The sequence below is a fragment of the Herpailurus yagouaroundi genome, unplaced genomic scaffold (assembly GCF_014898765.1).
Source record: "Herpailurus yagouaroundi ecotype Mexico unplaced genomic scaffold, PumYag 140, whole genome shotgun sequence".
In the NCBI taxonomy this organism is placed as follows: domain Eukaryota; kingdom Metazoa; phylum Chordata; class Mammalia; order Carnivora; family Felidae; genus Herpailurus; species Herpailurus yagouaroundi.
In genome coordinates this window covers 78,617,062-78,688,993 of record NW_024412395.1, presented here as the reverse complement: position 1 = coordinate 78,688,993, position 71,932 = coordinate 78,617,062, and the positions used below count along the sequence as shown (strand labels likewise).

The 71,932-nt window shown below is 38.3% G+C and overlaps 1 protein-coding gene across 1 annotated transcript; it reads left to right on the top strand.

Annotated features, from left to right (window-relative positions):
• The first annotated feature begins 14,803 nt into the window (after positions 1 to 14,803).
• Positions 14,804 to 20,766, top strand: FTCDNL1 (formiminotransferase cyclodeaminase N-terminal like). The gene is given in 5 exon segments (XM_040475781.1): positions 14,804 to 15,026; positions 17,974 to 18,045; positions 18,048 to 18,074; positions 19,769 to 19,837; positions 19,840 to 20,766. Coding segments are annotated over 5 exon segments (396 nt in total). The 5' UTR covers positions 14,804 to 14,878; the 3' UTR covers positions 19,920 to 20,766.
• Positions 20,767 to 71,932: the final 51,166 nt, after the last annotated feature.

The window sequence follows — 71,932 nt, the reverse complement described above, 5'->3', positions numbered from 1 at the left end:
AGAAGCATCACATCTTCACAGAAATGGCTTTTGTGTTAGGTCAGGATAAAATGATAGGCTTAGAAGGATAAATCCATTTCCAGAAGTAATAGACCCCCTACAAAAAAAAATCCCACCTGATTAACAAAACTAGAATAAACTAAACCAAGAAAAAAACAATAAGAAAATAAAGATGGGGCACCTGGGTAGCTCAGTCAGTTGAGTGTCCAATTCTTAATTTTGGCTCACGTCAGGATCTCAGGGTTTGTGGGCTCAAGCCCCACATTGGGATTTGCACTGACAGCGTGGAGCCTGCTTCAGATTCTCTGTCTCCCTCTCTCTTTTCCCCTCCTTCATTCGTGCTCTCTCTCTCAAAAATAAATAATATTAAAAAAAAGAAAGATAAAGATGGATTTCCTAATCATTAAAATTATGGTGAAAGATAAAGATGTATTTCCTAATCATTAAAATTATGGTGGCTATTATACATATCCAAGAAGACAATACACCATGTGGTGAGATGCAATCTTGTTTTCATTGTGGAAAACTTACACCTCAGGGAGTAAATGCTGAGCAGGACCTCTTCAAGAATAGATTTTTTACAGGATATGTGATAGTGGTTTGTAAAATATGAAAAGTTCAGAGAATTGAAAACTAGATTTTTGAATAGTAGAATTAGGAGCTCTGCTCTGAAATTTGAAGGAAATATTTACAAGTAAAATGAAATATTTCTGCAGAGATGTATATAAAGAAAATAAATGGCATTAAGAAAACTTAAAAAACTTGGCAGATAGTAATTCTACTTCTAATCACTAGAAGTAGTTAGAGATGGTCTTGTTAGATTCCTAAACTGCGCAGGGCAACACTATTCAAATCATCCCTTGGTACCCACTCTCAGAAGAAAGAGAATGTGAAGATTGGGCTATGCTTCTACCCAATAGACCACTTCATAGAATCTTTTTTTTTTTTTAATTTTTTTTTTTAACGTTTATTTATTTTTGAGACAGAGAGAGACAGAGCATGAATGGGGGAGGGTCAGAGAGAGAGGGAGACATAGAATCTGAAACAGGCTCCAGGCTCCGAGCTGTCAGCACAGAGCCCGACGCGGGGCTCGAACTCACGGAGTGCAAGATCATGACCTGAGCCGAAGTCGGCTGCTCAACCGACTGAGCCACCCAGGCGCCCCAACCACTTCATAGAATCTTAACCTATTAAACTGGAAAGGACGACAGAAGCCCTGGTCCAACTCCTTCATCTTACAGATTTGGAAACTGAGGAGCAGAGACCCTGTGTCATTCATCCAATGTTACACACTTGATGATGACGGGCTGGGATAAAAACATGGCTTCCTGATCTCTGGTCTGAATTTCTTTCCACTATGCAATATTACTAATCAGGGACATCTCTATATCAATTCAAAATCACAAATGTAGTTCAATCATCTTCTTACAACGGTAATGTGGGACCTAAATGCCTTTGCAATTATTATCATGGTTGTTAGATTTCATGGCCATTATCCACCTGCTGGGGCTCTACTTAAAGGCACACAGGCAAGCAAAGTAGTCTACTGTCCTGTAACATAAAATAGTTACTTTGAGGTCAAAACAATTATGTGAAAGTTCCTGCAGGAAAAGTTCTCTTAATAATACCTTTGCCTTCTCCCATTTTCTAAAGTAATGGTAACTTACCCAGTTGCCCCAGGCTGAAACTGGTTAGCAATTCTTGGTGTTTCCATTTGAAGAGATGAACAAAGGAGGTATCAGGGAACAAAAGCTTTTAGTGTAAGGCTATGCTCACTTTATCTCATGGAGAAGAGAAGGCAATTATGTATTGGGATGGGAAAAACAAATAAGAATTATAACCAATTGAACATTTTGTCTGTAAAATTAGAATCTAATTACATCTGTTAATAGAAATGCCTTTTCCATATCAGCAATTCCATATAGGTTTCCCACACTGCCCTTAGCATTTGGTGCTCCTGGTAGTTTGTGCTGAATATTTTCTTTCAAGTCACAAAGTAAAACTCACATATTTGAAAAAGAGAAGAAACCTCAAATCTATTATGTTTTACATTATCTCCTTTTCATTTTACTGTCCTTTTAGATTTAGAATCGATTTATATAAACACATATTTAGGTTGAATGCCAAAAGGCTTAGTATTGCAACAATTGTTAGAGGTTGAAACCAGATATCAGCATAGAATGAACTTGGATCTAAGAAGAAATGTGAAATGTAATCACAACTATACTTTCACATTAAAAAAATGTCAGTAATTGAATCTTTTTTAAATGTTTATTTATTTATTTTGAAAGAGAGAAAGAGAGAGCATGTATGAGCAAGGGGTGGGAGGCAGAGAGAGCGGGAACGAGAGAGAATGCAGGCTCCATGCTGTCAGCACAGAGCCTGATGTGGAGCTCAAACTCCCGAACCATGAGATCATGACCTGAGCTGAAATAAAGAGTCAGACCCTTAAATGACTTGGCCACCCAGGCACCCCAGAATTTTTATTTAATGCTTATTTACTGGGGGGGAGGGGAGGGGCAGAGAGAGGGAGAGAGAATCCCAAGCAGGCTCAGGGCTGGCGCAGAACCCATTTCAGGGCTCAATCCACCAAATCATGAGATCATAACATGAGCCGAAATCAAGAGCAGGATGCATAACCAACTGAGTCACTCAGCACCCCATCACTAAATAGAATTTTTAAAGTTTGATATGGTACAGGAACAAATATTCAGATTTCTGTCAATCTATTTCCCTATTTCTCATTTTAACAATTTAAAATTTCTTGTTTTTGGGGTTCCTGGGTGGCTCAGTTGGTTAAGTGTCTGACTTCAGCTCAGGTCATGATCTCCAGTCTGTGAGTATCAGCCCCACTTTGGGCTCTGTGCTGACAGCTCGGAGCCTGCTTCAGATTCTGTGTCCACTCTCTCTCCACCCCTACCCTGCTCATGCTCTGTCTCTCTCTCTCTCGAAGAGAGATATAATAAACATAAACATATAAAACATAAAAAACATAAAAATGATAAACATAAAAAATAAAAATAAAATAAAATTTCTTGTTTTCTATATAACTATCATCTTTCATAACCTTCCCTAATTTTGCAATACTTTGCTCTTCCAATATGTCCAGCATATAAGGAAATTTTAATTCCAAGTTATATCTATACATTCAAAATGAATATTCAAATGTTAACAAATACATTAGAATGGCCTTCCTTGTTGGCATTATGCCCCTGCTTTGCTATCTGAACATGATGTAGACATGATGATGATGATGTAGGATTGTGGCTATTTGACTTTTCAAAGGCGCTAGGGAGGCTGTAGTTGAAGCCAAATTGAAATCTTGGCCAAATACCAAAGTCAAAAACAAGCTTAACTAAGTCCCTGATTCAGAGTTTGGTAGAACATTTTAATAAGCGAAGAATGTCCTAATTTTTTTTTTTTACAGTTTTTCTATTTTTTTTGTCTCCCTTTCTGGAGAAATAACTAGACATTTTAAACTGAAGTCAATGAATTCCTCTAAAATCCACAAGATGGTGCTATGAAGTGGTGTTTAGAAAATTTTTGAAAACCATATGCCTTCTAGGAGCAACTTTTAGGCAGGGCCAAAGAAGTACCATTTAATAATATTGACTACAAGTAAATGCCATTTTAAAGAAAGTAATGTCAACCAGATTAGTTGATATAAGGAAGGCATACCTTTACTTCTAATGTTGCTTTTTAATACTTTGTCCCCCAAATTATACTTCTATAATTCTGTTATTGGTCTCAGGTTTTAAAATGTCTTATGAGGGGCGCCTGGGTGGCACAGTTGGTTGGGCGTCCGACTTCAGCTCAGGTCATGATCTCGCGGTCTGTGAGTTCGAGCCCCGCGTCGTGCCCGGGCTGATGGCTCAGAGCCTGGAGCCTGCTTCCGATTCTGTGTCTCCTTCTCTCTCTGCCCCTCCCCCGTTCATGCTCTGTCTCTCTCTGTCCCAAAAATAAATAAACGTTAAAAAAAAAATTAAAAAAAACTGTCTTATGAGAAGACTAAGAATTGAATTTGGATCTCAGCAGGGCTGTCATAATGGAAAAAGTACTGGACTGAAATAGAGACAAGAGTTCTTTTTTTTTTTCATTTTTTTTAATGTTTATGTTTGAGGGAGAGAGAGAGAGCAAACAAGCACGAGTGGGGGAGGGGCAGAGAGAGAAGGAAACAGAATCCAAAGCAGGCTCCAGGCTCTGAGCTATCAGCACAGAGCCCAACTCGGGGCTCAAACTCATGGACCATGAGATCATGACCTGAGCCGAAGTTGGATGCTTAACCAACTGAGCCGCCCCGGTGTCTCGAGACCAGAGTTCTAATCTCTGCCCGCCACCTGAATGGCTGCATCCAGTCAGCCTTCCATCTATTTCAGCTATACCCCATCAAGGGCAATTTTACTTCTGGGGAATACTTAGCAATGTCTTGGAGACATTTTTGATTATCACGACGTCGGAGTGGGACTGCTACTTGCATCTGTAGGTAGAGGTCAGGGATGCCACTGAGTATCCTACAATGCACAGGAAAGACTTATCCACAGTAAAGAATTATCTGCCCAAGATTAATAGTGCCCAGGTTGAGGAACTTGTCCTATTCGTTCACTCTTTCATTGGTTTGTCTGTTCATTCATTAATTCGTTCATATATTCATTGACTTCTGCATGTATGGATTCATCCCTTCAACAAATTTTTACAAAGTGTCTACTATGATTCAAGACCAGACTAAGGTCTAGGGATTAAAAAGACAAAAATTATACTATTACTGTTCAACCTTATAAGGGAGCAAGACACTTATGAAATAATATAGCAATATGTGATCAGTGTTTCAGTGTTAAATGTAGGATATTCTGGGAATAGTAGAGTATGATGAACACTGGAGAAGAGGGCAGAATTCAGGAAGTCTTCACAAGGGTGGAAGTTGTTTACTGGGTGGGTGAAGGGTGGTCGTAGAATGAAATTTTGAGCAAAGCACAAGCTAAGCCAGAGATATACAGTAGTCCAAAGTGTGTTTGGTGAGCCATATGCTGCTGTGGCAGGAGATTAGAGTGAGGAGGGAGGTTGGGAAAAGGAAAGGTGAAACTTTTAAAAAGGTAGAATGGGGTCCCACTGAGAAGGGCCTTGGATTTCATCCTCCAGGTACCAAAACTTAAAACAGAAGAGTGATATTAAACATGTGGTGGTCCCTTTACCTCTTTAGGGCCTGGGTTTCACACCCTTAAAGTGTTTGATGAGATACCTTTCAGATGGCCTTTAGCTTTAAAACTATGTTTTGTAATTATAAAGACAGTCCATTAGATATGTTAAATGCTGTATATTCTTAGATTGATATTACAACTATCAATTAAAATTGCAATATCTATAAAGAAAATATCTTTATACACAAAAGTTGTGTTCTCACATATATTTTCTTTCATTATAATGAACAAAATATAAGATATTCCCATTAATATATTTGGTGTTTGTTTTAAGGGTGGATATACTTGAGAAGATCAAGTTATTCTGTAGAATAGAGTCCCCAATTGGTTAATTCCTATGTCAATTATTACTTTTGGTTGTACCTGGGATAAATTTTTAAAAATATTTTTTCCTTGGGGCGCTTGGGTGGTGCAGTCGGTTAAGCATCCGACTTCAGCCAGGTCACGATCTCGCGGTCCGTGAGTTCGAGCCCCGCGTCAGGCTCTGGGCTGATGGCTCAGAGCCTGGAGCCTGTTTCCGATTCTGTGTCTCCCTCTCTCTCTGCCCCTCCCCCGTTCATGCTCTGTCTCTCTCTGTCGCAAAAATAAATAAACGTTGAAAAAAAAATTTAAAAAAAATTTTTTTCCTTAACCTTTTCTACTTTTATCAATAAGTTTTACTTATTTTAAAAAATTTTAAAGTTTACTTATTTATTTTGAGAGAGACAGAGACAGCACAGGTGGGGGAGGAGCAGAAAGGGAGAGAGAGAATCCCAAGCAGGCTCCAAGCTGCCAGCACAGAGACCAGGGTGGGGCTTGAACTCACAAAACCACGAGATCATGACCTAAGCAGAAACCAAGAGTTGGATGCTTAACCAACTGAGCCCACCCAGGTGGCCCTTTTATCAATAAGTTTTAGATAATCTAATTAGATCTAAGTAATTTACCATGTGTTTTATAATTTGAATAATTACTTTAAAAATATGAGTGTTTTCGGGAAATAAAACTTTGAAGTCTTTTATGTCATACATCAGTAAGTGAAGAGAACCTAAAGATTAATAATTGCTTGAATTTCACTTGAGTAAAATTAGTAGTTATCAACTGAATATTTGATATAATTTGAGTATGATTTATAAAATGTATTTTCATGATATATCTCTCATTTAATATTTTTATATTTGTAATTGAAATTCAGCTTTAAAATATAGGTGGCTGAAACCCCACTGCAGTCAAGTTCAGAATGTTAAGTCCATAGATCAAATGACATATGATGAGATAAAAGAAAAAAAAAATGGGTGGGGAATACAGAAAAGAAAAATGGGCCCTATATCTAAATAGAACTCTCCTATGAGAAACACTGCCATCATTGTACCCCAAACAGAAATGAAAACCCTGATGTTAAAGGTGACAGAGGCCCTGGGAAAGGCGGGGCTGTGTTACAGTCTTCTGAACTGGGTAGGGATGCAGGAACTAAGCCCCTTCCATCCTTGCCTGTTGTCTCACTATATTGGTCTGATTGCATCTCTTTAAATCCTTTTCTCTCCTTCCCCCAAATAGTGATCCTTGCAGTTTCTGTATCATATTTTCTTGAGTATTAATAAAAACCTTTGATGGATCATTTCCGATTTGAATATCCATTCATACTTACTTCCCTCCACAGAAATTATTATTAAAACCCAATAATTCAGGGGCGCCTGGGTGGCTCAGTTGGTTAAGCGTCCAACTTCCGCTCAGGTCATGATCTTGCAGTTCGTGAGTTCAAGCCCTGTGTTGGGCTCTGTGCTGACAGATCAGACCCTGGAGCCTGCTTTGGATTCTGTGTCTCCTTCTCTCTCTGCCCCTTCTCTCTCCCTCTCTCAAAAATAAATAAACATTGGGGCGCCTGGGTGGCGCAGTCGTTTAAGCGTCCGACTTCAGCCAGGTCACGATCTCGCGGTCCTTGAGTTCGAGCCCCGCGTCAGGTTCTGGGCTGATGGCTCGGAGCCTGGAGCCTGTTTCCGATTCTGTGTCTCCCTCTCTCTCTGCCCCTCCCCCGTTCATGCTCTGTCTCTCTCTGTCCCAAAAATAAATAAAAAACGTTGAAAAAAAATTAAAAAAAAATAATAAACATTAAAAAAGAAAATAAATAAAACCCAATAATTTAAAGTGTGAATTTTCCACAGCACTCATGTTTTGAGACAGCATCATAGACTTGTTTCAAGAGAGAGTTAATCTCCAAAGATGAGATCTTTGCATGCTGCTATAAAAAGGATTTCAGGCCCCAGAAAAGTGGTTGAACTAACTGGTGGTTTCCCAAGGCAACTTAGGGTTCAAAGAGTGGCCATGGAAGAAGCAGTGATGGGGGCAAAGAGTGAAGGTGACTGGTAATGCCCACCCCAACCTTGTGCTTCATCACAAGCTCTGCTTCCATGTCTGTTATCTCTGTTCCAGGTCAGACATCATTTGAACAAAGGTTATGAGGAAGTGCCAGATGATTTCTAAGGGCTTTTCTGACCTGAACTTCTATGAGTTTATATTTTCTAATCCCTTCCAAAAAACATAGAACTTCAAGCTAAAAGAGGTGCATAATAACTGAGAGGCACAAGGTTGGATAAAGAAAACATTAAAAACAACAGCATCCAAAAATTAATCTTGCTCACCTCTTCTTAAGAAATTAGCCATTTTCTACTTAAGGAAAAATACATTTAAAAGTTAATCCCTTCAAACCCTGAGATATACAATAAAAAACAAACCAGCAGGAAAAACTTCATTTGAACCTTCAGTTTGAATGTCTTGCATAGGCAGAGCTTAGAGATCTGACCAAGAGCAGAAGTGGTTCTCTCTAGAAGGGCTTTTTTTTGTTTTTGTTTTTGTTTTTGTTTTTGTTTTTGTTTTAAAGCAAGGAATGACTCTGAACACACATGTGAATTAGGAAATGCAGACATCACATGCATTCACAGAAGCTTCTGTTCAGGTCTCTGATTCCTGTGCATAGAGGAGGTTGCTTTATTGGTGTCAGTAAGAGTTGACATTCTCTTGCATATACAACAATAATAGAGAATTGTCTACAATTGCACGGAGCATGACTGGCCACTACTGGGATTATCACAAGATATATTATCTTTCTTTTTTTTTTTCCTTAATTTTTTAAAATGTTTATTTATTTTTGAGAGAGGGAGAGACAGAGCATGAGTAAGGGAGGGGCAGACAGAGAGGGAGACACAGAATCCAAAGCAGGCTCCAGGCTCTGAGTGCTCAGCACTGAACCGGACGCAGGGCTCAAACTCACAAACCACAAGATCATGACCTGAGCCAAAGTCAGATGCTTAACCGACTGAGCCACCCAGGCATTACAGATGTATTATCTTTCTTAATGAAAATTGGCAGTCATCACCTAGTGGTTGGCATTTTAAAGTAAATATTTATTGACAAAACCTCATGACACAACAAAAATTCATGTTACTTAGGGGAAAATGTTTCTAAATATTCCCAGCATTTTTTTTCTGGATATAATAAGAAACATTTTGTGAATTATAGTTTTAGAAATAATTCTAATGTAGCCCCCATAAGTTAAAACAAATTTTCAGCAAAAATTCCAAGGCTATTTTAGGAATTGCTTTTCATCTGCAATATGACTAATGGCTATAAAAAACAGCTTTGGAGAGAGGCTCTAGGAGACACTTCATTGCATTCAGTGCCTAGGTTCCATAATAAAGGAGTGCACAACTGAATGACCACATGGAATAAAAAGGTATACATGGTATAAAACATGGTGTACATGGTATAAAAAGGCAAAGAATGAATTAAGGGGTGGATAGGTCATAGACTTTTAATTTTTGGCTAGTTACATGAGATATTCCTAGTATGAATGAATAGAATGCATAACAAGTGATTCTACTTTAAGCTAATAACTATGCTTACATTTCAGTCTACTGGTCTTTTATGGCAAATTTGGCCAACCGAGTGCATATTATGTAAAGGGAAAGACATTTCCCAAAAATGTAGGTGAAAAAAGGTTAATTCTGGAAATCCTGTGGGCTTTTTTTCCTCCTTCATTAAGACAAAAATGGCTGGCGATCATTTCCCATAATTAAGGCAGCAGTATATGGGCAATGGAGTTATTTCTGTTAGTTGTTATAACTTCTTTGTGGACATTAAGCTCATTATATTCATTTTAAATAAAGTAATAGCATAGCTTCCCCCACCAGAAACTAAAAATGGCAGCAGTGAAACCCATTTGCTCTTTTAGAAAATGACTAATAGAACACATATTTCATAATATCACGATTCAAATTGTTTAATACAAGGAATTAAAACCACTTCTGCATTTAACTTGTCCTAGAATGATAACTAAAGTCACTTGTTAAAATTTTTCATTTACTAAAGGACATTTATATCAGGGAAGAAATAAAATATTTTCATGTTCCATGAAGAAGGCAGAATGATAAAGTACAAAAAATAGGGTGAAAGTAAAATCTTCAAAGAAAAAAAATTGCATTAGGAATTAGATTTCTGTCTAAGCGAAATTATCACATTTTCCTGAACAGGATAAATGCTGGAATACGAAGATAGGAAAGAGACTCATAGCATTATTTAAAATGTTATTTAAGACATTATTTCAAAGTTATTATTTCCCAATAGGAAACTTTCTAATTACCATATTTTGAAATGTATAAGGTAAGTAGGTAGGGAAATGTATTTAGTAGAGTTGATTCTTTTGCTTGTTCTAATAAAGGTCTGCCTTCTCTTGAGATAAGTTGGCCAACTATCCTATATATGGAGGACTAGAAGACTCTTGAACAGACTATAAATAATATATAACCACTGGCTGGGAAATTTCTACCCTTGACATTTCTGGTTTTGTTGCCCATTTTGGGGACACAAAGAGAGGATGCAGGCAGGGCAAAGTGGTGCCGTTTCCTCTTAACCCTACAATCAGGAACAGGCTGTACCAAGAGGAACACAACCACAGGGCAGGGATCAGGGTGAGGTGAGGGAGACCAAGTTGGACAAGTACAGGGTAGGATTCTGTCTTTACTTAAAATGTTGCTATTTTGTTTACCATGGATTTCTTATTTTGCATTAGTTTTGACTTTTTAAGACACTGCATTACCAAGTGTTTTGGCACCCACTTAAATTTTGCACTAGAGGTAAATGCCTCACTCATTCACCCCAATCCCAGACTTGCTCGAGTAAGTGCCTGAGTCAGGTTCCAGCAGCTCTGTGGACCCAAACTAGAGCACAACCTCCCGCTTTTACCTACCTGAGCCCTCACGGGCCATGGACAGCTTCTACAAGAACTACCCTCTCCTTGTTTGTAAAAATGAAGGGTACAGAAAATTATTTTGTCTTACAAGGGCCCAGTTGGAGTATTAGGAAACAGGTATCACAGAACTGAAACTGGAACTTTTAGCTATGCTCTTTTCCAGTGCTTATTTGTTTTTGGACAGAAACCATATGAGCAAAGGAACAAATGCTCTGAACGTGGACTTAGTAGGAAAAACAAGGAATCAGAATAACACATTCACCCAAAAAGTATTCACCCCCAAACTCCTCCAAGCATGCTAAGTTAAATAATGAGAGGTTTGATGCCCATACATAGTACCTGTGACATAAAGCTCTTTCAAACAATGAAAAAGGCAGGATTACATGTGGTTGAACTAAACGAACACCAAGGGTACTTTTCTATCCTTGAAGAGAACAAAATAAGACTTTCAATCTTACTGCCGAACTTTTCATCAGACTTGCTGGCATCTTTCTCTTTGTCTTTTCTGTGTTTACAGTCCTCAAGCAGAGGCAGACCCTGCCCTCCTCCACAAAGAACTTGGGACCCTGACTTCTCTACTGTGTCTGACCTCAGTCTAGTGGAGAAAGGGATTAAGGTTTACTGAGTAACTGCTGGGTGTTGATGCTTTCAGAAATGTTATCTTACTTAATGCCCCAGCAGTCTGTCAGGGGAAAGATATTCTCATCGAGAGGATTAGGAAATGTGGGGAAGAAGGTTTAGGTCTGGCAGCTGTTACAGCTAGACCCATGAAGCCCCTAGGTGTCACACTGTTTTCTCTGAAGGGACAGATAAGCCTAGATGTAATGTTACTTTATCTTCCATTGTAGCAAGTAGTCTCACCACAGAATTGTTTGGAAAGGTGAGATACAGGGCCTTTAGTTCCGTTGTTCTCCTTGGAAGGAAAGGTTGGTTACACCACCGTTAATTGGAAGCTAATGCTATGGGCAATAAAAGCTCTCAAAAGAAGAAAAGAGAATGTTAGGGACATCAATCTAGTTAAAGTATTTTGAAATTATCTGTTGACATTAGATGGGTATTGGTTTTTGGGCATTAACATGGGTATATGTCTATCTTATGCATGTCTGTTGCAGATTCAGTAGAAAAAAAATACCTAAATATATATTTAATTCCATAGGATCCCAAAGCACTTTGAGGATTTAAATTGATAAGCCAACCTCAAAGGGACTCATTCTTGCAACTAAAACACAGACACCTCTGGGGTGAAATGTGGCAACAGTTTGACAGGCATAGCAGTAGCTTAGGCCAGAAAGGATTTATCCAATTAAAATTATGGGATGAATTTTGGCTGGCAGAATGTAATTACCAGCCTTGGAATGGGTCCAGGATCCTGAGGTTAACACCCCTCCTCTTGCCAACAGCCCTCCTACCTGCCAACACTCCGAGATGGAGAAGGCTGGATCTGACACAATCGCACATAATACTGTTGTGACATCTAAGTACAATGATGATGATGTGAGAAGCATCATGAACCTGATTTTTTTTAACACTCATTATGTTACTTATTTTTATGCCACATTAGGCTAGAAACCAAATGTCCACATAAATGTTAATTTCCTCAAATCTGTATTTAAAAAGTATAATTAGAAAATAAAAAATAGATTTAAAAATTAATTTATTCTGTCAAAGTAGTTATTTAGTGATTACTTCACTTCAGGAACAAAACCAGATCAAAGTGGTAACATTTAATCCTTGCTATATATATAAAAAAACAAAAACAAAAACAAAACCAAAACAGGTCCTAATTTTTTGTAAATGTGTTCTCAAGGTTCACTGGCCTAGAAAAAAGAGAAATAATTATTAATGCCCGGTTCATGTAGCTCGTAAGTACGTGGGCAGGTATTAGTACTGCTTTTGTCCTAGGGTGGTTCCGGCGCTTGCCTACTCACAAGCGCTCCCGGGCAGCATTTCTCAGCAGAGACTTTACTGCAAGGGTGCGTTTGCATGTGCGCCAAAGAGCCCCCTGCTGGTGTATGATCAATGGGTAATGACCTCATCATTAGATTCTAATGCCCTTTAAAAAAAGTCATTCATTTACAAGAGACAATTGTGGAGAATCCCAAGGTAAAGCAGAGGGGGTGAGAAGGCAATTCCACGCTGAACGTTAAGGCTTCCGGGCCGCCGGCACGCGGTGGGTGCGGGGCCCCGCGGAGTGTAGGTCAGGCAGCGACCAGCAGAGCCTGCTCCCGGAGGCGTGCAGCGGGCTGGAGCGCGAGCTGGGCGCCCGGGGTGGGGGGCGGGGCCGGCGGCGTAAGCTGCGCGTCGCCGCCGCGGGGCGACCCCGACTCAGCGCCGTGCTACTCCGCCACCCCTACGCGCGCGCAGGTCGGTTCTCTCCCCGACGCGGAGGCGCGGGCGCTGCTCGAGAGCCGGATCCGGGGCAGCCCCGCCGCCGGCCGTCCTTCGCTCCCGGGCCCCGCGGCCCGTGGACGCCGATCGCGGGGCGGCGAGGGAGTGCCCCAAGGCCCGCGCCCAGTCCCTCGGGTTAGCCTTCGGCCCACGTGGCCCTGAGCCACTTCACACCGGAACCGGGGCGGGGCCACGCAGGGAGACCCAGTGGCGGGTTCCAACCCGAGCACGCGCTACCGCCCCCTCGGGGAGCCTTTTTGCGGCCCTAACAGCGCGAGCGGTGGTGCGTACGCAAGAGGCAGGTGATCTGGCGGAACTGTCGCGAACTGCTCCACTCCGTGCTGGCCCTGCTGGTTCCTCTCCGGGGGGGGGGGGGAGGCCGGTTTTTGGTTTATGGCCGGAAGTAATCGAACTGGGATTGGAGGGATGGGCGCACTAGGAGCGCCGTCTCCCAGACCACAGAGTGTTTGCGGGGTTGCTCTGGGTTACTTTGTAGGTGGAAGAGGCAGAGAAACACTTACCCTTTTCACTAACAAGCTTGACTGCTCTCCAAAATTCCGGTGGCCGCTAATTTCAGCTTTTGCTGTGAAGGTAGATTTTTCTAACACCATCTTTGTGTGATTTAACTGTCCACAGGGAATCAAAATGTGGAATGAGAGGATGAAACTAATCCTTTCTTTTGCACTGTTAGGGGTTGCCATAAACACCATTTGTTAAAAAGCCTAATTATGTTGGGAAAGTGCCTGATGAGACAATTAAGCTACATAAACACACTGAAAACAAATGAAAGCCAGAAGACGCCCACACCCCTTGTGTAAAGCAATTTTTTGTTTACACAGAAGAGAGAGGTCTGAGCTGCTTTATTACAACAATGTTATTAATGTCTACAAAAGCCTAATGACCGTATTTTCATGAATTTTCAATCATGAGATGATGGTCACAAGATGAAAACTTGCTTACAAACCTGAACTAACATGGAGCCTTGCGTTCCCTCTAGGTTAGGATGATTAGGCCCATGAACAATCCTAGTGAACAGAAGCCAGAGGATTGATGCATCGAGAGTACTATTATTTGCAGCAGAGCACACGGTTTAGCCAAAACTCATAAGCTTAAAGTTTGTCTCAAGCTTGGGCACCATTCACTGCGGTATTCCCCACACTGAGGACATTACCCGATACAAAATAACTCTTATCAAATAATTTGTTGAATGAATTCGTGAGGGCCACATTTATTTTTAGTTACGATGTTTAAAAGAGACCTAAATATGGCCTGGTCTTGAAAAGGGGAATTCTTTTCTTATTATTTTGAGATATTTAAATTTCTTTAGTCAATAATATTTGAGTCGAAAAATGCCATTCTAGGTACTAAAAAGAATCAAAGCAACCTCCAAAACTTGTGTAATTAATGCATTTTCACCAAAAGGATCAGTCACATTCTTGGCATTGTTGGTTCACGTAGGATATATATCAGATTTCAGTTCCAGGAAGAGAATCCTGTGAAAAGATTTTCAACTGATACAGGAATTTTGGAGACTGAAGTATAAGAGGAATTTAGTCAAATAGTTGTCACTTAAAGCACCCAAAGAGTCCCTTTTATTTGTTCATATATTGCCTGTGTCATGGCCCATAGAGATAACCTTTCTTTTTGCCAGAAAAATAATTTTTATAAGAATCTTCATTTCTCTTTTTTACAGTTCCCTAGTTAAGTCTCATTTAACAAGAGGATCATGCTTATTTGATACATAGGACAGACCTCAAAAAGAGGATAAACTAAGGAAGATGATGTTTCAAAGGGAATAATATACTTTAACAAAAAAGTTTCATTTCCATGACAATTCAGGCTGAGTAACTTGCCCTGTGTGTTCTAGTGGTGTTAACTATGTTCCTACGTTCATATGTGTGTGGCCACCTACGCATGGTTTCCTGGTTGACTCGATCTGAGGATTTTATCCTTCAGGTGTTCTGCAGTAATGAAATGGTGAAATGTTCATATTATGACTGCTTGGTTTCCAAAAAACTAATTTTTATAAGGTTAATGAACATGAAAATATGAACACACCACAGAGACCAAAATGAACGATACTTTTTCTCCTAGAAAAATCACCATGTCTTCCTCCAGACTGGGGCTCTGTTTGGCTGCCTGTTTACTAAATATTTCAGAAGCCAGAAGGAAATACATTGTTGAGAACATAGCAAAAGCAGCTCTTCTTGAAAAAAATGGTAGGAACAACAGACAATTGAAGCGAATATGTAGTGTTTTGATAAATACAGTAATTTTTGTATAATGCAGACAGTGCTACAGAACACTCTTCTTTCTTCTTAGACTTCCCTCCTTGTTCTTGGGCTGTTACAGCTTTTGCAGGACCCCAGGATACTGAGATAGATCGGTTACTCAGATGTGCACATGTGCTCTTTTCCAAAAGCCTGCATACGCTCAGCAGCGCACTAATTCACATTGGAGAGCGAGTGTCTGAGATGAGCATTGTTCAAGATTTCAGGCTCCTGAGGAGGATATATTTACATAAAGGTTTAATGTTTCCCTCATGGGCCATTTATGTGATCATTAATAGAATGAGCATAATTGTACTTTATGCTTTTTATTCGACAGGTTAAATAAAAAATAAACTTGCCAAATACCAGCTACTTTTCAAAGCTCTCCTGCCAGCAAAGCCCATACTTTCATTACAACATTATTATTTCTACTCCATTTTCTCCATATAAAAACTCTTAGGCAATTGCCTTTAAGTGATGTGTGTAAGATCACTCAGCAATTCAGAAGACTGGAACTCAAGCCTCCTTACTCCCTGGGCCAGTGTTTCCTGTGAGAGATACCACTTTTTATTTTACTCTCGTTAATATGTTCATGTGGTGACACACAGTTCTAGATACCACTTGTTTTTACTTTCATGCACACACAGAACACAGTGTATTTTCAGACTTCTAATCATTAAGTAGATTAAATTTAAATTTTTGGCAACAGGTGAGCATTAGAGTCACAATCCTGAAGCATTTGAGACAGTATGTTTTAATTTCTGATAGTCATTTTTGATTCGGTGGCTATTTTTCATGAGAAGGAAGTGTTTTCCCCTAGCCCATTTCTGATGATGAGCACATTTAAGTTACCGCCTTACAACTTTGCAGGAGCTGCAAATGTCTAAGAAAATTCCTGATAAATTGCCGATAAGAAAGCCCCTCTGGAGTCAGTCTGCAGCTGTGCTTTTCCATTGTCTTTGTGGGAAGAGCCAGCTTGGGTCCCTCATTGTCAGACATAGTACCTCTAATGGGATTGGGTTACCTGTCTCTGTGATTAAGTGAACGTGCAGAGATATCTGTGGAAGCCATATACTGATGGACGCCTGAGTCTCAACTTCCCGTTTTTATCAACTTATTAGTGGCAGCAGCTCAAGTGGAATTATAGCTATTATACTCCATTACAAACACCAAACAATTTACTTCTGCGGAGATCCATTGACAGTTCCTACTGCCAGCAGTAATTTTTTTTCTATATGCATGCTTAAGAAATTGCAGGAGAGAGGATTTCATTCTTCTAGCATTTGATTCAATTGTATCCTATGAAACTGAGAATAAAAGCTTTTCAGAAGAAGATTTAGGATGAAAAAATAAAATTATCTCTTTTCTTCCAGGAGCTAGAGGATGTTGAAAAAATACATAAAGTAAGAGGTTGTATAATTGTGTTCTTGGCTTCATCTTTTACAGTTTTAAAAATGAGGGAAGGTGGCACTAGTTAAGAAAATGACCTGTTGTTTTACAAATATTTTAAAGACGTTTATTTTTAAGTGAGTGGAATAAAACTATATCGTCCATATTTTTTCTGATTAAGCAATGTGAAAACATTTAAGTAGCCTAAAAGGTCTTAGGTAAAGGAACCTGAGTTATAAATTTTAGATGTATACCAGGGCAGGGCTGTATAGATGCTCATTTGGCTATGAGTGAGTGACATATGTTTATCTTTTCGTGTTATTAAAATTAATGGTGTAGGGCTGCTGTAAGCTCTGTAGTTCCTGTGTGTAACTTATTTTTCCTCTCCTCTGAAAAGATTAATTGTTAGGCTGCCAGGGGACAGGGCGACAAAGGTATAATAGCATAGCTAACGGTTTAATTACTGCCTGAAAACTTTTGTCCTTCACTTTGAATTTGCTTTTGTAGGCTTAAGGGGGACTTTTAAGGAGGCTGAACCAGGCTTGTAAACTTTAAAAATAACTTTGGGGTAATGTGCGGCTGCCATACAAGTGTATAGCAGCTTTCTCCTCCAGGTTACACATTCAAGTGAGTCATAAGCCACCAAAAGCTGGAAGTCGTTAACATCTGAAGGATGTTGGTGGCCTCTGAAAGGAGATGGTGGAGACAGAACAGTTTCTAATGGACAGGTGCATACATCCCAGAAGCCTGTGTTTCAGACACTAATTGGCCTATCCTCGTTTTACCAAATGTCAGATTTTTATCCAGACAGTTTGATTTGCGGGTTTTCGAAGGAAAAATTGGCAAAGCCTAGAGGACGAGATTGAGAAGGAGCAGAATTTAGAGTGAAGTGATTTGGCGACTGAAAGAAGAGGCTACCATCTTAGACTGAGTTAAGAGAACCTTGGCAAACTCAGTAGCGAGTCCAAGTCCAAGACATGATCTGGTATAGACACCAAAGGCTAGCATCTGAGCTGAGCCGTCTGGTTATATAGTAACCAGATAGAGTTATAACTATAATCTGGTTATATAGCAACATTATAAGAAGTAGCCATTACCACCTGGGAATTTCATGGTTAGCCAATGTCACTTCAAAAGTCAAATACCAGAATTTTTCTATTTTTTTAACACAATTTTTAATGTTTATTTATTTGAGAGAGAGAGAGAGAGAGAGAGAGAGAGAGAGAGAGAGCGCGTGAGTGAGGGATGGGCAGAGAGAGAGAGAGGGAGACACAGAATCCCAAGCAGGCTCCAGGCTCTGAGCTGTCAGCACAGAGCCCAATGCAGAGCTTGAACCCACGAACCGTGAGGCCATGACCTGGGCTGAAGTTGGAAGTTTGACTGAGCCACACAGGCACCCCCCAGAATTTTTCTATTAAACTAAATTTAATTGCACCAGAAGATCTAAATTATTCAGGATTCATCACAGAAAAAAAATTCTAGCATGTATGTGTTGTTTTCTTTACAGGGCACAGGTATCCTGAAGTATCAGTGCTCAATATATTTTCATTTCCTGATCAAGACTACAACAGATCAATCATTAAATAGCAGCTTCTGTTAATTAGTTAGGTAAGATTTCGGTGTCTTTATGTATATGTCTTTTGATGAAGGATAAGATTCAGATAGACCTGAATGTTCTTTGATCACTGATGTCCTGTATAAATCCAAATACTCCCGAGAATCTATCTTAAAACTGCATTTCATTATTCTTCTGAACATGTATATCTCAAATGTTTCCAATTTTCTCTTTAGTAAAATGAGCAATGGGGTCCAAGTTTTAATATTCTTTCACTGAAGATGATCCTGTATCAAATGTGGTTAAGGAAACCTTTTCTGGTTTTAACCTGTGAAATAATAGTGTAGAAATCAGCCTTAATTTCACCAATAACTTGGCATGGAATGAAAGAATGAAATATGCCAAACAGTTGTGTTTTGGGTTAGGAGCCTGAAATCTTTTTTTTTTTTTTAAGTTTATTTATTTTGAGAGAACCAGCACATGTGTAAGTGGGGGGGTGGGGGGGGTTGGGCAGAGAGGGAGAGAGAGAATCCCAAGCAGGCTCAGAGCCATCAGTGCAGAGCCTGATGTGGGGCCCGAACCCACAAACGTGATCTTGAGACCAAGATCCAGAGTTGGACACTTAACTGACTGAGCCATCCAGGTGCCCCAGGGAGCCTGAAATCTTGAGTTGGTTCATGGGTTGAAATGAAATGAGCTCCATGTCTCATAGGGATGTTGTCAGATTTAATAGGAAAACTTGAATTGGAAGAATCATAATTGTTTAAAGAAAAGCCTATGTTATCTTAATACTGCTTAGTAAAGGGTTCCAAATATTTTCAAGTAAACCTGATTTCAACTGTCTTCTTTCAAAAGGTGTATTTGTTTGGAGAGCAAAAAGCTGACTGATAACTTCCAGCAAGCATAGGACTGATTATCTTGAATGTTAATCATAGGATGTAAAATTTGCTTCTTTGTTATTTATCTCTATGGCTAAAATGGTCATATTACACTAATGAAAACTCAGAGTAGCAATAGTATAGGTGTTTATAATATGTACTTCGATATAATGATTCAATGAAAAACTCTACTGAATAAGAGCAAAAATCAAATACTTATGCTTCAAAAAATGTGTGTGTGTATATTTTAACGTAATCATAAAACATTCTGAAAACATAGAATTTTATCAGATTAATTTGGTAAAACTGAAAAAATTGAAAGTAACCAATTAAAAAACTGACAAAGTTATTTAAGACTGATGAACATTGCATAATTCTTCTACTTTGGGGAATAAAGAGCTGGCAGAAATACAAAACTTTATGACAATTGGGAGGCAAGGCAAAGGGAACTGTTGATCTTTTATTTTTCTTTGTTTTGGATAAAAACAATCTTCTATACAGATTGAAAACAACAACAACAACAACAACAAAAAACCCAGAACAACTAGTAAGACAGTAAAATCATAGCTGCTGGTTTAGATGCGATTGAAAGTTTAGTGATTGCTGTTTCCAGTTTCATGTTTGTTTTTTTTTTTAAATTTTTTTTTCAACATTTATTTATTTTTGGGACAGAGAGAGACAGAACATGAACGGGCGAGAGGCAGAGAGAGAGGGAGACACAGAATCGGAAACAGGCTCCAGGCTCTGAGCCATGAGCCCAGAGCCCGACGCGGGGCTCGAACTCACAGACCGCGAGATCGTGACCTGGCTGAAGTCGGACGCTTAACCGACTGCGCCACCCAGGCGCCCCTCCAGTTTCATGTTTTAAGGCAATTCTGTTTTGGCTGCCAGCGTGGAGGCTTTTAAGTCTGTGAATATGGAGGCTCAAGAGGGGATCCACCTTGCCTGGGAGCAGTGGACCTCATTCCCATTTACACTCTATCTCGTGTACAAGTGGACAAGTGTGGAGCTGTGGCCTAAGTAAGAGAAAGTTTAGGGTAGTGTGTCATTCCTGGTTGGAAACCATTTTTTTTTTTTTAAACAAATCAGAACAGTTTGTGACAATATAATCATTCCTCAATTCCCTGGAAGAGTCGACCTTGAAGAATTATATCAATAATAGGCTTTCATGGGTTGCAGTGCATACCGTGACTTTGTGACTTCTCTCTCCACTTTCCACCCCATGACACTATGGAACACTAAATGCCGTGGGATGGGGGCAAATCAACCATTTGTCCCTTACAGATTTGCCATAGATCATGAGGAAAAACAACAGTAGTTTCTAATGAGTTCCTTAGATTCTTCAAGGCAGAACAATGGTGTGTTTGGCCCATCTGTGTCCTATTTTCTTGAGCAGGGGTAATGATGAGGTTGAAAAACCACTTAAATGTTAACTCCTACCCCTTTTTCCTCTGATTTTTTTCTTTCTTTCCCTACGTACAACTCTCTTTAAGATTTGCTTTGGAACTGAACTGTCACATGCTTGATTTCAGCCCCAGGGGTAAGTTTAATTTGGAAAATTTGAGCTATGTCACTTGAGGTGTTTTTGAATTAGGCAAATTGGGAGAAAAGAAAGACCTTTTGCCTGGACTGTCTAGCTGCACCGTGGTTAATTACGAGATGCAGAGGCTCATAACCTTTGGGGGAAAGTCCGCCTTAGGATAATTGCATTCTTCTCTGTATGACCTCAGAAATCCCTGTATGATGTTGCCTCATGTATTTCATACTGAATTGTCTAACATTTGGGATGTAGATTTGGACTCTGAGCTACATCAAGTACTGGCACTAGTAAAAGAGACTTGTTTCCAGAGGAGCACCTCACCACTTGTGCTGCCTTTTTTTTTTTTTTTTTTACAACGTTTATTTATTTTTGGGACAGAGAGAGACAGAGCATGAACGGGGGAGGGGCAGAGAGAGAGGGAGACACAGAATCGGAAACAGGCTCCAGGCTCTGAGCCATCAGCCCAGAGCCCGACGCGGGGCTTGAACTCACGGACCGCGAGATCGTGACCTGGCTGAAGTCGGACGCTTAACCGACTGCGCCACCCAGGCGCCCCACTTGTGCTGCCTTTTAATGTGACCTCACAATCTAGGGATTATTTCCCAGGAAAGTCTTGGCCCAAAATTTGCTGTACTTTTTATCCAAGAAAGAGTTAAAATTCAGCATGGGGGAAATACGTTTCACACGAAAACGAAGAGTTCAGAATTGTCCAGACCTGAATAATGATTTTAATTGTCTTCAAAACAGTTATGTTCAATTACATTAAATCTCAAATTTGCTAGTACATGAAGTTCTCCATTACATCAGGACTGGTCCTCCCCAGATGTTCGTCCCGCGTAGGAGACAGTTGACAGTCGGATGGTCTGGACACAGTATTTCTCCCTTCCCTTGCCCTTTTGCTTCATTGGCAGCTACTGTACCTCATGATTTAAACATGGACATTTCTAATTAAATGAGAGCTCAGCTGCATTCTTGAAGTAATTTATAACATTTGATTTGAAATGTAATAGCTTCAATCTTCATCTGATTAAAAACAGTCATATACTGTACATGGTTACTATTTTGGTGGCTGCAACATGCAGTTTTTATTTTTACATTCCCCTTTCGACACAGCTGTTCATCTAATATCATCCATTTTTTTAAAGCTTTTTTTATTTGTTGTTGTTGTTGTTGTAATAACATGTTCAGGCATTCTTATGAGGGTAGAAGTATTCAATTCTAGGATCTTGCTGTTCTCACAACAGTGAAGGGACATTTTTCACTAGGGTAACCCCTTCTCACGGAAACCAACTTTTTTTTTTTTAATGTTTATTTATTTTTGAAGGAGAGGCAGAGCATGAGTGGGTGAGGGGCAGAGAGAGAGGGAGACACAGAATCCGAAGCAGGCTCCAGGCTCTGACCTGTCAGCACAGAGCCCCGACGTGGGGCTTGAACTCACAAACTGCAAGATCATGACCTGAGCTGAAGTCAGATGCTTTAACCAGCTGAGCCACCCAGGTGCCCCGGAAACCAACTTTAAAATAATAATTTAACTCACTTTCTTTGGGAGGAAGGGCAATGGAGAACATTCCAGTGACATGAAAAATAGTTAATATTTACATGTGTGATTCATGTACGCTTTATATGCAAATATTCTGAATGATGTATTTCAGAACTTTTTTATAGCACCTGTAAGCTTTCTTGTAACTTAAGGAATGAGTTCTTTTTTTTTTTTTTTTTTAATGTTTATTTATTTTTGAGAGAGAGAGAGAGACAGAACTTGAGCCCGGGAGGGGCAGAGAGAGAGAGAGGGAGACACAGAATCAGAAGCAGGCTCCAGGCTCTGAACTGTCAGCACAGAGCCTGCTATGGAGCTTGAACTCACGAACCATGAGATCATGACCTGAGCCAAAGTTAGATGCTTAACTGGCTGAGCCACCCAGGTGCCCCAAAGGAATGAGTTCTTAAATTGAGGCCCAAAATTGGCGTTCAGGGCCTTATAAATGTCGAAATCATTTGCAAGTTTTATGCATGTGCATTTGTGTATATGGACATAGGGACAGACACACATACTTTTGCATATAATTTTAGTTTAAGAACTTTTAGAATAGAGAGCACAGCAATGCAGAGGCTCAGAGGTGAGAACATCCTGGGTTTGAGGACCTGCAAAGGACTTCAGCATGGTGTGCTAGAACTTAGAGATGAGGTGGGATGGTAGAGGCATTCCTGGGCATGTTAAAAAATGAAGCTTCAGAGATAATTAGAGGTCAGAGCATGAAGTCCTATATGCAAGGTTAAGGAGTTCAGACCTTATCCTAAAAGCAGTGGGAACCACAGAAGAGTTTTAAGCAAGAAAGTGGTATGATTGGCTTTGAATTTTAGAAAGATTACCCTGCCTGCATGATAGAGGATGGCCAGGAGGCAGGCAGATCGGTTTGGAAAGGTGGTGATAACAGAATCAAGAGAGTGGAGAGAATAGAATGGGGGATGTTGAGTGGTGGGAACAGAGTGGTGGCATGAAAGTGTCATCACTTACAAATGATGGAAGAAAGAGGATTTTGGGGAAAAAGCATGAATACATTTTTTACATGCTGCCATTTGGCAGTTAGATATAAAATTGAGAGCTAGGAGACACAGAGATCTAGTCTGTATTTATTTTAAGCTTTTACTTTTTCAAAAATATTTTGGACTTTGGTTTTCATTTTCAATTAAAATCACATTTGATCTATTAGGCTATATTTCATTTTTATCTCCGTTGTCTCTCTAAATTTTTTTCTTTCCTCCCTTCCCCTCCTCCTCATTATGTCCTTCCCTGTTTCTCTCCTTTCCTCCTTCCTTTCCTCTTTTTCCTCTTTGTTATTGTTAAGATGATACACACACAGCTGAAAATTGAATATTTTACAGGGTTTGTTCCCAAAACTCTAAGTACCTACATAATCCCCTTTCCATATCACTTTAATTTCCTTCTCTCCAGAGCCAACTACTTTCCACTCTTTTATCATTTAGGATTCAACTCCAGATATCTAAATACCAACTCATACTGGTACTTTTTGGTTTTTCAGTTTTAGGCCTTGTCTATTGAATTCTCCCTACAGAGGGTGAGAATTTAGCTTCCTTTCACCCCCACCCCTACCCCTGACCCCCAACACACACACACTCTTCCCAGTTCTCCCTCTTTTAGATACAGTTATATCAAAATTTGGATAAATATTTAGTGGTTACATTATTATAACTATGTAAATGTTATTCATAATGAAGTACTTAGAATGTTATCATTTTACCCTTTCTACACAACTTGTTGTTTTTTCTGGAACTGATCATTATCTTTTTGATTGTTTACTTAGTTTTTTATATATTGATCACTGGTTTAACCCCAAACTCTCTGTTAATAATGGGATCTCTCCATGCATTTAGATAGAGCATTCCATGTATTGAATGTTCCATCAGTTTTATTATCTTAAAGAACCATCATCTATACCTCTCTGACCTGTTCCAATCAGGACCGGTTGCCGTAAACCCTAAATTTGTTGAGGATAACTGTCATTACGGCATCTCCCTTTATTATCATCCTGGGTGCTCCCTTCACCTCTCTCTGTGTTGGAAACACTGGTTCCTAAATCTCTTATTTTCTCTTTTTTGTCCCTCTTAGTTTATGTCCTCGTTTTAGTTGCACACATCTTTTACTGGCTTTCTTTAAAAAAGGTGGGAGCAGTATATTTTTGAGACTTTGCATGTCTGAAAATTCCATTCATTCTACCTTCACACTGGTAGTTTGACTAGGTGTAGAATTCTAGGTTAGAAATAATAATTCCTTTATTTTGAAGATATTGCATTATTGAATTCTTATTTTTATGTTGCTATTGAGACTTCTAAAGCCATTATGATTCCTGATCTTTGTATGTGATCTGTCATTTCTCTCTGGAAGCTTGTAAGATCTTCACTTTATTCCTAGTGTTCTGAAATTTCTGTGATGCACCTTTGTATGACTCTCTTTTCATTTATTATGCTAGATATGTGCTAGGCCCTTTGAATCCTTGAAACTTTTTATTTACTTATTTATTTATTAAATTTTTTTTTTTGAATGTTTCTTTTTAAGAGAGAGAGAAACAGAGTGTGAGCAGGGGAGGGGCAGAGAAAGAGAGGGAGACACAGAATCTGAAACAGGCTCCAGACTCTGAGCTTTTAACACAGAGCCTGACAAGGGGCTCGAACTCATGAGCTGTGAGATCAAGACCTGAGCTTAAAAAAAAAAAAAAAAAAATTAATGTTCATTTATTTGTGAGAGAAAGAGAGAGAGAGAGCATGCATGAGTGGGGGCAGGGCAGAGAGAAAGGGAGACACAGAATCTGAAGCAGGCTCCAGGCTCTGAGCTGTCAGCACAGAGCCTGACACGGGGCTTGAACTCATGAGCTGTGAGATCATGACTTGAGCCAAAATCAGACACTTAACCCACTGAACCACCCAGCCACCCCGAATCCATGAAACTCTTATACCTCAGTGCCAGACAGTTCTCCTGAATTATTCCATTGATGATTTCTTCCATTCTTCGAGTTTTTTTCTGGAAGACACATTATTTGGATATTGGAACTCTTGTGTTGGTTCTCTACATTTATTTTCTTTCTTTTGCCCATCACTTTATATTTTTATAATACTTTCTGGAAAATTTCCCCTACCTTATATGCAAAGCCTTCAGTAAGTTTTTCATTTCTTCTGTATTAGTTTCCAGATGCTTTTATTTACTCTTTGAATGTTTATTTTATTATTTTAAGTAACATCTGGTCATATCTCATGAATACAGTATCAGTGGATACTTTTTGATATTTTCTTCTTCCTGCATTGTGTCTGCTTTCCACCCCCTGCCCCTAACCTGGATATTCTCAGTATGTAGGTGGGGTTTGTCAGCTGTAGACTCATCTGGCTGGGTTGTTTCTTTGGGGAACCCCTCAATTAGTATTTTGGTTTTTTGGTCTTTTCCTCTTGAGCTGTTGAAGTTTCCCAGAGAAGTATCTTCCAATCGTCAGCCCACAGGGTAGACACAGCTGTGTATGTTTTAAGAAATGAGTTGTAGAAGAGGGCTGGTAGAGTCAGCATTTAGTTTGTGACTATTCTCTAAGCTCCCTTCTTTTCCTTAATCATCCTTGCCCTCAGCCGTGCCCAGTGTTCCCCAGCCCAGATGCCTTAGGTTTTACCTCTTGTGTCTTCTGCCAGGGTGGAGGCAGGGCACTTGCCTGTCTGTGTGGAGGGGGTGTTGCTCTAACTGCTGCTTAAACAGACTTCCCACCAGTCTTCCTGTTTTGAGCTTTGCTGTTAGCTTCCTTTCCAACGTAAGGCTGCCATTTCTGATCATGACCAGGTGCCTGTGGTACAAGTCAGGTTGCTTTTCTGCTGTCCCTCTTGTTGCCTTGGGGCTCTTAAGTCCATTGTCACTCTTGTAGTTGTTTTCCAAGTTCCAGTGCTATTGCCTCCGCTTCCATTTCTCTTCCATTTGTCCGAGTGAGTCATTGCTTTTAAAAAGTATCCCTTTCCCATCTTTTTCCTGGGGTTCTTTGGAGGAAGTGAAAGTAAACATAAGATAAGGGCCTACACTCTCCTCTTTACTTGGAAGCCCCTACTTCTGTAATTCTTTTCAATGATTTTTAACTAGTTTGTATCATTCAAGAACACTTAATTCACCTAATTTGGAATCAATGGTAAGTTTATGGGAACATATATTTTTTTGTCTCCACTCGATAGTGAAGATATTTAGTCTCAATCTCTGGGCTTTTATACATATTTCATAAGCATTTTCTCTGAAGGGTTGCTGTGGGTCATAGTGCTTCCTGTATGTTTTTCATTTCTTCCTTATTCAGTGTTTTTACATGTGGGAGCCAGGGTTTCTGAAACATGACCTTGTTTCCCATTCACACATAACCTTCATGAGAAGGACTGAGTGAAAATGTGGGGAAGGGGTCAGGACAGAAGGTGCTCAGGCAAGTTCTCCCAGTGATTTGTCGGTGGCAATGGGCTTACCTAACATGTAGGCTCATGATATTCAACTTTAAAAGTCTGGACCATCATGGGGCACCTGGGTGGCTCAGTCAGTTAAACGTCTGACTTCAGCTCAGGTCATGATCTCACAGCTCGTGAGCTCGAGTCCCGCATCAGGCTCTGTGCTGACAGCTCAGAGCCTGGAGCCTGCTTCAGACTCTGTGTCTCCCTCTCTCTCTACCCCTCCCTCACTCATGCTCTGTCTCTGTCTCACAAAAATAAATAAACATTAAAAAATAGCCTGGACCATAGCTATGAATTTTATAAATGATATGGAAGCTTGCTTTTTGTTTTATGTCATTAATCAGATGAAATAATGTTTGTACAATGCCAGATAAACCGACATTGTTTAGAAGACTGGAAAGATAATGTGCTAGCTAAGTAAGTTATATGAATAAAGAAATAGATCTTACAGGATTGATTTTTATTGTTTTGATTTATCTATAAATATATATAAAACATTAATGAATTTGATTAGAATTATCAGCCTTGTTAGATGTTTTTTCGAGTATTTTTATGACTTGGGGGACATGTGCCATGGCAGATTCACACGATGTCAACACTTGTGTGATAGTCTTGAGACCCTTTGATTACCTTATTACAGATTGTCAAAACATGGGCTGATCTGGCAAATCAGGCACAACTTTCCACTTCAAGAATTTTCTACCCTGATTCTCTAGTTGCTATGGAGATTGTCTTATAAAACAGCCCTGGATTTGGTTGAGATTAGTCAATTTAGATGCTGGGTTCTGATATAATTCTCTCCACCATCAGCAATGCCCTCATTGCCATAGCATAAAAACAGTGGCTGATTTTACGAGCATATGTTAACATAGTTTTAGGACATAGAATTTAGTTTGAGAATTTTAGGAAACTGGCACCATATTCTAAGAAAACTTAAAAAACAAGGGGTTGTGCATTGGGAAAGTACTTAAAATATTAAGATTGATTTCCAGTGACTTTAGCACATTTTAACTGCAAAAGGGAGTTACCAGGTTGTTCATAAATGCATATTGCTGCAGGTTTAATAAATGCAACAGGATTATATCTACTAATGCAAAAACAGAGGTACTGATGAGGAAGGATAAGGCCAAATAGGAGAACTGGGATAAAGTGACCTGTTCTTCCATGACTGGCAATTATGAATGAACTCAACCATACTTGAAAACGCTGTACTCTTTTCTTTCACTTTGACTCTGCAGTAACCTGAAGTCCAAGCAAGTTAGCACCCCATGGGGCAAGCCATGACCAGTGGGGGGACCTGAGCTTTTGTCCCTCACTTGGAGAATCCTGAGGCCCATTCCAGCAAGGCCAAGCCCCAGTTGCTCACAATGTTGACTTGCTTGATAACACACACCATTGTATTGGCTCTCCCTCCTTCCCCATTTCATTATTGATGTGTATCAAATAGGATTTATTGAAATATTGACAAAAATGACTATATTTTAAGAATCTTCTAATTGGGATGAATGGGTGGAGTACATGAAATCTTTGCTACCTGACTGTATGCTTCTTATAATTCTTTCCTAGTCTATAAGTCACTTATAAGATTTATAGTTAAAAATTGGAAGGCCTCCTTGTTCCCACCAGTTCACCTGGGTAAAGGGTCTCAGCATACTCATGATGAAACCATGGATCATTGTGGCAGACATTAACACTCACCCCTTACTAGTAAAGACATCCCTAGGGGGTCATCAAAGTTTAGGGGCTCTAGGTTTTCTGATTTGGGGTATTTATAGTACCTAGTGATTGATTTTATGTGATTGTTCATGGTGTCTTAGAGAATGTGGACCTAATAAGGGATTTATAGCAGGTGACTGACACCAATGCTAACTTTTTGACCCCAGGTCCCCTGTCCTTGGCAGTTCTTTTCCTGGGTTTCTTTTCCTTTTAGTCCCTGCTTCCTAGCATTTGCAGTGACTTCCAATATCAAGGTAACTAGAATTAGAAAATTCTAAAGAAATGACATAGTGATGCTAAGACATTGATGGGCCTGTGAAATGAAATACATCAACCCAAGTCTGTCCACACCCTCATGTGGACAGCCCTTCTACCTGCTATCCATTGATCAAGTGAGGGTGTGCTTCTTCAGGAGACCCAGAGCATGTGGTAATGGTAATGACAACAACATATTGTTATAACATTGTTATCAATTAGGTCAATTATCATTTGTTCCACTATTAAAATTGCATATATTAAAAAACGCATTCTCCAGCTTTAATTAGTAAGATAATATCTTAAGATATTAATTGTTGTGCACTTCTTTTCCCCAGAGCCTAATGCGTGTGTGTTTCCTGCTGAGTTATTTGCTACCTTGAGGGGTGTAGAATTTTTATAGTGGGAATGAGGAAGTAGCAGTCAGTGTTCATGTTTGAATTTTTGACAACCAAAAGGAGAAGGCTGGGAAAACCAGTACAAAAAGTTTATACCATTGCAGTAGAAAAGAGAAGGGAGGAGGCCACCTCACTCCCTGCCTAGAAGAAGGTGAGGACTGGGGTCAGGGTTGGAGAGGAGGGTTTTTGTTATAAATAGTGCAGTTTTTCGTTTCCCAAATTTTGAACCAGTTTAATGGTAAAGAAAGGCAGATGAGAGAGGGAAATACTACCTTTAATACTGATGAAACTAACATTGACAGATGAGCTAACTCAAGCAGAGAATTAGACAGACTCATCCAGCCAGTCACAGGCAGCACTGGGCAGCACAGGCCTGCCCGTGGAAAGCTTTTGGCAAGGAAGAGTGGGCCAGAATGTGTGTTTCCTGCTGACAGCTCCCCAGAAGGAAGAAGGAGGAAGGGTATGCCTATGCAAACCCAGCTTCTCTCCCAAACTCCCCATCAGGGAATGAAATTTAGGAGGGAGCACGGCCAATGTTAATTTCCTAGGGCTAAAATAACAAAGTGCCACACACTAGGTGGTTTAAACAACAAAAATTTATCTCACAGTTCTGGGGGCTAGAAGTCTGAGATCTGGGCGTTAGTAGGGTTGGTTCCTTCTGAGGGTCGGGACAGAAGGACCTATTCTATTTTGGCTTGTAGATGGCCCTCTTCAAGTTTATGTGTCATTTTCTTTGTGTATTGTCTATGTCCAGATGTCTCTTTCATGAGGACACCAGTCGTATTGGATTTGGGCTCCACTGTATTCCAGTATATGACTTCCTCTGAACTAATTTTATCTACAATGTCCCTATTCCCAAATAAAGTCACATTCTGGGGTCCTGGGGGTATGACTTCAACAAATGAATTTGGAGTTTGAGGTAGGGCACAATTTAACTTCTTTTTTTTTTTTTTAATTTTTTTTTTTAACGTTTATTTATTTTTGAGACAGAGACAGAGCATGATTGGGGGAGGGTCAGAGAGAGGGAGACACAGAATCTGAAACAGGCTCCAGGCTCTGAGCTGTCAGCACAGAGCCCGACGCGGGGCTCGAACTTACGATTGCGAGATCATGACCTGAGCCGAAGTCGGCCGCTTAACCAACTGAGCCACCCAGGTGCCCCCACAATTTAACTTCTAACAGCCGAGCAAGACCAGCAGAACTCTCTCCTTGTAGAAGAAATGTTAGTAGTGAGCAAGAAACATTTTTCCCCAAAAGAAGATATAGAGAGGTGGGTATGGTTTCTGTGGAAATGGGCATCCAATGAGAGATGGTGAAGAGCTGGGAGACTGGAAAGGGCACTGGGAGAACCTGACCTGTTTAAGGGGCAAATGGTGGAAAGTAAGGGCGAGGCTTGTAATTACTGAGAGCTTGTTGAGTGTGGTTGGTGGCCAGTGGTCAGGAAGATGTGTGGGAGCCAGACGTATACAAGGAAACCAAACTAACTCATGCAGACTATTTGTTTACGATTTGGGGAACATTGGTTGGGTGGAAAAGCCAAATTAACTCTTCGCTGCTGTGGGGAGTGGGCTTTCTGTTTATTGAAGGCTATTTACACAGTGATGATATATCAGCCAGCAGAAAGATTCCTTCTGGCAGAGCCATTCCCAAGGCTTTGCTATGTCCCATCTGAAATTTTCTTTGGGGGCATCCCCTGCTTCTCAATAGCTGCCTGAAAGAAAGGGAGAGGCCCTTACTTAAGAGGGAGAGTCATAGGAAGTGACATGCCCAATTCAATGCCACCTACATATGCATGTTTATGTGCCTGTGCATTTTTCATCAGCATGAACTAAAGGGTTGCATCACATTGGGTGGCTAGAGAGGCAAGCTAACTGGTAAGTGGTCAAAATAAGGATTTTGAGGCTGAATAAACCTGAATGCAAATTTCAGATCTGCCACTTATTTGCCAGCTGACATCAGGAAAATTTTTTTAGTCTCTTTTATAGTCTTTTTTTTTTTTTTTTTTTTTTTTTTTGTATCTATACAATGGGGAATACTATCCTCCTGTGAGGACAATTATGAGAAATAATGCCTGTGTAAAGGTCCTGGTACTCTGCCTCCCACCACTAAGTAGCCGTCACTGTTTGTGGCAACTCTCCGTGGCCTTGCAGAGAAGGGTGCTGAGCGGTTGGGGCCCAGGCTATTCCCCCTCCGCCATAAAGGGAGCAGATCCCTCTTCTCCCTTTTGTGTTATCAAGATTCCAACTAAGGTGCCTTTTGAGTAAAAGGATTGCAAGACAAGATGTTTGAAAACCTCTTGAGCAGGAGATCTCTAAAGTACTTTCAGCTCTAAAATTCTAAGATCTATAGTGGACAGCTTCTCCCTGTTGGTTCTTCTTTGCAAAATAATATGCAGGGCCTATTTCAGAGAAATATTATGAAGATACATGAAGAAGTATTTGTGAACATCCAGACGGTACTGGAGTGCCTGTTATCTTTCCATTTACCATAGTTAATGGTATTGTGACTATCAGAGGAGTGTAATGGAGTACTTTCTCCTAAGAAAGATGGGGCAATGGTATCTGTACCTGAAACAATTAGGGAACACCATAGGACAGATTAAAACATCGTATTACTGAATACAGCATAAATTACATATGCTGGGTCGCTCAGGAAAGTATAATTCTTTAAATGAACGATATCATGCCTACACAAGTGGTAATTATATCAGCATATGCCCTACACAGGAATAACAAGCTTTTGTATATATATCTCTATGAAAGTATGTCATATACAAGGATATGAAAATAGATAAAAAATGTATCCCCAAACTATTAGTATACTATGTATTTTCCTGGATACCTATTTCTTCATGAAAATATATGATAAAGAGTTTGGGGGCATGCGATTCCTATTTTTATAATAAAGATAGAGGATAGGTGAATTTTTTCATTCTGTAATTGAAAACAGACCTAGAAATATTAAGAACCTCATGTTTTTACATCAAGAAAGTAGCATTATGAAGGATCCTCATAACTCTTTATTAGACCTTGCCTAGGACTTTTTATTAATTCTCTTTTTCAAAATTTCAAACTTTCCACATGAGATTAAAATTCACCTCTGACCATCACCCCCATCTCTGGTCTCCTGAACACTCCCTGCCAAGTTATGGTATGAGTATATTATTCTCACTCTGAATTCAGAATTTCTGCATGCTTTTGTTTATGTATGTATATGTATATGTATGTATATAGTCATAAACCCAATATAGTATTGCTTGTGTGTGTAAATATAAATGCTATCAAAATAGAACTTTTTCATTCAGCAAGATATCTTGGAAATCTATCCATGCATGGTATTACATGTAGTTCTAGTTTATTCCTTTTAAATGCTGTATAGTATCAAAGTGTAAATACCTCACATTTTTTCCTATTCCCCTATTTGTGGACACTCATTATTTCTCATCTTTCCCGACTACATATAATGCAGTAGTGAACTTTCTTGAATAGTCTTTCTTGTGCACAAATGCACGAATTTCTCTAGTGCAAAAAGAAAGGAATGGAATTATTAGGTACAAATATTTTAACATATTTTGCCAGATTAAGTTTTACATTAAAATTTATCAAGTGTTTACCCTCATTTCTCCATGAGCTCATTTCCATAGTAGGTAACAAATTTTTTTTTCTTTGCACTTTATTTTTTACTGCCAGGCCAGTGAAAAACTGACAACTCAGAGACACAAGTGGAATTACTTTTTCTTAGCAAGTTCTGTTCATTTTGAATCGTAGATTCTTTTTTCAGTGTATCATTATTTGTACGCTTATTTGCCCTTTAGGAATGAAACATGACGGAGTGAACAGTAGCATCCAGTGATGTCCCCTAGAGTTTTGTTGCCCCCCCCCCCCCCAAATTGTTTTCTGCTACTTCAAGAAAGAACAGGCAACAGAATGTGTCAGTAGAAATGCAATTTAGGAATTGCACTTGATCTCGTTTTTCAGCCTGATGTTTCTCTTCTTTCATCATAAAGATCAGCTGCATTTTATTTTTTTTTCAGTCCCTTAGAATAACATCCAGTTCTAGTCAGCATGTTTAATGTACTTCTCAATGATGTTCTAGCATAATAAATTTTCGTATCTCGTGCATATGTACATATGGTAAAAATTTCTTCAAGTTCTAGCCATGTGGGGGAGGAATATTGTGGTTGCTTTGTTAATGCAGTGTTTGTGTTGGAGCGGTTAGGGCCCCGCGCTTTAACTCTCAGCGCAGGGCGTAATGAGATGGCTTTGATGGTGGCGGAAGAGTCTAGTGGGACGGTCCCAGCTTCACACTTCAAAGCCGAGCATATGGGGCGAATACTGGGTATCTTCGTGCTCTTTGGGGATGGATGGTTGAGAGACAATTCTTAACAGCTCTGTTTGATGAAGATATTGGAAAAGAAATGGTCTATCTTTAAAATAATCTTGAATTGCAAAGAGAGAAATTTCCACCCCCTTCTGTGGACTGAAGGAAGAATAATTTTTTCCTAGTCTGCACTTAATTAGAGGCAGTGCAGCATGACACTACGATGCTGTATTTTCAAATGACTTCTCTTTGAAAGGACTGTGAGATGAATCGGCCAGTTTTATTTTAGGTATTTGTATGAATTTAGGCAAAAACTTTTAGGGCTATCTGTTTTACCATCTGAGAGATTTTTATGGCTTCTGGTAGAGAATCTTTTTTTTCCCCTTCTCATTAAAAAATACATAAATAAAAAATCAACTAAACAAAAAACTTGGCTATATGAAGAGAGCTAGACTAAAACCATAGAACGCTTGTAAGATTTCAAGTCTAGCACCCAGTTTAATTTTTAGATTCTGTGCTTCTTTCCCTTTACTTGTTACTGCGTGCGAGGTGATAGGGTTGAAAAATACTCTTTCTGATTGCTGTGTACTTATGAAAAAAGTTGATTCTTGTTTAGGTATCATTAGAGTTCCAGTTTAAAAGTAATTATGATAAGCCACACATCATATCATCGGTCAGAGGAAAAAAAAATATCCATTCCTAGAAGAAAAGGAATGACAGGCCTGAGTTTTTTTCCTGGTTGTGTCTTTTGGCTGCTATTAAAAACATAACAAAACTGAGTTCGTCAGTTATGTTCCTCGTGCTGAAATGCAATTCTGTTTAACAGTTAAATTTTAACTCCATTTATACCAGTAGTCCTAAGTCCTGAACGAAACAAAAGCAGAAGGGAAAAGGATGATATTAAATACCACTGGAGACATGAAGTATGTGTTAGTGTAAGGCAGGCATAGACATTTAATTAAGCAGATCCTTAACTACTGTCTTTACATACAACTTTATTGTAGCTTCTCATTAAATACTGCATTTCAGCCACCCTTATGTCTGTCTGTTATAGGCTCAGAGAAAAGTGTTTTGTTAAGAATATGAAGCTTAAACTTCTCATTGAGTGGAGGCATCTCATTGCATCGATCCCTCCTTTTACAAAGAGGTTTAACCAAACTCATAGATGTCTCTAAAGTTAAGACTAAAAGTGATGAATGCACATGTATAGAAATGTAAATAAGGTCACCCAATCAGGAGGGTTCAAATATATTGAGAAAATATTGTTACTATCAGCCTTTTCAAGAGAAAACTAGTGAAAATTGATAGAACCGTTAATGATGGTGGGAAAAAATTGTCAAAAATGGAAGAAAAATGAAAAACTATTACTCTTTAAATAGAGCACAATTTAGGAAGCTGCAGGCTTTTGCTTTGCTTGTTTCAAGACCAGCATGATGGCATCATACTCTTTCTGCGCAAGGTGATCCAGATGTTTGCCTTGTGTGATGGTACTGACTGGTTGAGGCAGCCCATAGGTACAGGTAGCTTTTGACAGCTGCTGATGGGACTGTTGTTCTGAGGGCAGCTTGTAAAACATGAAGATAATGGTGGAAAATGGATCCATGGTTTCTCACTAAGAATATGTTGTACTCCCGCTGCTGTTAAACCCAATTCTCACTTCGTTAACATAGCAACCCCTTTACTCTCTTTTGTATGTTTGGAATGGACACCACTCACCCTGGTATGCAGTTATTCCAATGCCTGCAAAGCGCTTAGGAACCAAATTCAATTCACTCAACCTAAAAAGTGTTAACTACAAGGCACTGCCTCAGGGAGTATGAAACCTGGTTGGAGGAACAAAAGTCCACAATTAACTATATAATACAAGTAGGTTAGATTTGATGTTATATTGTATAAAAGCGGTAAAATACTGTGTGAATACACGAGAGGGAGAAATGAATTTCAGTGGAGGGAGAGCACATCTATGAAACAAAGATGATTAGTTCAGAAGTCCTGGTTTTTTGGGATTCATTGAAAGTGCTGAAAGTCCCTGCTCTGGAAACATTGGACTCCACTGTAGAGGAAGTGGCAGCTTTACAGGAAATGCACACGGAACTATTGTTTTAAATAATAATGTCACTTACCCGAAAACTGATGAGTCGTAGTTTCCCACGGGCTTGAGCTTGAAGTATTCAGAATCTTTATCTTCTGTAAAATGTGTTTGATTTGCATGGTGTGATCATTTGAAGTTAACATGGGATGATTTTAACATAGATTAATTGTGAATATAAAATGATAAAATTAAAACTAGCTCTTTTGAATATGTAATTTATATCACAAATAAAATAACTTGCTAGTAAGCTTCTGACTAAATTGATGCTTTTCTTTAAAATGCAGGCAATCTAAATTTACTTTTCAGTAAAATTACAAATCCCACCCACCATGGGCCCCTAAGTTGCAATTATTAGAAGCACAAATGGTATTTCCTTGAATATGAAGAGTGTCGTATACTATCCTTATTACTCTCTATCATTCTGGCTTTTGTTGTCTTTTCACTGTATTCAAATAATGAAATATTTCCATTTCTGGCTTCACTAAAGAACAAAAATTAAGTTAGATTCCTTCCACCATGATTTTGTGTAGAAGAGAGCATGGAAGAGGGGTGTTAGAATATTTAGGGATTTCTAGTAGGTAGGGACACACCCATCCAGGAAGGTATCCAGAATTTTTGGAATTCAGAACAGTAGGATGGGCTTGCAAAGAGGAAAGGAAGCAAGCATTTAGAGTCCTGTGTACCAGGGATTGTGCTAGGTGCTTCTCTTAGCTTATTTAATCTAAATTTCTTCCTTCATTCTATGGAGCTGTTTCTCTATTTTTTTTTTTTCTTCCTTTATTTTACTCTCCATTCCTTACCCTTCCTCTTTCTTTTCCTTTGATTTTACTGAAGTATTTTAAAGCAAGTTCCAAAGATCATGTTATTTTATTCCTACATATTTAATATAGATCTTTAAGCAATATGGACATTCTCTTACATAACCACAGTGTCCTTACACCTGGCAAAATGATAATTCTTTGCTACCATCTAATATCCGGTGTATAATCCGGGCAAATGTCTTTCTGTGATGGGCTTATTTGAATCTGAATGTACACCTCATTCACACACAGCATTGATTTATTGTCTGTTTCTCAGTTTTGATCTAGACCAGTCGCCCTGCATCACCCTCCCCACTCCCTTTTTTCCTGCCATTACTGGTTGTAGAAACTGGGGCAGTTGTCCTGAATCTGTTTACTCTCTTGTGGTATCATTGAATTTTGTCTCCATCTCTCACATTTTTTATAATCTTTAAGTTAGATTTAGAGGCTTGATTGGGGGCGCCTGGGTGGCACAGTCGGTTAAGCGTCCGGCTTCAGCCAGGTCACGATCTCGTGGTCCGTGAGTTCGAGTCCCGCGTCAGGCTCTGGGCTGATGGCTCAGAGCCTGGAGCCTGTTTCCGATTCTGTGTCTCCCTCTCTCTCTGCCCCTCGCCCGTTCATGCTCTGTCTCTCTCTGTCCCAAAAATAAATAAACGTTGAAAAAAAAAATTTTTTTAGAGGCTTGATTGGTTTGAAGTTCATTTTTTTTTTTTTTTTTTTTTTTTTTTTTTTTGGCAAAAATTCTTAAAAGGTGGGCCTAGAGCTTTCTGCTACACTTGTAACAAGATGTGATAATGTCTGGTTATCTCAGATCTGGTGGTGCAAAGATGAATTACCTTTGTTTCTACTGGAATTTTCCGGAGGGCTTCATCTATTGATGATCTTTGTCTGAAATAATTATTTTCTTAGGTGCTGTGAAATGACAACTTTCTAATTATATCAGTACTTGCACATGTATTAGTTGGATTTTTTTTTCTGTTAAAAAAAAAATCTGTCATCAGTTCAGGCTATCTACCTACCCTGAAACACAATTTGTACAAGAAAGGCAGGATAAATGCTTTTTCCTATTCCTTTTAATTGCCACATTTCTAGATAAGGAGTTGGTGCTTCAGAGGAAGCTTAACAATTTTTTTTTTTAATTTTACAGAGAAATTGAGGCTCAGAGATATCAAGTAAATTGTTCAAGATCCCAAATAGCTATTAAGGAGCGGAAACCGTATTCAAACTGGTATCTTCTGGCTTCAAAAGGCATGTTATTTGCACTAAACCAAAATGCACCCCTGTCCTTGAACCCCTATTGCTGACTAACAGCTGGGGGCTGCTCCTGTAAATCTCTCCCACTGCTTTGGTCTTTAGGAACCAGGCTCCAAGAATACTTCTTTGCAGACATTCTGGGCTTTATAAATGCATGCAGTGCTCCGGAATGATAGTTCCAGATGGAGGTGCTGGCCTGGATAGGCAGAGAGCTGGGCAAAGCCAGAAAGCACGTCACACTGTTTAGGAGGGGAGACTGTAGGCATCACAGTTTGTGCTCTGTACTCCTGCAGCAGCCAAAGTATGAGTCACTCTAAGTCACTGTGGAGCAGATATGGGTGATCAGAACAATTTGGAGAGTTATCAGATATTACGATGTCTTAATACCCTAACTCTCCTAAATGTTCTCGCCATGCCCACCCCCTGCCATTCCAGATTTGAGGGAGAATTTAACCAACTGCCTAAACATTATTTTATAATTCCTAAACCTCAGTTGGCTGTGTGTCCCGAGCACCTGGCCACACCCACCAGCTGTGGTCCTTTGGTATCTCGATGTAGTGTTAAAGAAGCAGAGATCACTTAGTAACATTTGGAGACTTTCTTTGTGGTGTGTGTAACATCATGGGCTTCCAATGCTTGAGTCCCAACCTGACTCAAAGAAAGAACATGTTCCTAGATTTAATACTACCCAGAGGTACAAAGTATATTTTTAAAAAATTTTTTTAAATGTTTATTCATTTTTGAGAGAGAGAGACAGAGTGCAAGCAGGTGAGGGGCAGAGAGAGCAAGACAGAGAATCCAAAGCAGGCTCCAGGCTCTGAGCTGTCAGCACAGAGCCTGATGCGGGGCTCACACCCGAGAACCGCGAGATCGTGACCTGAGCCAAAGTCAGATGCTTAACTGACTGAGTCACCCAGGCACCCCAGAGGTACAAAATGTTTTTAAGTATCTTCCACATTTTACCCTTCCCACCAACATGGCGGTCTACATTAGAAACGAAAAAACAGCCAACTCTAAAATTGCAGTTGGACCGATTTTCTATGCTTGTTGTGGCTAGAGGCCCCATCTTATCCTCTGGTGTTCCATAACGTACCTCTAAATAAAGAAGGCCCATACTCCTGCCGTCCTAAGGCAATACCACAATTCTCTAAATACCTAAATTTTATATATCCAACCCACATGTATGCCATCTCTATCCTTGGTTACAGGGGACTGCAATTAGCCCCATGAAAAGATGCCATCTGCAGCAAATAGAAGTCCTCTGAAGCAGTTCTCCAGAATAAATAGGAAAACAATTCTGTAATCTGCCTTGGAAGATAAGGTTAGAGACAGGAAATCCAGAAATAAGGAATGGAGGAAGAGGATGAAAACAAGTTGTCATTCAGAGTAGCCTCCAATTAATTTTAAATATTAGACTTCCTTACAGAATATCTGGCTTAGTGCTTATCCAGTAGAGCTTTCTATGATGATGGAAATATTCTATATCTGCACTGTCCAATAGGGAGACTCCTAGCCATGTGTGATTACTAAACCCTTGAAATGTGTCTACTGCCACATTTAATTTTTAATTATATTTTATTTATTTATTTAAATTTTATTTTTTATTTTTACCCTTTGACTCCCCTTCACTCATTTCTCCCAATACCCCCACACCCCACCTCTGACAACCACCAATGTGTTCTTTGTATCTATGAGCTTGTTTTTTGTTTGTTTGTTTGTTTGTTTGTTTAGATTCTACATATAAGAGAGATCATATGGTATTTGTTGTTTCTTTGTCAGATGTATTTCACTTAGCATAATTCCCTTGAGGCCCATTCACTTTGTTACAAATGGCAAGATTTCCTTCTTTTTTATGGCTGAATAATTGTGTGTGTTTGTGTGTGTGTGTGTGTGTGTGTGTGTGTGTGTGTGTGACACAATTTCTTTATCATTCATCCATGGGTGGACACTCAGGTTGTTTCCATCTCTTGGCTTCTATAAATTATGCTGCAATGAACACAGTGGTGCAGATATCTTTTCAAGTGAGTGTTTTCATTTTCTTCAAATAAATACCCAGAAGTGGAATTGCTGGATCATATGGTAGTTCTATTTTTAATTTTTTGAGGAACCTCCATGCTGTTTTCCATAGTGGCTGCACTAAATTATATTCCCATACAGTATGATGTCATCCCAACGCACAAGTGTTCCCTTTTCTCCACATCCTCACTAACACTTGTTTGATAATAGCCATTCTGAAAAGTATGAGGTGATCTCTCACTGTGGTTTTGATTTACATTTCCCTGATGATTGAGGATGTTGAGGCATCTTTTCATGTGCCTGTTAGCCATCTGTAAGCCTTCTTTGGAAAAATGTCTATTCATGTCTTCTGCCTATTTTTAAATTAGATTGTTTTTTGCTATGCTTGTAAGAATTGTTTATTTATTTTGGATATTAGCCCCTTATCAGATACATGATTTGCAAATATTTTCTCCCATTCAGTAGACTACCATTTCATTTGGTTGATGGTTTCCTTTGCTGTGAAGAGCTTTTTAGTATGATGTCATCCCACTTACTTATTTCTGCTCTTCTTAGCTTTTGCTTTTGGTGTCAGGTTAAAAAAATCATTGCCAAGACTTATGTCAAGGAATTTACCTATATTTTCTTCTAGGACTTCTATGGTCTCAGGTCTTACATTCAAGTCTTTAATTAATTTCAAGTTGATTTTTGTGTATGGTGCAAAATTATACTCTAGTTTCATTCTTTTCCATGTGACTGTCCAGTTTTCCCTGCACCATTTGTTAAAGAGACTGTCCTTTCTCCATTATATGTTCTTGGCTCCTTTGTCCTGAATTAATTGACCATATATGTGTGGGTTTATTTCTGGCCTCTGTATTCCGTTCCAGTGATCTATGAGTCTATTTTTATGCCAATACCATACTTTTTTTTTTTAAGTTTATTTATTTATTTTAAGAGAGAGAGCACACGCACACACGCAGGAGGGGCAGAGAGAGAGAGAGAGAGAGAGAGAGAGAGAGAGAATCCCAAGCAGGCTCTGGGCTGTCAGTGGAGAGCCTGATGCAGGACTCAAACTCATGAACTGTGAGATCATGACCTGAGCCGAAATCGGGAGTTGGAAGTTTAACCAACTGAGCCACCCAACCATCCCAATACTATACTTTTTTAATTACCATGGCTTTGTAATACAGTTTGAACTCAGGGAGCATGATGAAAAGAACAGAGAAACTTGGTTCTTTTCTCGAGATTTCTTTAGCTATCAGGGTTGTTGTGGCTTCATACAAATTTTAGCATTGTGTATTCTATTTCTGTGAAAAATGTAGTTGGAATTTTGATAGGGATTGCATTGAATCTGTAGACTGCTTTGGGTAGTGTGGACATTTTAACAATATTGATTCTTCCAGTCAATATTGGGCATAGACTATCTTTCTGTTATTATGTGTTGTCTTCAATTTCCTTCATTAATATCTAATTTTCAATATACATTTCACATTTCACCTCCTTGGTTAAACTTATTCCTGGGTATTTTATTCTTTTTGATGCAATTATAAACGGGATTATTTTCTTTATTTCTCTTTTTGATAGTTCATTATTAGTGTATAGAAATGCAACAGCTTTTTGTGTATTGATTTTGTATGTTGCAACTTTACTGATTTCGTTTATTCTAACAGGTTTTTGATGGCGTCTTTAAGATTTTCTATATATATGTCACTCACAAATAGTGACAATTTTATTTTTTCCTTTATAATTAGTTTAACTAGAATTTAAATTTAATAGTACATGTAGCTAGAGGTTACAGTGCAGATCTGATCCATTTACTCTTAACTTTTGATTTTTCTTAACAATATAAGCAATTTGGCACTGTTATAAAATTGTCCAAAAATTGAAGGCACCAATTTCATTAATTCTTGTGATGAATTTACCATGTGAAACTAGATTTATTATAGGTTGGAGATTTTAGCCTTCTACAAAGACAAACTTTTATCATGAGGCTAACTTCAAGGGAAAATTAATTTGACCCAAGCTTTGATTTTTAAAAATTGTGTAAATTAAGTTTAGTGGTGATGGTTATACAGTGATAGAGGATACGTAATGTACTCTTACAGTTGGTTAAAGTGGTAGATTTTATGTTCCATGTATTTTATCACAATAAAAAAATCATATGCTCTACTTTTTTTATTGGGTTTGATTTCAATTTAATTTTGATAAAATTTCCCACTGCTCATAGGCCTTTCTGAGAATTTGGTTCTGCATATTCCTGGCTGTGGCATGTTTCTCCTTGGCGAGGCCGACTTCCTCCAGAGAAGGAAGCAACTGGACTGGCTTTGGAGGAGAGATTTCAGCGCTCTTGGATCTGACCCGGGAGCTGCACCTGCCCGAAGATGTGATTTAACAGGTTCTCAGTATGTTTTTGTTCTGCTTTTGTTTTTAAATTTGTTAGAATATTGAGGTCCCCTTCCTTTGGTCTCTCCCACATAAGCAGAAGGGTTTATGATTGGGGGCTCCTTCATGAATCAGATGAGGGTCTTCTCTTGGCTTTTACTCTCACCCATGCCTTCATAAGCTGACTAGAGAGGCTGGAAACCTGGTCACATGTTCGGTGAGAACTCCCAAGGATGATATTCAAGATCTTTAATGAGCCCTGCAGCATGGCCGGTGATGAGAATGGTTGCTGCTCCTGACACCGGGGAAGGCACCTGGAGGTCTGCTGCTGTGCCTCTGAGTGTGGGGTTGTATCTTTGGGGTGTGATGGGGACACTTGGGGTATAAGGACTTGAACAGAGGCTGCTTTGAGCTGATACGAAAGTCTCTCAGTACTTGAACATCCCGTGTGGCCAAGTTGAGGCTTATAGCTGAAATCAGTCCTAGAGCCACCCTGAGGAAAAGCTTTTTGAGGCAGTGGACTCCTGGAACAGAGAGAACAAACATTGGGAATGGTATTCTCTCTTTCCTTGGAGCTCATCAACTCCTGCCTGTCTCTGCTGCTCCATTCCTCTCCTGTGCTTAGGGCTTCCCTTAGGAACAGGCAGTGCCCTGTCCAAATCCAGCTCCCTGTTCCCTGCTCTTTTCCATGCTAGTGCCATTTGTTTGAGTCTTAATTCTTTCCTTCTCAAAATGCCTTCTGCAGGGGTCACAGACTAAATCATGTCAGGCAGCATTTTGGTAGTCAGTTAATACCTATCTAGCAGTTATTAAAATGCCAGATGCCCAAGGAGCAAGAGGTAGGCGGGGACATTTCCTTGTGGCACAGCTCAGCCGTGGTTGCCCACAGGCCTTGTGCACAATTCCACTCTTAAACAAATGATGTGTACAGTCAAGTAGAAAGTACAATGAGAAAAGCATAAGCTGTGAGGCTGTGCTCAAATCCTGGCCTGGCTGTGTATTGGCCATTAATCTCATGAAGCCTTAGTTCCCATATCTATAAAATGTACATAATAATTAGATCTCCCTCACAAGACTGTGAAGCTGAAATCACAGCTAGTAAGTGGCAGATACAGTACTGAAGCGCCATTTTAACAATTCTTTGTAGAGAGATTTATTAAAACGTGATTTATAAATGTTTTTCAGTATTTAGTTATGGAAAAAAGGAAGAAACTGATTGCTCCCTGCCAATTTGAACCTCACATATTTTCCCACAATTTGTCTCACAAATGTAGAAGTGTAAGGCTTGTAACTAACTTTCAGAAATCTGTTTCCTGGTTTCTAATTTGAGCTCACTAAAGATGGAAGGGATCGTGCCACAGACCCAGCCAGTGCAGCTCCAGGTGACTGGGATTGGTCAGGTGGATAGGAGTTAGAAACAGGTTACTAGTCTTGGGGGACAGAAGAACTGGCTTTAGCATTAGGTTAAGCAAACCCTTGAAAAACTTAATTCTTGTTTTTGCAGTGCAGTGAGAATGAATGGGTCAGTATTTGGGACCCAATAGAAAAAGCATATTTAGGTTAAATGTTCATATTAAGTCTCCTAGGAGCAAACTTGGTTTGTAATTGTTTAACCCAAAGTGAATATTGCTTCCCAGTCTCATGAAAGAATTGCTTATGGTTGGGATTATCTGTGTCTCAACTCCATCATCAGCTATTTTACATGTTTTTGATTTGAAATAGACAACCCTTTGGGATTTCTAATGTCTTCTTTATTTTACTCTACACGGAGATCTATGACTTACATGAATAATTTCATCAACATCTGCAAATCCTAAGTTAAGACTTTAAGATGCCCAAATTGGCACGAAAATGTTTAAAGATGGTATTTTAAAGGTAATGTTTAGTTCTGGGAAAGATGTAGTTAGAGGCACTCATACTGTTAATGGTAGTATAAAAAAAAACCTCCTGGAAGTGAGTCAGAGATATGTATCAACAGCTCTAAAAATGTATATAACTGCCTTACAGGGATTCCAGTTCTAGTGATAAATCCTACAGAAATAATAAAAGGTACATGTACTTATGCACAAGTATGTTTATCAAAGCATTATTTATAATAGCGACTACTGGAAACATTGTGAATATTCAGTGTTTGGGAATGATTAAATAAACTATAGCATCCCCAAATGAAAGATTACTATAGAAGCAATTAGGTGTGAAGTTTTGGAAGAATTTTTAGTGATATAGAAAATACAACACAATGTAGAAAGAGTTTGTAATTAGTGGGCTAATGTGACAAATATTTATTAAGTACCTAGTATGTGCCAGGCACTGTGGTCAGTGTGCAAAATAGAATTTATATGCCCTCAAAGAATTTATATTCCAGTGGGAAGGGAGTGAAAAGATAATAAATAATGAGCTTAATAAATAATGAATTCTATAGTGAGCTAGCAAATGATAGGTGATGTGGCCAAAAGAAAAAAAAAAAAAAAACTGAACAGGACAAGGGGCATCATCATGAGTTCTGGGGTGAGAGTGAATTGTGATTTTAAATGAGATAATCCAGGGTAGGCCTCATTGTGAAGGCAGTACTGGAGGAAAGACTTGAAGGGGTGAGACTGTTAGCCACATGGAGTTGTGGAGAAGAGTCTCAGACAAAGGGGACAGCCAGTGTCAGGGCCAAATAATTGAAGTGGTATAAACAGTGTGATTTCAGTATGGTACAATATATGTGCATGTATTTTATTTATCTCATATATTTTATAAGAAAAACAATTTTTAAATTCTTAATGCTTCCAACTTTCAAATTTTCTCTAAATCAATCTTGAAGGGCAATTATTAAGGTTTTGCAGTGGTCAGTTTTATAAAACCTGTGTTGCAGTGTATTCATTCAGTTTGGGTTTGATGGAAGGTTTAAGATAAGAAGGAAAAACTAGCACAACTCTTTTTTCCCCCATGTCTTTATTGCTAATATCTCCTGACAAGATAGAGACCTTAGTTTGTACAAAACACATGAAAATTACAAGAGTTGCCAAGGTGAGGCAGGCAATGTTCATCCAGAGACCCCTCATTTAAGGAGGCTCAAAGCAGATGCTAAGAGCAGAAAAATAAAATGTTTCAAGGAGGAACTGTAAATAAGGAATTTGGATAAATAATTAGTTTCTAATATTTCACAAACCAGATTGTAATTCAAGTTTGAGATATGATTAACTGAAATCTTAGGTTACTATATTTGTATGAATTCTCCCTTAAAAAATTATGTAGGAAGGAATAAATGCTTTAATTTTTTAAAGCAGTATCTATTGAAGGAGAACTTATAACACTTCTGTCATTAAGATAGATGTTATTCATCTAGTTTTTCAGTGAATTTAGTTTCCAACAATGACCAATTCCCTTCTTATTTGTTAATATAATGACTTAATATACTCTTCTAACATTTTTTTTTAAATTGACATCAGTATTTCTCAGCATATTTTTTCATTCCTCCCATGAAAACAGAAAAGTCTCAACATATTGTTGGCTGTGTTTATTCCTTTTCTTAAAAAAATTAAGTAGAAATGGTTGGTGCTATGAGCTGAACACTTATAGCTTACTAAACTACTTGAGAGGAAGCAGAACCTATATGGGAACAGGTTTCTGTTTTGAAGTTCCCTCAGAATATTATAAACAGAAGAGAAAAAAAAAAGTGAGTTCAGAAATGATTAACAAACCACCCTTAGTCAATGCCAAACATGCAAAATCTTTTAAGCCAGGTTCTTTTTAAAAGTTTGTAGTTGGCTAACTCATAGGGAACATTAATAAGGGCAAAGCAGTAGTAGTTGATACTTTTAGGTCTATAGATAAATACTTTATACATATATATTCAAAAACCCTAAACATTTATGAGATAACTTAAACACTCCTGGCTGATATGTTGTATGAATGGCCTGCATATATGCATTATTGTTTAACAATTCTAGGACAGTTCTCTGAGGTGTGGTTTCGTGGGAATCGTGGATGGAGGAATTGGTATGTCCTGGAATTGAAATGGGTTACTGAGCGCTGCCCCTGCTTCCCTTTCTCTCCGTAAATAAGAAGTGCAGCATCGAGCACTTTTCTTGATGTTGAACAACCAAATTTACTCCACACCAAAAAATTTTGTCTAGCCTTTGAGAAACAATTTCTAAGTGGAGAGTGAGTCTTGATTTAAGGAACCTGTTTTCACAATTTTCTGTGTTTGCTTGCAAATCTAGTTGGGATGAGGGAAAATGAATGTCTCAATGTGTAATTAAGTATGTGACCTAAAACTGAAATGTGAAGGACTTCGGTGTCGTTGCCACATGAGCTGGTGACAGGTGCCCTTCTGCTATGGGAGACCTGGGAGCAGGAAAGTCACCAGAGGTTCCTTCACCTGGGCTGACTTCATTCCATGATGATGCTAATGTGTACCTACCTCTGTAATTTCTTTCTGAATTGTTGTTACTCTGAAAGATTCAAAGTTGAGAAATTGAGGCTCACAATTCCTCGCAGAGTGGGAAAGCATCATAGCCATTTCCCCAAAAGACAGCTGAGCAGAAGCAGCGTCCTCAGGAGGTGGAACTTGAATTCAGACTCCTGGGGTGCCACTCCCCACCCTGTGCCACACAGTTCTCACTTAGCTTTATTTTCTGTGTATCCAACCACATACATAAGAGTCCTGCGTTCTTCCTGCCATGGGAGCATCAAACTTAGCAATTATGTTTGCGTTTTACAGCTTTAGTCATCAAATGTCCCGTTCCGGCCGCGGTTTCCCTTTAGTGCACGTTCTTAAAAACGTAAAGGACCAATAGGTAACGATGACTAATTGCTTTTGGTGTAATAGCTGTTTATGTTTTTGAACCTGCGTTCCAAGTCTGTCTGTTCCTGTGTTTGTTACTCTGAAACAAAGACCACATTTAGGCTAGGATTTATCTTATTTTAACCTTCTTTGTGTTTTCATTCCCAGCAACCTGTATGGTTCCTGGCACTCAGCAGGGTTTCAGTAAAAACATTTAATGAGGGAGTTGCACCTCCGTCCACAAGAGTCTCTGTATTTATTCAAACTGCAATGCAACTATTGAAGTTCTCTCTTCAAATACAAAAATGCAAAATATCCAGAAACACCATCTCAATTCCTTCCTCACTCATGTTTTGATATTACCCACCGAAGAGTAGCTTAATATAATAAGTAGAACTTCTAAACACATCCCTAAGCAACTTCTGACCCCTTAAAATGAAAATCTTTCTGTAGAGGAAACTGTGTAGAATTGTTTCACCTTTAATTGATTGAAGATAATGGTGCTCAGAACTATTTTTGAAAATAATCTTGATCTAAAGGGGAAAAAAAATACATGTGTTTCTTTTGAGTGCTGCTTCTTCATTTTTCTAATGGGCTCTTCACTATTGTTTTGTCTGAATGCAGTTTTTTATTTGTGTTATTCCAGACGTGGTCCTACCGCAAGCATCTTTAAACCAGACATTAATAGCATAGTTCACAGTCATTACTGCCAGTGCTCAAACACAAATATTGCATTTGTGTTTGCAAAGCTACACATCAGATGTTAATTAAGTGCATTTGGGTTTTTTTCTGCTTAAACAATCTGGCATAAAGAGTTTACATCTATATCAGTTCACCATAAGGTCTCTACAATATCTGAATCACCAGCCATACAGTATATGATAAATACTGTGTTTCCACACAAGAAAATAACAGAATTGTCAGGAAAACATCAGGCCTGTTATATATCCCTGTGAAATAATAGCAACTGAATCTCAGTTTCTTTTTCTTTTTGATAAAAAAAAGTATTTAACTAGGAGTAAACACCAATATTTAGAATGATAAATTTTTCATTAAAGAACACATGGAAAGCGAAACCATACCAAAGATTTTTTTCCTTGTTTTTAGCTTGCTTCAGGGCGTTTTGACAGTTGCGTTGGAATAAAATTGGAATTTCAGCTTTGCAGTGAGGAGATTCATGCTGCCGCCAGAGCAGCCGAGTGCCAATCTGCGGGAGGCGGGAGCCTAGCGAAACCGCAAACTGAGAAACAAACTTTCACATCAGGTTTCTAATTTTAGAGCAAAAAATGGAATTACTTTAATTGTGACATTTAACTAGAAATACGATTTGCTGGGATTAATTATCTCCCTTATTTAAAAATTCTCACTAAGTTTAAATTAGCATAAAAAATCAAATTCAGCATTCGAATAAGGTCAATGGGACTGCTGGATTTAAATGCAGAATTAGATTCTTTAGAATTGGATCACCATATTGGTGTTGGACTTGGGGAGGATTAAATTGAGGAAATTGGAAAAGCATGCATTTGGGCAGAAAGCAGGTTTTTTTTTTTTTTTTTTTTTTTCCTCTCTCTCTCTCTCTCTTTTTTTCCAAGGGAGAAATGGGTCGTGGCCTCATAACCCCATAGGGAGGAAACTACTACCTGATTAGGTCAGAAAGTTCTCAGATTCATTGAATGTCTCTGTGTGTTCACTGCTTGAATAAGGTAAAGCACTAAAACAAAATAACTTATTGTGTAAGTAAAGTTTAACAGAATTTAAAATACATATAACAAGGGCATATGCAGAAAATGATCATTCTGTGTTCATTGGTTACCTCTTATTTTAGGTAAAAGAATATAAAAGTTACTTCTGATGTTTAATTTTATTTTTTCTCAGAAACAATTAACTTTAAAATAGGCTTTTGAGGGAAATTTTATTTTAATTAAGTAAATCATTGTTGGTACAAGTGTCTTCTTTATGGAACTCTTGCACTATAAGCTTAATATCTAAACTTTTAAAAATCTTTAACAATTTATCTTAGGAAATGAATTCATTTACTAGCAAGAATGATCAGTTTTGCAAAGTCTACTAAAAAGGGGAGAGTTATGAGGCTCATGGTGGTAAAAGGCCCTTTAGAATTTGCTGGGTAGGAGAGTTAGGAAAAGTCCTATGACTATAGGGATGGAATGGCCCATGCCACCGTAGTGTGGGGAAGAAGAGCTTGGGGTCTATATGAAGAAGTTTCTGTTGAAGGTGACTTGTTCCCTATTCGGATAAACTACATGTGAATATCTGAATGTGTGTTGGCATATCGAAGTTCTGGAATAGCAAAGCACAATGGGTCCAATATGTATTTCGAATAGTTGAACTTACTGTATAACCTAGCACATGGATATTCCTCAGCAAAATCTGAGTGTGATCCAACTATTTGTTGCAAAGATGGTAGAGATGAGGCCCCTTCTCCAGTCAGAGTAAGGTATGTATACTGGCTTTGAGGAAATAGGACTATTTGTAACATTACCTGTTGGGGGGGTAGAGGAGAGAGAAACCATGCTTGGATATTTTGTTAATGAATGACATTAGCATTGACAAAAAAATTTCCAATCGTACTCTGTGAAATGTTAAAACCGATATAATTCTCAAAGATATTTAGAGTAAGTGATTGGTATATGAAATTATGAGAGAGAGATGTATTGACTGTTAGGAAATTTAATTTTTATGAAATCAGCATTATGGAGAAATGTAATCTGATTCATTCCTGCAGAATTCCCAGTAGGAGGAGGCCCAGCTTCGGGAGTTGAAATGTTTCATTATGTACATGTGTGGGAAAAAGATGAAATGTGGTTTCCGTGTGCTGATTTTCCGTAAAACGTCTATTAGTATGAAAGTACACAGACTAGGCAGCAAAACCCCCAAACCACGGCTGTCTGGGAGAAAGTGAACTCAGCAGGATATCTCTGATGGATACTGACATCATGAGTAATAAGTTTGAAAGTAGCAAGAAAAAGCAATGACAGTAAAATAATGTTGAAGTAGTAGCTAAGGAATTGTCATATGCTGAAGATGAGGTCAGCCTTTTATCCCCCATCAATCTGTAGTCAACTTTGCTTTTAGAAATGTAAGGTTCCCCCCAAATGAAGAAATTGCAAACCTAAGCTTTTTATACCAATGCTAATTTAACCAAGTTGTCCGTCTTATAACATAAACTATAATTAGAGCAGGGCTATTTATGTAACATGAGCTACACCATCCCTGAAGCAGGGAAAAGCAGGACATTTGCCCCTGGGCTCTAGAGTAACAGGGCACTAGAGTGGCAATGTCAGTCCCAGTCACTTGGGAAGCTGGAAATGGAAGAAAGAGGTGCTATCAACAGGTTATACCAAAAAAGGTATACATAATGCTCCAAAGCCTGTCAAATCCACATTGTCATGAGACACACAAGTATCTTTGCCCTTCCCAATTCCAAGGCTGTTTGTCACTTTTTAGTGACCTTATTCCCTTATCAAGACTGTTGTTGAGATTAATTTGAATCAGATGTTAGCCTAACTCTGCCAGGTGTGTATTTGAGGAGGAAGGGATGGGCACACAGTATGATTTACTCCTGTCTTCCTGACCCTGAGGCTTGGCATTGAATTGCAACCCCTGTTGAAATGGCCTTGGAAGTGACCTCCAAGACCTTTTACTGCTGTTGATATTTAGTTATCAAGTGTGCTTTCCTTTTTCTGTTGAAATGTTGGAAGGTCTGGGTTCTTCTTAACTATTCTAGAAAAAGTGTCCTTCAAATACTTTTAGAGTAGATAAAAGTATTTGCTTGTAGCTCAGATAGCTCTGTTATATACAAATAAACATATAAATAAATAAATAAATAAATAAATAAATAAATAACTTTTAGAAAATTCTGGAGTTGATAATGAGGAATATTTGTACTATTTTTAAATAAAATAAAGGAAATTCCTTGGACTGAAATTGGCTAAAGGATAGAACCTTCAAAAATGAGGCTTTTGCTTTGCTTGATTAGCATGCTCCTCTAATAACTTAGGCATTGGAGCCAGCCCATATGTGATGAGCTGCAGTGTTACTATAGACTCTCAAGACTTGGCCTTGGGAAAAGAGACCACTAGTGCCACTGGGGGCTCAAATGCCAGGGATTGAATGGCGTCCAAACAATGACTGTTCCTCATGAAGGGAAAATTGAGATAGCTTGCAATGTAGAGCGTTTTGAAGACCAAGAAGCTACAGAAACCTCAGAAACCTTTCAATACACGGCTTACAGTGTCCTTGGGATCAATCTTCTTATGTATCTCCTAATTACATAGAAGCTCAAGTTAAAAAGTTGGCGAGTGATCCGGGAATTGGTACTATGGGGAGTGTGTTAATTGGATTTACACCCCAAGTGTGTAAGAACTGTGCTGAATATGCCATAAAAGAAAGTATTGAGGAAGTTTAGAAGGTACTGGGAGGTATTTTCATGTGATCCAATCTAAGGCTTCCCTAAAATGTTAAGGAAAATGACAATCACTACAAAGTTTTCTTTTGGCCAATGAGGATAAAAGGAAGATACAAAGAGCTTGGTTGTAGCTGTGTATTGGAAAATTGGAAGCATTTTCTGTTCAACAAAAACAGGTGTTTATAGATTGTCAATAATCACCTGATAGTATTTCTAGTTGTCGTCTTGTTTCATGAGAACCTAACTCTGTATCAAGTTTATGCCCTTGTGTACTTTAGAAGCCATCCTGAATCAGCTGGATAAAATGGCTGTGGATGCTGAACTACCTTTAATTATTGTGAACAAACTAAAAATGGATTCAATTTAATTGAATTAATTCAGTTAATTTCCTGAACTCTTTATTCCTGAGTATTGTATTCAATTCTCAGTTTTCAAGCAATCATTTTTTTCTTAAATGTACACTTTGAAAGATCAAGTACTGGGACACCTGGGTGACTCAGTCAGTTATGCATTGACTCTTGATTTTGGCTCGGTCATGATCTGACAGTCCTGAGATCAAGCCCTGTCAGATCAGGCAATGCACTGGGCATTGAGTCTACTTGATTCTCTCTCTCCCTCTGCCCTTCCCATTTGCACATGCATATCCCTCTGTCAAAACAAACAAAAACAAAATAAAACAAAACAAAAACCAAAAGATTACACTAAATGACTAAAGCATTAGGGGGAGAATTAGAAAATACAATTCCTTTTTCAAAGCATGATTGTCCTTTTTTGCCTTCCCACTTTTATAATGACCTGTTGTTCAATCTAGAGGTAACTCCAACAGCCAGATTTGTCTAGTTTTTAATGTTTATATGGGGAGATGGAATGGTGGTATTGGGCATGACTTCAAGGAATTGTGTTTATCTTTTTTGGAATTTAAATGGAAAGTCTAAAAGTTTAGGGAATGTATTGCTTTTGAGTGAAGAGAAGGGTATTAGTGGAAGAATTTTATTTGAAAGAAATAAAAATATGTAGCCTCTTTGTGAACTAAAAGAAGCCACTTGTTGATTCTGGCAATTTTATGTAAATCTTTAGTATTTATATTGCTTTAGTACAAGATGATTTCTCTCCATAAGGCACAAGGAAACAAATATTTCCATAGATTTTTTTAACAAGAAAGATTGTTGTATTGTTGTCTAGGAAGAACATGTAATATGAATTTATTTAATGAATAAAAAAATAACTTAATCTCTTTATAAGATTTAGTCACCTATCCTTATGTTTTTTACTTGCATTTGACTCTTGAATATGATCACATTAATTTTACTCCAGAATTGTGATTCTGTGAGTGTTTTCTCTTCACTGTCAATATAAATACTACAAAGATAGAGAAATGCTGGAGTAGGTATGGTTGTAAGTCATAAAGAAGTTTAGTTGCTATAGTGAAGAGAGTAAATGCTGTCCATTTAGATCCAGTGGGCCAATTCCTCCATCTGTGAGATGAGAGCTGAGAAGCAGAAACAGTTCATTCTTCTCTTACTTTGGCAAAGGCCATGTGGCCTAGTAGGGGGAGAGCACTGGTCAATGGATTAGAGGACTTGGGTTCTGCTCTTTGTTCTCACCTTCCATGTAGCCACAGTTCCATTACCTATTGAGTAGGGAAAATAGTTCTCACCTTGATGGAGGGAGAACTATTTATTCTGAGGGAATAAAACAGAAGTACTTGGTAGACCTGTAATGTACAAATGAAATGTATTATTCATACTCTTTCCAGATCTCTTGTAGAAGTTTGGTTTAGTTGTCGCATCAGTATTAAACAGATGAGAGAGGGTAAAAACACATGATGCCACTGAGTCATTTGGAGTTGTAGGAGTTGAGAGATTTGCCAGTTATGTGGATTAGCTTCTTCAGGTTCCTATCACTGCATTCCAGACCGCTGGCTTCGAGCAAGGCCTATTGAAAACCAAACGTCTATTTAATGGGTACAGAGTTCCAGTTTTGGAAGTTGAAAAAATTCTGGAGGTGGATGGTGGGGATGGTTGCACAGCAATGTGAATCTTAAGTGCCACTGAACTATATACTTAGAAATCGTTAAAATGGTAAATTTTATGCTGTGTATATTTTGCCACAATTAATTACTAAAAAGTGTATATTAATTTCAGAAAAGTTAAAAAAACAAGCATGTGAATAATTTCACTAAGCCTACACTTTCTAAATAAAATGTTGGCAATTTTCTAATATCTGTTACAGTATACAAACGTGAGACCTGTTTTTCCCTTTTAATCTATTATTATGGACCCTGCAACTACATATGAAGTTTAGTTAATGGTGTAAAATAGAGCTAATTAAATTTGGCCTTTGATTCAGCTATTTAAAGAAGGGTAACTTACTATTTTCCTTAAATAATTTTCAAAACCAACACCATCATACTTCTTACCTCTTGTTCATATTCTAGTTCCCCTTTTCCTTCTATTTTCTCTCTTCTCCCCCCTTCTGCCTTGCTGCATCCTGGTTCTTTAAAAAATTTGAAACAGCTGTACGTTCCCGAAGGTTGATCCTATGGTTGGATACAGTATGTATCACCAGCTTTTCCTATGCAGGAACTGGTGGAAGTAGCTGGGATGGATCTATAACAACTAAGGATTATCAAATTGGATTGAGAAAATCTGACAAAATGAGCTAGGAAGTACCCTGACTCATACTAACCTTTTCTCTTATTGGCCTCCTAAAAACAAAGTGACGGTTCATGCAAATGTTTCCGCAGTATTTTTCTTTTCATCGGACCACAAAGTGGACATTGTACGGAGTGTGGCTTCATAGCTCCTCTGACCTCTGGCTCCTGCCAGATGGCTTTGCCCATGACTTGTGCCTGTTGCAAATGGAACAAAATCCATGTGGACGAATAGATTTTACAGTCTATCATCTCTTTAGTGTTTTTGCTCTTTCCCACTTTAAACTTCAACGTTCAGTTTCTTAAGAAGAGAGACAAGGAAAGCAAAATCCAGGTTACGAGGGTGATAAGGACTTTTGCCGTTGTTATTGCGCAGTGGGTTGTCATTTGTTTCCAACCTGAATTTGGGCTCGACTCAACAGTAAATAAAAACTACTTTCAGCATAAAGGGCAGAGGGTGGGCAAAATAAAATATAACTGCAAAATAAAACAAAATGGGGGAGGGTGATATTTTCATTCCTCAACATAATGAAAAGCCTTGCTCTGTAATTGGTTTGTACTGTCTTGGAAGTGGCATCCACGGCCCACAAAGGACCACTCTATGAGAGATCTGCAAGGAATTTATCATTCCCTCTGGCTGAGCCAACGCAGGCTTGATATACAATTTTGTTTAGTATAAATATTCTCATGTTACTGTTTACTCTGTGGGGATATGAGGATCTCACTGACAGGGTACGTGCTCCACTGCCTTGCTTTTAAAAGGCATTTATTTGACTCTGTTTGTACTTGCCCAGAAACTTCAGAGAACAGCCCAGGAACTTGTTTGATAAGCATCCAGACCATGCTCCCGGAATATGTCGTGCTCGAGGGGTTAGAAAAGCTTATTGTTTTAAGCAGGCCTGCATATGGCTTCGTAGGATCCCATTTTTCATAAGTAGGAACAATTAGGGCAGAATTAGAATACTTCTCTAGGGTATAAGGAGCAGCCCTGGTGAGCGTGGTTCTGTTGGACTCACTCTGACATTGGGTAACTCGGCCACTTCTTTTGTCCCTGTTTGCAGCATTTTGAGGCAAATTAGTTTGTTGTAAATTAAGGTGTGAGTCAGAGACCTCAGCACGGAATAAATTTCTCTCTGTAAAGGTGTAGTGTGCGCATCGTCCAGCTATTGTCTCTCAGCCACACACCCCTCCTTCCGTGCACTTCTTTATACCACTGGGATTCTGCACACCGAATTTCTTCTTGGCCAGCTGGTTTCCTGTTAGGCTGCCCATTTCCTGCCAGTATGGGGTGCTGGATGGGGAGGCTGTGGAGCTGGAGGAGGAGAGGGACTTTCTCTTCCCTATTTGCTTCCCACCGCGGCAGTGGCTCTCGAACTGACAGGGGCTCCCCGTTCCAGGACACTTTTTTTCTGACACTTTCAGAACTGGCCTCTTCCTGTTCCATAGAAGCCCCTGCAAGGGCTCTCCTCTAGCTTCTAGGCTCTGAGAACCCCAGGCTCCCCTGTTCCTTCAGCCTTACGGCCTGCTGCTTCCTGTCGTATCGCAGGGTTACCATTTTCTGTCTTTTCGTCTTTTTGTTTTCCAACAATTTTGGTTGACCAATTTTTTATGTTATCTCTTTTGAAATACTTAATGCAGTTACTGTTTTCCTGACTGGATCCTATCAGAAATAAATCTATCAGCAGACTGAATTGAAGGAAGGGAGAATAAGGCAGGAAATATTCAGTGTAAATATAGTTTCATTGAAAACAACCCATTGATGGTTACTTGCCTTTTTTTTTGACATTAGCATTTTATTCTCATAATTTCAATGTTTTCTTTATTGTTGAATCCTATGTTCCCTTTGACAGTCTTGTTATTCCTTCAGCTAACAGGGAGACTGAATATTGACCTGCATTAAGGGTGCAAAATATCATGGTAGACTATTGGGTGTAGTTTTCCAATGAATGTCTTTCATGTGATAGCTTATTCCTCAATTAAAAATGTAGACTAATATAATTTTTAAAATTAAATTCTTTTCAATTATGATATTTATGTGTCTTTCCTTTTGTAACCATCTTCCCTTGCCAGGTAAATGATGTTTTTTAGCTGATGGTAGGCTCTCAGCCAAATAACTTTCCCAAACCTTCTGGGTAGCATCCTACTAGCTTTTCTTAGTAGAAAGGAAGTCACTGCAGCCAGTCACTGTTTCCTAACTTCTTAGGTACTTACATCTTCATGAAGACCAACTTCTTTGGAAAAAGTAATCATTGTTATTGATGTAGTCTAGTAAGGACCTACTACTGTAAAACTATATTGTGTCCAGTAAGCATAATGAATTTGTGGTAATTGTCCCAAAATTATGTTTAATAGTTCATCTTCCTTTATGATATCCACACCAATATTTCACAAGGATTAAAGGAAGATAAAATAGCAACATGCAGGAAAAGAAGTCTTTAGTGAGCCCTGAGCTCTGTTAGCGTCATTAATTGTGACTACCTTCTACTGAATTCCTAGGAGGTGTCAGGTACTATTATATGATTTCACAACAACTCTCTGGAGTAAATGACTGTAAAGTAATAAAATTCTCCAAGTTCCTTTTAACTCCCTGGGTCAACCAGGATCCTTTTCCTACCATATCCCATATCCTGTAGATTTATACCACTGCTCTAACCCTAAACAGTTCCCATGGACTCCAGGCTTCTCCTCCTGGTCCTGGTCAGCTTTTGTCTTTAGTTTTTTTGTGATCCAGTTAGATTCGTACATCCAGGAGGTTGATCCTCCCCTTTTGTGATATTTCTATGGGATAGTCCACCACAGAATCCTGAAATTTCCTCCAGACCTTAGACCTCTTTCCAATATTTCTCTACTCTTCTCATTTAAAATTTCATCCAGCTCTGTCTTTTACACAATTAGAATATACTGAATTCTTTCTCATTTGTTCCTTCCTGCATCTGGAAGATCCATCAGCATCTGGTCTCATAGCTTCCTCCCCTGGACTGTCACTGTATCCTGTGCAGGAGTGTGCTACTAGGCACAACCCTGCCTCCTCAAGCGAGGAAGCAGAGGAGGAAGCCCCACACCCTCAGACTTCTCCCAGCTGAATTTCCAAAATTGAGGCACAAAACTTACTCCAATTAATTAGGAGATTCCTGAAATTGCTCCCACTGTCCTCAAAGAGTCAAGTCAGTCACAGGACCTAAAATGGTCCCCTTCAGTGTTTAACTCAGGGAGGAAAATTGCCACCAGATGGTGCCAAAACTGCAGCTAGGACCAGGTGGATTTGAGTGTGCAGCCAGTACCCTAGCACTCCTGGCTGCCTGACTGTAGAGAGTCACTTGGGTTATTTTGGTTTGAATTCACTTCCCCACATTTTATGCAATGATGTTTTTTGGACTGGACACATTGAGTTGTGGCAGGGGTTGATTCATCTCTTATTTGTCTTGTTGACTACACTGTACAGTCTTTTGGGCTTCATTCACAGCATTTACTGAGCACCTACTATGTTTTAGTGGTGCAGATTTACCATGATGCGAATGAAATGTAAGCTACAGATGCCCTCACTTGAATGAAGCCTTTGTAAGGCCTTGGAAAGGTCCTGGTAATAAACTCATAAGATCATATGATTTTGTAACACTGGCAAACATATGATGTGTTTGCCACAGTTTGTTCAAACTGGTGTCTCTTCCCAATTATACTTCTCCATTAAACTTCCTCTCATGACAGGTGGTATTAGAGTGACCAGGGTCAGCTTCGTGGGCTTGCAGCCTGTGCAACCGCACAGGGTCCTGTGCATGGTTTATATGCTCTGCTGTCACTGAAATTCTGAATAATTTTTAAGAAGAGGACCCCCATTTTCATTTGTACTGGGTCCCACAAATTATGTAGCTGATTCTGGGAGTTGCCATGGGCATTTTCAGACCCGGTTAAAGGGGAAGTTGAGCTGGGGATAATTTGGATTTAGCAGGATATACGTATAGGTCCATAGTTACTTCCATACATAGTTAAGTCAGTGCCAACTTCTCCAGTGTAGGAATGGCTTCCAGGAATCCTCTCACCCACTGTGATGGCTCACCACAAAGCTGGGCAAGAGGATTGTCACAAATGAATGTGTCCTCTGGTGCTAGCACCAGAAATATGTAAGTTGTGGAGGGAAAACAAGGTTCAGGAGGTATGGAGCTAGAAGCTAGTCTCTGGAAAATCTTTCCCATTTTTAGTAGCATAAAACTGTAAGCAAAGGATGTGGTTCTTAATAATGCCCATCTAAAACAGAAACTGTCCTGCAGAAGTATACATGTTGATGTAGTATATACAGTTGTAAATACACTAGGTTATTTGCTTTTTTCATGATAATCATATAAAATAGAACTCAAAATTCCTAGTTTTTTGGGGGGGGGCGGGGAACAGATCTCTGGTAAAACTAAAAAGAGTAAGTATGTCCATGTGGGACGTTGCATTCCAAATGTTAATAATTATAAACAGATTCCTATCAACCATTCTAGAAAAAAGAATGAATTTGCTTTATATTCTCTCTATATAAATGGCAATTCATTGTTATTTGAATAGGTGATCAAAGAGTATGCAGCCATAAAAGTGGAAACATGTAGAAAAGTATTATAGAGATAATTAGTAAACATGCCATGTTATTTTTTCAGGAATTTGCAATAATGATAATAATTTTCTGATTTTAAAAATGTATAATTTATTTTAATTTATTTTCTCATTCTAAATTCACTTATGAGCTTAGTTTTTAATTTTCATTTGTTTATTTTTGAGGTATGATTGACATGACATTATGTTAGTTTCACTTATATAATATATTGATTTGATGTTTGTATGTATTGTAAAATGATCGATGCAACAAGCCCAGTAACATCTGTCACCATACAATTATTTTTCTTCAAGATGGCACCCAAATTTGTATAGGTTTCAGGCCTCACAGAACCTAGGTCTGCACCTGTGTGCCGAATGCATTTGACTCATACATTATATTATTTAATCCTCACAACATCCATCTGATATTGGTATTATTTCTGTACCACAGGTTCAGAAACCAAGGTTCAGAGAGATTAAGTAACTTCCTTGAAGTCATATAGCTAGTAAGTTGTAGGACCAGGTTTAGGTCTGGCCTTTCTAAAGTTCATGCCTTTTACACATTGCTCTCTAGTTTCTGGAACAATGAGACACTTCCTTAGAAAAGTCTTCAGAGACCACCAGGTTAGGTTATATGTTCCATCTTTTCTTTCATAGGCCATATCACAATTATTTAATTATTATTTTTTAATGTTTATTTTTGAGAGACAGAGAGAGAGAGTGAGTGAGTGAGTGGGCGAGGGGCAGAGAGAGAGGGAGATACAGAATCCGAAGCAGGCTCCAGGCTCTGAGCTGTCAGCACAGAGCCTGATGCAGGGTTTGAACTCGTGAACCGTGAGATCATGACCTGAGCCGAAGTCAGACCCTTAACCAATGGAGCTACCCAGGCGCCCCTACAGTTATTTAATTATTAAAGAGAATATCATCAGTATGCTTCAGCCTCCGTGGAGGAAGCTGTTTTGTTTATTACATGGGGGCTCAGCACGTATAGTCAGTGAATTAGTTCCTTTACGTTGCCTGATTTTCAGAGGCACCTTAGAAGAGCTTTTTGCTCCAAACCTCTTTTCACCTTTCTTCCTCCCAGGCAGAGGTGGTGTCTGGAAACACAAAACATTAGGCTCAGGATGAATCCCTGAGGGTGTTAGGGTTGTGCAGTTGGTCATGGAGAGATGTTACTGTTGGTTCATTCGCACCTTCATATGGATGTCTGGTGCCTCGAATGGGTACCCATTTCCAAGGTGGTGGGGGTAGTGGCCATTCGTGCCATAAGTGCATCCATTTCATGGTTTTGTATTTTTGTAAACTGAGTCATCTTAAAATGGGGGAACACCTGTATCCAATTTTCCCTGGAATGTGCAACTTAGTTCTCTTATACTCCCCATTTCAGATGAGGTTTTCTAGATGACACCATCTGGGAAATGTCACTTTGATTAAAGTAAATATGCAACACAGTTAACACTGGGAGCCTATTTGAATTTCGCTAAGTAGCCACATCTTACAGAAGCAGAAGGCAGGCAGATCTGTGGACTGGGAGAGCTTGAGAGTGTTGCATTCCACGCTTTGGTGTCAGTCGAATGGCAGTGTGTGGCCGACTGAGCTCTGAAGGGTTTTGTGTATTTTTCTTTTCTTACCATTGGGCAAACTTTTTTTTTCTCTTTCAGTTTATTTTGACACTAAGAAGAAAATATATAAAAATAAAAAACTTAGCTTTATGATTGCCAAGTTTTTCTTCCCAACTAAGAAACCAGTTGTTGAAAAATAAGATGAATGGTATCCTTTGTTTTATTTTTGGTGTAGCACATTAGGGCACTGCCACTGGAATGAGGCCAGATTCCCCAGGCAGGAGGGAGCATTGGCTGAAAGGAGACGTAGAGATCTGGGGGGAAAAGGGTCAGGTGGGTGTGTCAGGATTTCCTCTCGTTCTCCAAAACATCTCTTTCCTTTCTCAAATGCCCACCCCTCCTACCTTTCAGTCATTCTTTGTGTTTCTAGCACTTGCTACTGATGGGGATGTCATCTATTTGTAAGAAAACACCATTGGGTACAATGTGGTGCTTTCAGCTTTTACATTGTGGTTTTCCCAACTTCCACAGCTACTGACTTATTTGACTGTGGGATCATGTATGGTCAAGGGCAAGAGTGAGTTGTTAATGTGTAAGCAAGCCCTACAACTGTTAGCATTATTCTTCCTTTATTGTTGTCTTGTCACCAAGTGGTTTGGGAGCGCCAAGGGGCAGAGTCTTAACTTCCTTGTTCTTCTAGTCAGCCTCAGAGCAGTCCCTTCTGATCTCTCTCTGCCACCCACATGCTGGAATTAAGAGGAAGAGGTGGGTGGGAAGGGTCACATTTTCAAGGAAGTAAGGGAAACATCTCAGAATGCTTTAAAGCATCCACATGCTTCGTAAGAAGTTAAATCTAAAATTGCTCTGTGGACATGAGTAAACTGTAACTCAGCAGAACCTGTAGCACTTCCCCAATTCGGAAGGAAGTCTCTGAAAACTTTACGTACCTTGGCTTGTGTACCTAACTCATTTATTATAAATTTTGTTTGCAAGGGTATTTTCCTTGCTAGACTGTGAGCTCTTTAAGCACAGAGACTGCTTTGTTCACCTTGGTAATTCCGATGTCTGGCATCAGAAAATTTTTGTTGAATAAATTAATGTGCAAATAACTGAATCCAGAGCCCTGGTGTTGGGTCAGAACCAGACTACTCTCTAGGCGTAGATAGTTTAATCACTTATCAACTGACCTGAGGTTTTGTTGCATGAAGTTGACTTACACTGAGGGGATGCATTTAAAGAAGGAACTGTTTGGAACTTCTAGGGAGCACAGAGTTTGGCTCCGCTTATGTGCGCTGTTGGGGAAACGAGGTGGAGACACCAAAATTCTTCATAAAGACAGGCAATAAAATGACTCCAGAATGCAAACACCTGACTCTCACTTCCCATGGAAACATTAGCAGAGGATGAAGTGTTAGCCTGAGTGCTCACACCTCTTCCTGTCGTCTTTACTATTAAATTCTGGCTGTCTTTTAAATGCCCCACGATCCACTTGTAAACTCTTTAAGCAAAAATGATGCCAGGTTCTGTTCTGTGGCTACCAGATTGGAGCTTTCTCTCCCTGCTTTATTCAGTTAATTGAGCTGTGCTGGAAGGTTCAGTAATTTATTCTATGGAGTCTTTCTGTACAAACAATCCCAGGCTGAGGGAAAGAGACTTAGCTGAATCTTTCAAACACTTGAGATGCAGAATTCATGTTTTGGAAAACACCAGTGAGTCACTGTCCTCAAATGTCATCAATAAAAGACAGTCTCCATCATCAGCTTTTCATTAACTGAGCTCAGAGTTGCCTCCTTTTATTGGTTTTTACATGTTTATAGTATCTCATTCTTTCCTTGATTCTGGATTTTCACACCATATGGCCACATCTTTAAGTCATTTTTCAGCTGCTCTATTAAATAGTAAAATGAGATTCAGAACAGATTTCTTTGATTTTAAAATAGCATTTTGGGTGTGTGACTTTTTAGTAAATAAAAAAAGAATTAAAGCATTCAAAAGCATGAAATTTCAGGTATTCCTACCCAGACAGTGGAAGATGTAGCTTTCTTCTTACTTCGAGTAAATACATGTTTACCTCGTGCAATTTCACCTGTGGTATCAATTGATTCATTCATCTGCATATTGAAATTTGTTTCTACTTAAATAAGATTTAGCCTGACTATTGCTAATGAACATAGATTGAAAATGAAATTGAGATCAGTATATCTTTCATAACTATTCAATATTATATTCTCATTAAAAATAATCGCTGCATCTTATGAGCATCAATAATGCTCTATTGCTGTAATTGTGGTTGTGATCCTAATATTTAATAAAAGGAAATATAGCATTTGTTTATGTTTTATTTCTTGTTTCTGGAATATTTAGTGTCAGTTCTTGAGAAGTGGCAAAGGAGGGAGTGTTACTGCTGACATTTAGAGGTCACCGTGTGGAGTTGGTCAATGAGGGCTTAAAGCATATAGTCCTGCAATTTAATACAGTCTACTTTATAAAGGATTAGGAATTTAAAGACTGTTAAATATTTACTGCCTGTTTTCTGAGCCAGAAAAGACGTTTTGGTGTAAGCAGATTTTTTTTTTAATTTTTTTTATTAAAAAAAATTTTTTTAACGTTTATTTATTTTTGAGAGAAAGAGACAGAGCATGAGGGGGAGAGGGACCGAGTGAGAGGGAGACACAGAATTGGAAGCAGGCTCCAGGCTCTGAGTTGTCAGCACAGAGCCCGATGCGGGGCTCAAACTCATGAACCGTGAGATCATGACCTGAGCCGAAGTTGGCTGCCCAACCGACTGAGCCACCCAGGCACCCTAGAATTTTTTTTTTTTTTTAAAGATAATACTTAACAAAAGGAAACCACTGCATGAACAAATTTTGTAATATGAGTAAATTTGCCATTGATCCAGACTTTAGCAGCAGGGACTGTGTCAATCACAATGAATCAGCTTATGAGTATGTGATCTGAAATCTTCAATTACCCATTAAAATCAACATCGACTTGAAGAAATAACTGACCTAGAGTGGATTGTTTAAAGTTAAAAGCAAGTGCACTCAACATCCAAAAGGTCAATAGTCTCTTAATTGTAATTCAATAAAGTCAATTTTAAGTAGTATATAATTTGTGAGTGTTATAAATACAGTTCACATATTTTAACTCCAATGACGGTACTATTTGCTAGAGAAATATGCTTCAGTTGAGGATAAGTCCATGAATGAGTGTATTTGGATTATTATTGAATTTTTTAGTTCATTATTTAATATGATACATAGGAAAGTAGCAATTTGAAGTAACATTCTAAATAATTCAGATAAAATTTTGCTTTTCCTGATTTATTTGATCATCCTGATTTGGTCATCGTTTTTATTGTCACCATGACAAACTTACACAAGATTTTAAAATAGCAGTAACAAAAGAGTAAAAAGCCATTTTTAATCCTATTTAAAATTTTAAAATTACATAATTTAAAATCACTTCTGCATGTTCTGTTGTATTCTTTTCATAACAAATCTCTGGAAGAGATTGAAGATACCTCCCAAAATGTTGTGTACCATTTCTTGAAATGGAGATTGACAATGGAGATTGTCTTTAAGGCCAAAATTAAGAGGGCTGCATGTTTTCCACAAAGCAAAAATCATCACCTCTCAGCATTCACTAAGCACCTAAAAGTAAGTGGTGGTAGAGAATTCTATAAACATGGTACTTTTCCCCTCAAAACTTGAAATTAAGGGAACTGGCACTTACCCAAACAAGTAAAAGAAGGCCGAATGACAGTGTGATACAGACAAGTGTACTGACAGATCAGAGGAACATGCATTCCTCAAACTGCATTGTCATTTTCAGCCTGCAGGTACACAGAGGGTCTCCCTGTTTGAAGGAGATCCTACAGGGGATTTGGAAGACATGCCAGTCTCCTGGTGTTTCCAGATCATTACCTGGCAGGAGGCAGCTTATTCTTCTCACAAAAGTATTTATTCAGTAACCGTTTATTGAGGATCTATTGTGTGTCAGGTGGTGTTCTAAGAAATAGGGCTACAGATGAAATAAGACCCCTGCCCTCAGGGAGCTTGCTGCCTAATGATAGTCTACAAATCAACAAGTAAATAGAAAAATTCTCAGAAGATGCTAAGCACCACATAGAGATATAAAGCAGAGTAAGGAGATGGGATTATTTTTTAATCCTGTTTAAAGATCAGGTCTGAGGGACTCCTGCTCCTACTGGTTCAGTCAGTAGAGCATGCAGCTCCTGATACCAGGGTCATGAGTTCAAGCCCCATGTTGGGCATAGAGCTTACTTTAAAAAAAGAGAAAAAGAAAAAGAAAAAGAAAAAAATCAAGCCTGGAATGCATTTACTTTTTTTGTAAGGTGGTCAGAGAAGGCCTTATTGATAAGATGCCTTTTGAGCAGAGACAGGGCAGAAAGAACAGAATTCGCTTATATGGGAGGAAAGGCAAGCAGTAAGACAGCCAGAATAAAGCAGGTAAAACCTTCACCTCTAGCCACCTTGTATTCAGCGATCATGTTTGACATAGCATACCAAGTAGGTAAGAGACAATTTACGAGAGTATTCTGGTGCATACCATCTTGGAAAAGTAGTGTTTTCATCTACCATTTATTAAGTACCTTGTATGGCAGGCGTTGGGTTGGGCATTTTGCAACAGTCCAAAGTTTTTATGATGTCCTTTCTCTAATAAGGAAATTGATGCTTTAACTGAAGTTAAGTGACTTGCTCAGGCCCACAGAGCTTTGAATGGTGAAGCCAGCCTATGATCTGGGGTCAGTCCTACACCGAAGTCCCTCCCTGCATGCTATTCTCTCCAAGAAGGTAAAATGAATGGGAAAATGGCAACATGAATGGATTATTTAAATAGCTTCAAAATGTGGCAGATATTAATATTCTTTACTGGTGAGAAAAGCTGAATTTTCTACTGGAAAAAGAAAAGTAAATGGCTACCAACCTCTTGTTGGTATCATTAAAGGCGGCAAGATTTTCTACCACAGAGAACTGGAAACGTGACCATTATCCTGTAAGTTTGGACTCTCAGGGCCACTGATCCCCATAATACATGACTCCTTTCTCCTCTCAAATGAGAAATGTTTGCTTTGGCCACAATGCTTTTTTATTTTTAAACTTTTATATACTTTATTAGGATTACTTTCTTCTAGGCAGATAGAGCCAGCCCACTATTATGAGTTAAATCCACCTAGTTCCTTTAAAGTAGCTTTGGAAATGTATTAAAAATTTGCCAGCTCTCAACTTGTCTACCAATCTGTATTCAAATAGATCAAAAGGTTAATATCTATTACTACTTATCCTGAAGTATACATTTTTTAGGGCATCTGTATTTTCAGTGATGAAGTGTAAAGATTTCTATCTAAGATACATCAGCTGGAGTATTGATTCATTTGGACATCGATGTATGGAAAAGTGATCTTCTACCAGCTTAATTAGAGATACAGATCTTACTCGCTATGCCGCTTCTTTCTGTAAGATTTTGGTCCTACACTTTGAACTAACCTTGCAGAGAAAAAAATGATAATGAAGTGAAATGAACATATAATGAGTATCTGTTAAAATAATAGCTCTGGAAAGAAACTGAAGTTTAATGCAACACAGGAATTTTCTCTACTTGTTTAGCAGATTCACTTTACAGCTGGTTTTAGGTCTTGGCCCAAGTAGTTGTAAGTTCTTGATGTCAATGCCATATGTTTAGGGGGAATAAATATCATTCCAGCAGCTATTTAGACCCTCCCTTCATTCATGTGTGCTACACATACATTTCAGTACTGGACCCTGCTTTTTTAAAATGAGAATGTCTATATCAAAAACTGGTTTAGAGTTTTGTCTTTGTAGTGAAATCACAATTGGCTTTGAAGAATGGATAAGATCTTGTGGTAAAGATTCACAAGGGCAAAATGTCTATATAAATGCACTATGCCAAGCTTAAAAATACTTTTATCCCCTCTTTGTTCTCTAGTTTGTTTTTGGTAATTATTTTTAAAGTTGAGGATAAACATTCATATATGTTTTATGTTTCTGCCAGTTGCTTCTCAAATAAATATCCCTCTTCCTTATCTATTCCCAGGCAACTTGCACCAACTCTCAGAGGGTTTCTGTGGAAGACTAGACAAGAATTATGTCTTGGGTTGTTTGTTCTTTATTCATATTTCACCTAATTTATTATTATTTTTTCAACCTCATGTATCATTTCCATTTCCTATAGTTTCATCATGTTTCTAAGAGAACTTTGGGCATAGAGATACATGCAGGCAGTTGGATATGTGAATTCCCTATATACAAGTGTGGCAGTTAGGAGCAAGGGCTGTCTCTAGTAGGAAGAAAGAACTTGGGTTCTCTCTAAGGTAGTAAAGAAAGGCCCATTTCATCACTTTCTCAAGGTCTGCTGTCCCCATTGTATGATTCCAGAAGCATTTTGAAGTCATTGTCTGTGTATGTGCTCCCTAATCCATCCATTAAATACAAATCAGAAAATTATAAATTTAATAACATATTTGATGGTACAATGAGAATCTAAAGAGAGGGGAAAAAAGGGTATGTTCTTTAATTTAACCAGAATTGATGATTAAATTACTTATGTTTAGTACTAGGATATTTGAAAATTTTTTAAATAGTCCCCACGATTTCTGTTTAGGATCTTGCTCTGGATGTGAAGTATGCACATATGGAGTAATTAGAGAGCAATTTGAAGCAGTGCATGGACACAAGAAGGAGATAAATCTCTATGCTGGGCATAAATGGACTGTAGAGACAAGAAAGCATCAGAGGGAAAGACAATCAGTTGTGCAGGAAATGCAGATTACTGAGGAGACTGAGCATATTAAAGAATGAAATATGAGCAAGAGCACAGAAATGGGAAATAAGTGATACATAAATGGGCCATTGGTAGGCATGTGTGCTGTTAACACAGAAGGTCCAGAGAGGACCTGGCCTTGTTTTTTTTTTTGTTTTTTTTTTTTTTTTTTTTACCTCAAGATGCTCACAGCCAAGCAGGGAGAAGAATATGCAAACCACTCGTTATAGCACCAGTGGTTAGTGAGGATAGATGGAAAATAAAAAAATTCTCTGGTGGAAGGACTCTAGGAAGGTTTCTCAAGGGGGAGGTAAAATTTGAAGAAGGAGACAGGGACTTTCAGGCTAAGAGAATACCAGATATAGTTGGATGGAAGTGAGATCTATGGTGGGAAACAATCTTCCATGTACTTTAAAATCTAGTATCAACTATTTCTAAATTTATCAGAAGACCTACTACTTTATGAGACTTTGTTGTACAATAGCTTTGGGACTTCATATTTCAAGTATTTGTGAAAATTGATAACAATTCATCAAGTATAATAGAAAAATTATAATTTCCGCCAAAATCCATCTTCCACCATTTTTAGGTTATTTTTTTTCCTTTTCAACAAAATTCACAGTGAATTTTTTTCTTACATATAAAATTGTAAGAAGAAAAAAGGCAAAATTCATAATGGAAATCATTTCACATCATTTATCTGCATAAACAGGGGTAGCGTAGTTAATTCTTTTAGCACCGTAATGGAAATTAACACACCTAAGTGATGTGATTGTTAAAAGCTGATAGTATATACATAGTATATACTATACCATATAGTATATGTAATAGGTATATATACATACAAGTATGTGTATATGCATGTATTTGAAAGGCACACCTTACATTTTCCTGTAGTCTCTTTCATTACTTTGTACTGTAGCATCAGCATTTTTTCTTTATACTATTAGCCCTTTGGAAACCACAGTTATCAAAGTAAACAAAGTAGATGGTCTTGACTGTATAATATTATATGGATTTAACATAAATTTCACATTATGTACAATGACACTATTAAATGTGTTAATACAACACATAAAATGACCAATTCTCTTTAAATTTTAGTGTTTAGCATATTTGTTTTGATTGTACGTGTGGGAGCTGTGAGAACAGCTCTGCAAAAATACTTTGCAAGTTACCATAGTGACTAAATTGTAGTGCTTTATGATGTTGTCTTTCCCCTGGGTCTTAATTCAGATGCATGTGTTTTCAATCACAACCAAACAGGTGACATTTAAATTTTCCTATTAAAAAATGTTTATACACACATACAGTTTTATAACTTTACATAAATGTATAATTTGATCATATTACACATTCTTAAAGTCTTCTTTTTCTCTTTTTCTTTTTGCTGGATTCCTACATCCCTTCCCTATCCCAGTAATCTATGTTAACAAATGGTATGTAGTCTTTTATTTTTTTCCTCCATTTTCATACTGTTACATACAGACCTATGTATGCATGTACAAAAACAAAGCAGGATTCTGTGGAAGTCCTTCCAAATTAATTGATACACAGTAGTTCCTATTTATTCCTTTTAATGGGTACTTAATATTCCATGTTGTGAATAGGCCATAATTTATTTAACCACTTTGTTTCTATTTTTTTCTACTACGAATAATGCTTCAGTTAAAATAATTATACATATGTCTTCACTTACTGGTGTTGTTTTTGTTTCTGTGGAAGAGATTCCAAGAGGTTGGGATTGCAGGGTCAAAGAACATATTAATTATTTTAAACTTTCAAAGAGGTTACCATATTACTTTCCCAAGGCAGTATAACAAGGGGTGCCTTGGTGGCTCAGTAGGTTGAGCATCGGCTCTTGATTTGGCTCGGTTTGTGAGTTCCAGCTTCGTGTCAGGTTCTGCACAGCAGAGCCTGCTTGGGATTCTCTCTCTCTCTCTCTCTCTCTCTCTCTCTCTCTCTCTCCCTCCCTCTCCCCTACTGGCATGTGTTCTCTTTCTCTCTCTCTATCAAAATAAATAAATTAATTAAAGAACAAACAAACAAAAAACAAAGGGACTGTAACACCTTACATTTATACCTAGCAGTATTTACAAGTATCTTTTCTCCCTGTCCTTATCAGCAAAAAGTGTTAGAATTCTCATTAGGTTTTGCTACTCTTATAGGTGTAAAGTTTCATTGTTACTTTAATTTGAATTTTCCAGACTGTTTCTTTTAAATGTTTATTTATTTATTTGCAAGAGAGAGAGCACGTACATGACCAGGGGATGGAAGAAAGAGAATCCCAAGCAGGCTCCACGCTGTCAGCATAGAGCCCGATGCAGGGCTCGATCTCACAAACTGCGAGATCATGACCTGAGGTGAAATCAAGAATTTCAAAAATCCCCTGAATTTTCCTGACTAATAATGAATTTGTTGGTTGAAAATTTGGATGCTTTTAAAGAATATGATCATTGAAAATTTATATCTATTTAAGAATTGGCTTATTCATATCCTTGCCCGTTTATTAGATTTACCTTTAAAAAGCTCATTTGTGAAATCTCCTTGTATATTACATATGTATCCCTTTGTGTATCATCTGTGATGCAAATACGTTTTTCTATATGCATTGTTTCTCTCTTTGCCTTTCAGGTGTTTTATGCTATACACAAGTTTAAAATATTTTTCATAGCCCTTCAAAAATATATTAAGATAAAATTATCTAATCCTTCTCCCAACTCTCCAAAACAAACCCTATGAAATTCTAACTGAATGACATTACAAGATGTATTTGACATTTTTATGGAGCTAAGTCTTTTCCAAGAATCTGGTATGTCCTTCCACTAGCCAGACCTTATTTGATATCTTTCAGTGGTATTATTGTCCCTTCATAAATGTCCTGTATCTTTCTTGGAAAATTTACTTTATGCATTTTATTGTTGCTACTGTACATATAATATTTTTTCATTTCTAGATACCTAACTGGGAAAAAGATGTTGACATTTAGATATTTATCTTATATTCAGCTATCTTGCCAATTTTGTTAATTCTGAATTTTTTTAAATTTGCATTCTGATTACCATGCATTCATATTACCAACAGAAAATAATGAGTTTTACATCTTCTTGTCGAGTTTTTAGGCCAGCTATTTATTTTCTTTAAAAACCAAGACAGTAGCAAATAATAATGGAGATACTGAGCATATCTGCTAAGTTCCTAATTATAATTAAGGTGACTGCAATGTTTTACTGTTTAGAATAATATATGCTCTTGACTTTTTAAATTTTTTTTTTTTTTTTTTTTTTTTTTTTTTTTTTTTTTTTTTTTTTTGAGAGAGAGACAGAGTACGAGCTGGGGAGGGTAAGAGAGAGAGACACACACAGAACCTGAAGCAGGCTCCAGGTTCTGAGCTGTCAGCACAGAACCCAACATGGCACTCAAACCTGTGAACTGTGCGATCGTGACCTGAACTGAAGTCAGACGCTTAACCAACGGAGTCACCCGGGCATCTCTATGCTCTTGATTCTTTATAAACACTCTGCATTGTAAGTTGTTTTCTTCTATTGCTGTTATTCTTAGTGTTTATAAGTGGAGAGGACTGCTGAATTTTATCAAATAACATTTTGACATTTATTAATATTTTTAATGATTTTTCTTCTTTAATGTGTAGATGTAAGGGATTCTGTTGATAGATTTCTTACCATTAAGCCACCTTGAATTCCTTGAATAAACCACCCTTGGTCATACTATACTAGTCTTTTGGCAAGTTGACTTTATTTTTGCTATTGTTTGGAATTTTGCCTAAACTCATAGTAAAATTGATCTAGTTTTTTTTTTCCCTTGTATTACCATCATTACTGGATTTTGATATTAAGGTTCTACTTCCTTATGAAATAAATTTGATAGCTTTACATCTTTTTCCATAGTCTAGACTAATTTAAATAAGTTTATAACTGTAATTGTTTAAATATTGTATAAAACCATATTGCCTTGGTGACTTTTTCAAAATGATAACTTTTTTCGGTGGTAATTACCATATTCAAGTTTTTACTTATTAGGTTGATTTGGTGATTTATAATCAGTTAGGAAATCACCCATTTCCTTTAGATTTTCAAACTTGTTTTCTATGAAGTTATATACAGTATTCTCATGATTTTTAATCTCTTTTGTTTCTGTGGTTTTTATGCATCTTTTTGCATGTTTTGGTTATCTTTGTTTTTATCTTTAATCAAGTTTTTGAGTCCCTTTTTAAAAAAAATCACGTTTTAGATCTTTTCAAAGAATGAACTTTTACGATACATTTATCCTTTCTGTTGTGTGTTCTATTTTGCTTCCTAGTTTCTCTAGGTTTATTTTGTGATTATTTTCGCAATATTTTTAGAGGGAACACCTTTTTAATGTTTAGCTTTTTTTCCCTGTAAAAACAAATAATGTGAAGCCTTAAATTTTCCCCTGCAAACATCTTACTTTATTTCATAATCTTTATTATCTAAACAGTTTCTAATTTCTCTGTTTACTTCATCTTTGAAGTAAATTTATTTAAAATTTTTTTGAGGTTTATTTGAGAGAGCATTTCGAGATTTCTAAGTTGTTTAGATGATTTGGGTCACTCTTTTATTATTTACTTTTGATTTTATTATACTGTGATCATAGAGTATGCCCTGTTAAAATTTCTACTTAAAAAAAAAAAAAATCCCTGGGGTGCCTGGGTGGCACAGTTGGTTAAGCATCTGACTCTTGATTTTGGCTCAGATCATGATCTCATGGTAGTGAGATCAAGCCCTATGTCGGGGCTCTGCACTGGGTCTGGAGCCTGCTTGGGATTCTCTCTCTTTCTCTCTGTCTCTCTCTCTCTCCTCTCTCCCCTCCCCTGCTCACGCACACACACTCTCTCTCTCTCTCTCTCTCTCAAAAAAAATTCCTTTCTCTCCAATTTATCTCTTTCCCTTCTCTTCAGCTACAATACAGCTATTCCGGTCCCTGCTTCTTGTCAAGGGAAGAGCTATCTATCCTAGGAATGGCAGAGCTGCAAGCTGGACAGAAGCTGGTCCTTGAATAGTCATGTTGAAAAAGCCGTATCCCTGCCAGGGCCTTTCCTGTTAACACTATTATGTGAGAGAAAAATGAACTTCTGTCTTTTACAGGACATTGTTTACGTTCTCCTTCTTATAGCATCTTAGCTCTTGTGGTTATGCACCTTATCTGCAAACTTGTGTTCATGTTACCTTTTCATAATATTTTGGCTCCTATTCTTTAATGTAGAAATCAAATTCCTTTATAAGAAATAAAAAAGAAATGCAATGCTTACAATTCTAATGTTACAGTTAGTGGTAATGACACTATAACCACAGGCATACAAGACAAAATTATGTCCTTGGAAAACATATAAATGTGTTCATATATATTCATATGATTTATGTTTTTATTTCATTATGAAAATATTTAAATTGGCTGTGGATATGTTTTATTCAGTCTAAGATGCCATTGAATCTAGGTCATACCATTATTTTTTGTACCATTGAGAAAAAAATTGCCAGT